This window comes from Vigna unguiculata, chromosome 8 (genome assembly GCF_037176805.1).
Source record: "Vigna unguiculata cultivar grain cowpea cultivar isolate G323 ecotype 2 chromosome 8, ASM3717680v1, whole genome shotgun sequence".
In the NCBI taxonomy this organism is placed as follows: domain Eukaryota; kingdom Viridiplantae; phylum Streptophyta; class Magnoliopsida; order Fabales; family Fabaceae; genus Vigna; species Vigna unguiculata.
The window spans coordinates 13,565,065-13,627,870 of NC_140799.1; the positions used below are offsets into that span (position 1 = coordinate 13,565,065).

At 38.3% G+C, this 62,806-nt stretch overlaps 2 protein-coding genes, 1 long non-coding RNA gene and 1 pseudogene across 3 annotated transcripts; 2 read left to right on the forward strand and 2 right to left on the reverse strand.

Moving 5' to 3' along the window:
* Positions 1-16,456: 16,456 nt before the first annotated feature.
* LOC114194887 (uncharacterized) lies at positions 16,457-17,626 on the reverse strand. The gene is made up of 2 exons (XM_028085293.2): positions 17,489-17,626; positions 16,457-17,374 (listed from the first exon to the last, which is right to left on the reverse strand). Exons 1-2 carry the CDS (start codon positions 17,624-17,626, stop codon positions 16,457-16,459), a joined length of 1,056 nt encoding a protein of 351 aa, XP_027941094.2.
* A 31,953-nt stretch (positions 17,627-49,579) lies between these two features.
* LOC114195474 (uncharacterized protein C57A10.07) lies at positions 49,580-57,230 on the forward strand. Its single transcript, XM_028085960.2, has 3 exons — positions 49,580-50,448; positions 56,437-56,561; positions 56,762-57,230. Exons 1-3 carry the CDS (start codon positions 49,854-49,856, stop codon positions 57,080-57,082), a joined length of 1,041 nt encoding a protein of 346 aa, XP_027941761.1. The 5' UTR covers positions 49,580-49,853; the 3' UTR covers positions 57,083-57,230.
* On the reverse strand, positions 53,752-54,914 carry LOC146884174 (uncharacterized; annotated as a pseudogene).
* Positions 57,231-57,956: 726 nt separating the features above from the next.
* Positions 57,957-59,963, forward strand: LOC146884175 (uncharacterized). Its single transcript, XR_014983953.1, has 3 exons — positions 57,957-58,068; positions 58,168-58,251; positions 59,611-59,963. It is a non-coding gene; the product is annotated as an uncharacterized LOC146884175 (long non-coding RNA).
* Positions 59,964-62,806: the final 2,843 nt, after the last annotated feature.

Below are 62,806 nucleotides of genomic sequence, written 5' to 3' on the forward strand. Positions count from 1 at the left end.
TTGTTTCGTTCAAAATAAAGTTGTAGATGTATACGACCAAAGTTGATATACACATTGCACGATGAATGTCAATCATACTTTATTTTACTTCACCACATGAACCCACTATAATGCGGGAATAAAGAATTTATGTTTCGACTACAGAGAAACCAAGCCTCTTATAAATTATTAGTTCATTTCAGTTCACAACCATAGGTGGCTATTAGTTAAACAAGGATGGTGATCCATCACGAAAATAACATTCATAGTAGTTTTCTTATTGTTGTTAACTATGAAGGTCGCATAAATTGTGCTTTTTATGTGTCAACTATTATGAATTTACAGATGTTGAAGGAATAAATTGCAAGTTATCGTTGCTACAATAAGGGAAAAAGGGTAAAAAATTTATGGTTTAACAAGCCTGCGTTAGGATGTTGGGACTAGTATGAAAAAATTCAGCTTGTTACGGATGACAATGTCTGCAACATGATTGCCTTCTTCCTTCCACTCCAACATGATCTTCCAATGAAGCTTTCAGTAACCCTACACCTTCTTAAAGGTGACAATTTGGATGCAACAAACTCAGTTGCAACCAATAATGTCGATGACTAAAGCTTAGTTTTTTATGTGTTTAAGGAAGTTTCAATAAGTTGTTTACTATTTTTTATGATTAGTAGTTAATATCCATGAATGAGTTCAGTATGTGTAATGTAACAAAGTATTTGTGTTAAATTGAACTTTTCTTTAAGTTTCAACACATGAATTTTTTTTGTATCCGAAACTTATACCATTGGTTTAATTGCATGACATACTATAGAATTGAGTTGAAATATAATTTTTATCACATCATTAAGACCACAAATAAAATCCATAAAGTCATCATCTTGATTTTGTTTTTTAGCCTTTTTTACTACTAAGTACTTATTTTTTGGTCAATTTATATGCACACGAATAATTTTTTTTGCATCCAAAACCTATGACATTGGTTTAATTGCATGAAATATTATAGAATTGAGTTGAAATAATACTTTTATCACATCATTAAGATCACAAATAAAATCCATCAAGTCATCATCTTGACATTATTTTTCAGCCTTTTTTACTACTAAGTACCTGTTTTCTGGTCAATTTATCTACACACGAGTAATTTTTTTTTTGTATCTGAAACTTATGTCATTGGTTTAATGGCATGAAATATTGTAGAATTGAATTGAAATAATATTTTTATCACATCATGAAGACCACAAATAAAATCCATAAAGTTATTATATCGACTTTATTTTTCAATTTTTTTTGCTACTAAGTACCTGTTTTATGGTCAATTTATCTATACATGAATAATTTTTTTGTAACTGAAACTTATGCCATTGGTTTTATTGCATGAAATAGTACAAAATTGAGTTTAATGTATACACGAATTATTTGTTGCTTGGGTCTGACTTCTAAAAAGGTGTCTGTACGATTTTTTCACCATCATACAACCTTTAGTCACCATCATGTTGTGCAAATAACTTTATTTATTGTTATGTGTAAGATGAATTCTGTAAAGGTGTTTGCACATGAGTTATGGCCCAAGTTGTAGGTTGTCTGATTCGCATTAATCACCCATAACATGACAATGCACCAACCTCAATCTAAGGGATGACATTTGTTTCAATAATCCAACGGCTAACATTTTTCTGGTCAAGTCTTGCATCGTCTATAAATGTGTAATCTTGTTGTTTTCAATTGTTGCTCTAGAAACAAAGCTTGAAAGAGTTAAACAAAATGTTGCTATGGAGACAACAAGACCACAGGGTTGCATACATTGCTTCTAGGGTATGTGAACTTCATTTATTATTAGCACACCTAAGTTTTTATATAATGACATATGCTACTTGGTTGTTTAGGATGCGGAAGGGAACATTGTGTCGTCTTACTGTCACTTCATGCTTGAACCACATCCAACTATTGTTCATGTAATACAATATACAGGGTTTGGCAGTGTGGCTAAATTAAGACATTTGAAGATTGATCATGGTTTAGTGATTGCCTTGGTAGAAAGGTGAAGGACTGAAGCACACATTTCATTTGCCGACTGGAGAATGCACCATAACCTTACAAGATATGTCACTCCATTTGGGGTTTTATGTTGACGGACCCCCTATCATTGGTCCAACTATGTTGGATTGGGACGAGATGTGTGATACCTTATTAGGTATAACACCGGTTAAGGGAGAATCCATTGACAGTTCTATGATCAAACTAAAATGGTTAAGGGAAAATTTGTTGCCTATAGATGAAAATTCCAATATTGAGGTCATTCATGCATATGTTAGAGCTTATATATTAGAACTAATAGGATGGGTTTTAATGTCCGATAAGACTGGAATAAAGTACATTTAATGTACTTGAATTATTTGACTAATCTTCGAATAACTGGGAGATATAGTTAGGGTTCAGTGTGTGTGGTTGTCTTGTAAAGGGAGATGTGCAAAGCAACGGATCGATGTACGAAGACTATGGGTGGATATACTTCGTTGTTACAATCATGGGCATGGTTTCATATGCCCTTTATAGCACTCATTTCAAGAGTTGTACCAACTTTCCCTCTAGTTTGCCAATAGAGCGACGGTCAAGTACTAGACTACAAAAATATCCCCCATAATGATTTAGTTGGAACCGCACAAGGATGAACCACATGCAATAGAATTAGGTAACATTTTACATTTGTATAGCAATAAACAAAAGCTAAATAATTGACTAACATTTTCAATTATTGTTGTAGTTTATTTGGGTTCCTTATGAGGGTTTGGACTTTGTAATTGACGTTGAAGCATATCGAGACAAAGCAATACATACGTAATGCACAACTTTAATTTGTTTTGCCATTGTTGAATGGCACTAGTTGGACAGGGTGAAGTTACAATTTCGGCTATCACAAGAGATCCCTAAAGAACCCAACAACCTTGATCATCTACATAAATTAGACATGAGAGGGAGACAAGATGAGAATTGTGTTACTCGACATGTGCAATGGATAGAGGTATGGAAGAAGCGACGTGAGCTAATGTTATATGGATTACCGATACTTAGGCCACTTCAGCACACAACAAAGTACATGTCTTGGTATATTTCAAACTCACATTTATATTTGTCAATTCCACAAATGTTAAATGATCCTAGGATGCATCGTGCATTGACATAAAAAATGTCTCTCTTGTAAGACCCGAGAAATTTAAATAATTATTTAATAAATGCAGGTAGTAGAAGCCTTTATGGCACTTAATGCTAATTGATGTGACGTGGAAAAGTACTAGCTCAAATGGTTGAGAGTACTTGATTGTGTTTAGAGGACTTGGGTGGGTTCGAGTTCTATGTATGCCAATTGTATGATAATTTATTTTATGCATTGTTTTAAGATTATGATTGAATGGGAGTAGTGATAATGTAATCCTAAAATTATAAGAATTATCATGAAACATGAATTAGTTGAATGGTTGTGCATTGACTTTGTAATTGAGTGGTTGTTGGTTCAAACCTTGCTAAGAACGAAACTAACTTTTTTATTTTTGCTAATATAATTGAGGCCTGAATGTGAAAGGGTAGAGAAACCATAGTGGCAATGGGTAGCTAAGGAGGTTGGGAAAAACAGCCCATAATGATCTTTGAAGGGCAATTATGTTCATTAAAATGCTATTTTCGTTTTTGGCCATTAACCATAATTAAGGTGGAACGTGAGTTTGGAGTGAATCAAGGGAGCTATTTTGGGTCAAGAAGAACTATCACTCTTCAATTTTTTAAGCAAAGGAAACCAGGTTAGGGGAGTTGATTTTCGTTAATGTTTATTTTTGTGAAAATTGCATGATGTATATTTTGGACTTTCGTGCTTTATGTGATGAGATTATGGTTTTAAGCAAAGCAAAGGAATCCTATTATGTTTGAACTTTCGTGCTCTATGTGATGGGATTAGAGTTTTGTTGTTTCTAATGTTGTTTAAGAAACCTCTTATGTTTTGGTATGAATATGATGGGGGTTTATGTGCTGTATGATTTTCTATGGCTCAATCTCAAGTTTTGGGGGTCTAATTGGTTTTAAAATATGTCCTTGTGAAGGGCTCATCGTAATAGATTGCTGGATAATGTATGAATTATGGTATGGTAATGGTTTTCTGGTGTCTGTGTGCGTGAACAAGGAGGATGTCTGCTATTCTCGCTCAAGCGAGCAAGGCTCACCTACGCGAAAATAGAAAAGACTCGAACCTGGTTATGCTCGAGCATCTCACTTAGGTTCGTATGTTCCGTGCTCACACTTGAGAGATGTTGTGTGTGGGGAGGTACGTAGCTGGTGGATCACGTGTGTTGGACTACGGACGGGTAGGTCTATAGAGTAGGACTACGAGTGTGGAGGTTCGTAGAGTAGGACTATGAGCGGGGAGGTTCGTAGAGGCAGGACCACGAGCGGGCAGGTTCGTGTGAGCATCATAAATCCTCAGTCAAAGATTAACCATTGTGTAATTTGAAGGCTAAAAGGCCTTGGGGTATTAAGGACTTAGCCAAGGACTAACTCGAGTGATTTAGATGGGTGTATTGTTTTCATCCTGTTATATTATATGTTATTTTTCTTTATTTATAAGCTCACCCTTTCTGTTTGTGATTAGCGATGATCGTGTAATTCTTTAAACGGGAGCATATGAGAATATAGATGATGCTGTTGACGCTTGAGACGGAGAGAGGGGCTAGCTTGGGATTTGAGCTAGGAATTTAATTATGTTTACTGTTATTTTTATTGGATTTTGGAAAGTGTAATAACTTTATTACTTTTATTAAATGGCTTGTAACACGTTGAAAAATATTTTAAATCTTTTGCGTTTGGTAATAATAAAATTGACGATGTTAACTTCTATTTTCTTATTTATTTATTTTAATTAAGTAATTTGCAGTAGGGATGTTACACCTCCAACTGAACCATATGTGACTAGGCATGACTTAAACACTCCAACTCCACAACGAGGTATGGAGGGAACAAGGAATTATGTTTCTTCATACTCAGAACTAGGCATGCCAACTATGTTTGCAACTTATGCTAAAACACCACCTTTTGCACAAGTGTGGTTGCATACAAATCGCCAAATTCCAAATTTCTTAGATGGTATGGACCACCCTCAACAAGACTCGGTTTACTACGTCCACAATCCATGTGCAAAAGCATCATCATTTGCTGCACATGATGGTCATCAAGATGCGAAGGATCAAGAACCACAACCTTCACAACAAGAACAACCTATTCCTGAAGAGCGAAGGAGGAACCCCACCAAACATAAGCGTCGACCACGGTGTGGAACTAGACACTGCTACAGTGATTAAAAGGACAATAATGTAGTTTAATATTTTATTACATGTGAAATAGGTTGCTCAACAAGTTAAATGATCTTAAAGACCATGTTAAAACATATAAATAAACTAAATAGAAACAAAGTTGTCGCATTTCTCAACATTCATGAAGTCCACATAAAACGATATTGTCGTCATAGGGACCATCATTGAGTGCCACTGAATGGCATGCTATAGATCTTCGTCATTCCTTACAAAAAGAAACCCATCAATGCCTTCCTCAACAAATTCAGAAGGGACATGGTACCATAAATGGTTTAGTGGGGGCTCAAATTGTCCCATCAAATGACTTCTTATTATGACGCGCGTATGGTTAAGAGTAACCCTATTTGGAATTCTACATAAACATAACCTTCCATCTTCGAAATCAATAGCAGCATTAAAGGAATTATATGCATTCAAATCCTCACAAAAAACCATTTTTACTTATTGTACTAGAACACTCCACAACTTTCAAACTAAGGAATCACATGTAAGATTCGCTAAATTTAATTAATTAAATAAATAATTAATTAATAAATGCGGGTAGTGGGAGCTTTTATGGCATTTAATTCTGACATGTGTGACGTGAAAAAGTACTAGTTTAAATGGTTGAGAGTACTTGATTGTGTGAGAGGACTTGGGTTCAAGTCTTATGTATGCCATTTATGTGCTATTTAATTTATAATTTTTTTAATAATGTGCTGGATCATGATGAGTGATAACATAATCATAGAATTATATGAATTATTATGAAACATGAATTGGTTGAATGATTGTGCATTAATTTGGACATTGGCATGGTTATGGGTTCAAACCTTGGTATATCAAAATTAAGCTTTCTTTTTGCTAAACTTATTTTTGGCAATGATGATAAGGGCTGGGAACCCTAGCAGGGGCAGCCAAGGGGTTGGAAAACCACCATTGAATGACAATTAAACTTAATTTTAATGGTATTTTCCTTTTGCACCATTTACCTCTCATTAAGAAAACATTTAAAGGCCAATAAAGGGAAAGAGAGAGTGTTTTGTGATTGCCATTGTTGCATAGTAAGAGGATAACGAATTCAGTTAGGCATTGTGAGAATTGAGAGTAAGTGGGAGCTGAATTGAAGGGAGGTGCTAGACGACGTAGGGATCAAAGGAGAAGGCAAGGACTCTCAAGTTTTAGCAAGGAAACTAGGTTAGAGGAGCTAGACTCCATGAATTTTCTTCGTGTTATTATTATTGCATGATGTATGATGTGAAATTACATGCTTCTTCTGGGTTTCTGGAAATTTCCTAGAAACCGCCTAGCGGACGATGAACTACTGTCAGGCGACTCATCCTGTTATGCTTATTTCTGGGTTCCAGAGATGGAACTGCCTGACGGCACGAGCTTATCCATCGACGCTTGTTGTTCACCTAGTTTTCTGGGTTTTGGTTGAATGGTTAGGCGGTGACGAATACCCACTAGGTGACTCGAGTCGAATTGATTCGATGTGGATGTTTTTGTGCCTTCTGGGATGATTTTGATCGTGGAGAAAGCAAGTTTTAATTGTTTGCAAATGATTAGATGTCATACTTCATTGAATTTCGTGTAATTGATGGCTAAATTGGATGGAATAGTATGAATATGCTATTAGAGTTTGAAAAGTTTGGCAGTTTGATGTTGCGAGACTAATTGATGGTGGAATTGTAATGGGAATTGGTAAGGAATGTGTGTGGGTTGTACACTAGTCTGATTGTAGGTGAATCTGCGTGAGAACTGATAGAAATGGGCAGAGAAAAGACCAACTCAGGTGATTTGGAAGCCTTTGCAGGGTGGAGCCATTTTGGGTTGCCTAGAAATATATGCATCACCTAGCGGCGTAGGGCCTGCCACCAGGCGCCATCGTAGAGACAGTTATCTTTGTGTGGCTGCGGGAATTTCTAATGGTAATGGGTTTCTGGGAAATTGGGTTCTTGCTAACTGTGGAGTTGGGAGTAGTTTTTGGATAAAAGCCTTTGGTGATGATTGTGTAAGTTAGAAGTATGAATTTTGCGATCTTAAGGGGAAGAGAAGGTCATTATACTGTAGTAGGTGTAATAGGAATTAGCATGAAGTAAAGCGAAGTGGGATTGTAATTATGGGTGATTAGTTAGATAATATAGGGAAATAATTCTAATCTGCTACTGATATGAGAAGTAAGAGTTCACGTAAATATATATAAGAGATTGGATGGATCAACTTGAACTTGTTAAGCCATGGGAGAGGCCAATATCTTGAGATAAATCTGACACATGATGACTGAAATGATATCAGTAGTGTTTCTAATTAATGGCGAGGTTGTGTTCATATCAGTTGTAGAAGGCATATAATTAACTTAAGATTAAGTGATTCTAAGGATTGCTAGTAACATGATGTAATTGAGAATTCTTGACTTGGTAATTATGATGTTGGTAGGGTATTATAGGCACTCTTAATGTACAAGGAGATGACAAATTAGTTGGTTGAGTGACTAAGTGAAGGAGGGTGTGAGCAATGGTGCTTGAACCTAAACTAGAATTCGTATTACGCAAATATTGATATGGCGCCTGACGGTAATAGGTGAACCGCCAGGCAATAGCGGTGATTCCAGAGGGTAACATGAACGTGTGGCGCTTGGCGGTGGAAGTCGTCCCGCCAGGCGATCTAAAGGCATGTTTCGACTGGCAGCTCAAGAGCAGGGCCAGGCGATAATGTTGAGATCAGGTCTTGGGAATTGCTTGTTTTGGATGTGCATGGTATACAAGGCTTTGATGATATCTTGAAGGTCAGCTTGTTGGTGTTCCTTGAGTTATGGCTCGGAACGTATCCCTTGAGTTATGGCTCGGGATAGGGATTAAGCATGTGGCATTCCTTGAGTTGTGGCTCGGAATGGCATCTCTTGAGTTGTGGCTTGGGATGGCGGATGAACATGAGGAACTTTTGAGTTGTGGCTCAGGTTGACGAGTGTTTCCAGTGTGAGTGTGCGTGTTGTGACGCGTACGAATGGGTCCCGTTAGATTGTCCTCCTCAATAATGGGCTGACAAGTTTGGTAGTCTTGGGACATTATGAATGTTATTCGTATTGGGAACTCTAACTGGCATTGTGGAGTGTGGTTCGTAGCATGGTTTCCTGCACGTGATCTACCAGTTGTTGATGGTAAGTATGGCAACAAGACATCTTGAGATACTCATCAAAAGACGTATAACACGGGTAACATGGTGGTGGCCATGTGATATTGAATTAGAGGATGAAATTCCTTTGGTGTGTTTGGAAATGATGTTTTGGGAAATGATGTTTTGATAAATGACGCGTATTTATTATTTTCTTTATGTTATCATTTAAAATCTGTAATATCCAGATGGGATGTTACACCACAACCTTAAATAAAACTGACTATTCCAAGAAAGATATTTAATTTCACCATTGTAAAAGTTGGGGATATTTCAAATACATAGCCTCACTTGCACCTTCTAAGTATTACAAGACTTGTCAACTTTATCTGGATGTGCCAAGCCTAATTTATTATTTGACTCCTATAAAAGCTTATGGTTACTTCAATTGGGATAACGTGCCAAGGAAGATATTTAATTTCACTACTATGAAAGCTGGCGCATATTTTAACAAATAATTTTCTATTATGAATAATTATTTAAATTTAATAAATTATAATTAAGAGGATAAAATTGTAAAAACAAAAAAAAGGACATAAAAATGTGTATCTCTTTATATATTTAGTTAGTGTATTATTATTATTATTATTATTATTACTATTATTATTATTATTATTATCACTACTATGGGATATTATTATAATGGTATTATTATTATTATTATTATTATTATTATTATTATTATTATTATTATTATCACTACGGGATATTATTATAATGATATTATTATTATAGTTAGACACACATCTTAATTTTATTTACTACGAGATTATATCTCAATCATCTGTCCTTCTTAATTGTTTTGTTGTTGATGTATATCTTTATATATAATTATAGATTATTAGTATATCAACATTACCCTTGGTATTTGCATTGACAATAATATTTATAGCATAAAAATTATTACTATTATCATTTGTTTGTTATTATTAGTATCATTATTATTACTATTCATAGTATAAGTGCTTTTTTTAATTATAAAACATGTTATTATACTAAATATTTTTGTTAAATAGATTTTTAATCTTTTAAAACTTTTATAATTTATAATTTATATTAATATTATTAATATTATTATTTTTCATGCTTAAATAAAAATAATAACAATTATATTATTATTCTAAACAGATTTGAAATAAATAAAAAAAACGTGCGTACACCCACGGGTCATATACTATTATAACTATTTTTTGTAAAATTAATTAACTGCACCATATTGTGATATTAATTTTATTTATTATATTTAAAACTGAATTTACAACTTCATTTCATTGGTAATAACATTCACAACAATATAATCTAATTTTCATGATATTTATTATTTTAGTTTTATATTATTGTTATTTTTATCAATTATAACTCTAATTATTGTTATTATTATTATTATTAACTATAATCGTTGTTATGAACTATAATTATTATAATCAGTATTACTACCAACTACAAGTATTATTATTATCATTATTAACTACAATTATTTATATTATTATTATTATTATTATTATTATTATTATTATTATTATTATTATTACTACTACTATTATTAATTAGAGCTATAATTATTATAATAGTTATTATTATTATGGTTACATATACATTTCACTTTTATTTACTATCTATGAATCATGTTTTAATTACTTGACCCTTTTATTTGTTTTGTTGTTTATTTATCTTTATATTTGAATAATTATTTCAATTCAAAAAAATAGTAACTAAAATTAGTAAAATAATAAAACTGAAAAATAATTTTTTTTTATTTTAAATAATTATTTAAGTTTAAAATATAACAATTAAGAGGATAAAATTGAAAAAACAAAAAAGATACCAAAGATGTTTTTCTCTTTATATATGTAGTTGTATTATTATTATTATTATTATTATTATTATTATTATTATTATTATTATTATTATTATTGTTATTATTATTATTATTATTATTATTATTATTATTATTATTATCACTACGCGATATTATTTTAGTGTTATTATTATTATTATTGTCTATTGTTATTATTGTTATTATTATTATACTTAAACACACATTTTACATTTATTTACTACGATATCATATCTCAATTACCTGTCCTTCTTATTTGTTTTGTTGTTGATGTATATCTTTATATATAATTATAGATTATTAGTATGTCAACATCATTCTTGGTATTTAGATTGACATTAATATTTATAGCATAAAAATTATTATTATTATCATTTGTTTGTTATTATTAGTATCATTATTATTATTTTTATTATTATTACTATTCATTGTATATAACCTAATTTTCATGATATTTATTATTTTAGTTTTATATTATTGTTATTTTTATCAATTATAACTCTAATTATTGTTATTATTATTATTATTAACTATAATCGTTGTTATCAACTATAATTATTATAATCAGTATTACTACCAACTACAAGTATTATTATTATCATTATTAACTACAATTATTTATATTATTATTATTATTATTATTATTATTATTATTATTATTATTATTATTACTACTACTATTATTAATTAGAGCTATAATTATTATAATAGTTATTATTATTATGGTTACATATACATTTCACTTTTATTTACTATCTATGAATCATGTTTTAATTACTTGACCCTTTTATTTGTTTTGTTGTTTATTTATCTTTATATTTGAATAATTATTTCAATTCAAAAAAATAGTAACTAAAATTAGTAAAATAATAAAACTGAAAAATAATTTTTTTTTATTTTAAATAATTATTTAAGTTTAAAATATAACAATTAAGAGGATAAAATTGAAAAAACAAAAAAGATACCAAAGATGTTTTTCTCTTTATATATGTAGTTGTATTATTATTATTATTATTATTATTATTATTATTATTATTATTATTATTGTTATTATTATTATTATTATTATTATTATTATTATTATTATTATTATTATTATCACTACGCGATATTATTTTAGTGTTATTATTATTATTATTGTCTATTGTTATTATTGTTATTATTATTATACTTAAACACACATTTTACATTTATTTACTACGATATCATATCTCAATTACCTGTCCTTCTTATTTGTTTTGTTGTTGATGTATATCTTTATATATAATTATAGATTATTAGTATGTCAACATCATTCTTGGTATTTACATTGACATTAATATTTATAGCATAAAAATTATTATTATTATCATTTGTTTGTTATTATTAGTATCATTATTATTATTTTTATTATTATTACTATTCATTGTATATAACCTAATTTTCATGATATTTATTATTTTAGTTTTATATTATTGTTATTTTTATCAATTATAACTCTAATTATTGTTATTATTATTATTATTAACTATAATCGTTGTTATCAACTATAATTATTATAATCAGTATTACTACCAACTACAAGTATTATTATTATCATTATTAACTACAATTATTTCTATTATTATATTACTAATATTATTATTATTATTATTACTACTATTATTATTAGTTAGAGCTATAATTATTATTATAACGTCCCAAAAACTGAATAACCTCAATTAATAAAACATCACATACATGGATAATCAGAGAGTACGGGATTACAAGAAAAGGGCCTCACATGGCCCAATCGGAAATATACTGAAAACAACACAATTAAGAGTATTAGGTCTTGTTCGTACAAGAAAACATGAATGATAGAATATGCCGGTAATGGGCCCAACACCTATCCAATGCGTCAAACTGCAACATCCCTATTACCGTCACCACTGCCAAGAGTTCTCACATCTGCTCACATCAACAAGGTTGATGATCATCGCAAAAATAGAGTCCACACATAACACAAAAGCAAGCAAAAGGGTAAGCTAGCGAAGAGGTCATCATATCATGCATACAACATACCATTAACATTCAAACATACATAGCAGACTCCCGCATGTGAAGTACTCATCCATATCAAAACCTAAGACTTGACTATCCAGATATGTACCTGAGGCACCACCACGTGGCAGTGGAATTACATCCTAGCATTGAGGCGTCACTGTGGGGCCTTCACGGAATTATACCCTTACAGGAGGCACCACCACGTGGCCTTCGTGGAATTACGCCCTATCCTTGAGGCACCACCACGACCTTCCATGGAATTACGTCCGTTTGTCGAGGCACCACCAGGGACTCCCCTTAAAGGGATCCATGGAATTACGTCCAACCGTTGAGGCGCCACCAATATCTCTCATTACAAGAGACATGGAATTATGCCCTACCCATACTTTAAACATGTTCCACCTACCAACCAAGAATTTCTCATAAAAATAATATCATGTAAAATTAACAGTTCATACAACCTGTGCTTTTTGATTCATACCAAATCAACTAACATGCCATTTCCATTTCGAATGGAACATATTAATCATGCCATCATCACATAACCCATCTCGTAAAGCATACGGGATCAGATAATAAACCACACATCAACGAAACACTCAACAACAACATCAAAACCTGCCCGCTGTCTCACCCAAGCTAGCAGGGCTCGCTTAGGCGAGGGGGACCTTCTCGCTCAGGCGGATCCCATCTCGCCTAGGCGAGAGCGCGACAAGGAACAAGGGGCTATGCGGGGTCTCGCTCAGGCGAGCCCTTTCTCGCCTAGGCGAGAACACCCCTCGCTCAAAAAGATCGCAAGTCGTCTAGGCGACAATTCGAGTGACAAAAGCCTAGGCGAGCCTCTGATAATCTCGCCTAGGCGAGACTAGCTCGCTTGGGCGAGAAAACCAGCACCCGCCACTGTTTTCGCATACAGTAGCCAAAACCTCAAACCAAATCATGCTTAAACCCGAACCAAAACGGACACAACACCAAACAATCCATACAGACACGAAAAGGCATCCAAAACAGCAGAAAAACACAGATAACAGAAGGTCCTAGCTTCCCTTACCTGGAAAGAGCTAGCGGAACCCTCGACTCTTAGACTACGAGAACCACGGTTTAGAGTGTAGATCCTGGGAGGGGGAAGAGGGGAACTCCCTTGGAAATCAAATGGATCTCAAAACCCTAGCAGAGGTTCTTGTTAAGAGAGAGAGAGAGAGGATTTGACGGCTGTGAAAAACAGAAGAGTAAGGGAATGGAGATGTGAGAACAGACTTAGGGTCTCCTTTTACTTATTGGGCCAGCCCTTAGGCCCAACCGTTTGGGGCAGCCCCTTTAAATTAAAGGTAAGAAATAAAGTGGGCCTTACATTCTCCCCATCAAGAAAATTTTCCTCCTCGAAAATAAAGACTCACCAAGCAAACAGATGCGGATGCGACTTCCTTATATCGTCCTCTAGCTCCCAACTGGAGTCACCTGTCCTCCGATCCCAGATGACTTTGACGAGACTGACAGCTTTCCCTCGACGCTCCTCAACCTTGCTATCCCCTAGAGCAAAGGGTGGTACTTCCAATGTGAGGTCCTCCCTGATCTGTATATCCTCAGCTTCCAACACATGAGTCAGATTAAACACATATTTCCTCAATTACGACACGTGGAACACCGGGTGAAGATTTGCCAACTGAGGAGGCAAGGCTATCTCATAAGCTACTGGTCCAATCCTCCTCGAGATCTAATAAGGGCCAAGGAATTTGGGAGAAAGTTTTCTTAAGCGGAGAGTCATCTCCACACCAGTGGTTCGGGTCACCCTCAAGAACACGTGATCTCCAGCATCGAATTCCAAGGGTCTCCTCTTTCGGTCTGCATAGGCCTTTTGTCTGCTCTGTGAAGCCTGCATTCTATTCCTTACTAAGCTCAACTTCTCGGTGGTCTATTCCAACAACTCTGATCCAACCAACACTGCCTCTCCATCATGATACCAACACAAAGGGGTCCTACACTTCTGACCATAAAGAGCCTCGTAAGGTGACATCCCGATGCTCGCATGGAAACTATTATTGTAGGTGAACTCAATCAATGGTAACACTTCATCCCAAGCACCCAAATGATCTAGTATGCAGGTTCGCAATAAGTCCTCAAGTGACTGGATCGTTCTCTCAGACTGACCATCTGTCTGAGGGTGATAGGCTGAACTCATCGTGAGTTTGCTTCCCAAAGCACCCTACAAGGTTTGCCAAAACCGCGACGTTAACCGTGGATCTCTATCTGATACAATGCTCGAAGGCACCCCATGCAATCTCACAATCTCCTTGATGTACAACTGAGCCAACTTTACCATAGACATCCTCAAGTTCATTGCTAGAAAATTTGCACTCTTGGTCAGTCGGTCCACTATGACCCAGATGGTGTCATGCCATCTAAAAGTTCGTGGCAAATGGGTTACAAAGTCCATCGAGATGCTATCCTATTTCCACACTGGTATCTCCAGGGGTTGTATCATCCCACCGGGTCTCTGATGCTCCACCTTTGCCTTCTGACAGGTCAGACAGGCAGACACGTACTGTGTCACATCCTTCTTCATACCCTGCCACCAGAAGTTTTCCTTGAGGTCTTGGTACATCTTAGTCATGCCCGGATGCAAGCTAAGGCAACTTTTGTGCCCTTCTTCAAGGATTAGCCTTTTCACCTCCACATCATCAGGCACACACACTCTGCCCTGGAATCTCAATATGTCGTCGTTACCCAAAGCAAAGTCTTTTGCCCCTTCTGACCCCAATTGCTCCCTAACCTTGTTCAGGCCATTATCCAACAGTTGTCTCTCTCTAACCGAGTTCAGGAAGTCACTAGATATGGTCAGATTACTACATCTAATGAATCCTGACTCCAACTCCACCTGCAATTTCATGTTTCTGAATTTCTCCAACAATTCCACTTCTCTGATCATGAGGTGAGCGGTGTGCACCGTCTTCCTACTTATAGCATCAGCTACAACATTTGCCTTCCCTGGATGGTACAAAAGCTCAAAATCATAATCCTTCAAGAACTCCATTCATCTTATTTGCCTCATGTTTAACTCCTTCTGATCAAACAGGTACTTCAGACTCTTGTGATCACTGAATACCCGGAACTGAGCACCGTAGAGGTAGTGCCTCTAGATCTTCAAGGCAAACACGATGGCTGCCAACTCGAGGTCATGAGTGGGATAGTTTCTCTCATGCACCTTGAGTTGCCTCAAAGCGTAGGCCACTGCCTTCTTCTCCTGCATCAACACATAGCCCAACCCCAGGTGGGAGGCATCACAGTAAACCTCAAAGGGTTTTCCAACGTCAGGGATTACTAATATTGGAGCACTTGTCAACCTCCGCTTAAGCTCTTGGAAGTTTTCCTCACACTAATCCGTCCAGGTGAAAGGTTGGTCCTTCCGGGTGAGTTGTGTCAAAGGTGCCACTATCTTGGAGAATCCCTCTATGAACCTCCTATAGTAGCCAGCCAATCCCACGAAACTCCTGATCTCAGTTGCTGACTTGGGACTTTCCCACTTAACCACTGCATCAACCTTCGTTGGATCCATTGCAATGCCCCGTGCTGATATTATGTGACCCAAGAATTGGACTTTATCCATCCAGAACTCACACTTGGACAATTTTGCATACAGTTGTCTCTCCCTCAGGATACCAAGCACTATCCTTAGGTGCTCGGCATGCTCCTATTGAGTCCTGGAATAGATAAGGATATCGTCTATGAAGACCACGACAAACTTATCTAGAAACGGTCTGAATATCTGGTTCATGTAGTCCATGAACACCGCTAGAGCATTGGTCACCCCAAAAGGCATAACCACATACTTATAGTGTCCGTACCGGGACTTGAAGGTCGTCTTCTGTACGTCATCCTCCTTCACCAATATTTGGTGATAACCCGACCATAAGTCAATCTTCAAGAATACCGATGACCCATGCAACTGATCCATCAGGTCGTCTATTCTTAAAAGGGGGTACTTGTTCTTGATCGTCATCTTGTTTAGCTGCCTGTAGTCCACACACAGGCATGAACTCCCATCCTTTTTCTTTACCAACAACATTGGTGCTCCCCAAGGTGACGTACTAGGTCGTATGAACTGTTTTCACAAAAGCTCCTCAATATGTTTCTTAAGTTCGACCAACTCTGTTGGAGCCATGCGGTATGGAGCCATCGACACCGGACCTATCCCCGGCACTAAATCGATAGAGAACTCCACCTCTCTGTGGGGAGGTAACCATGGTACTTCCTCTGGAAATACGTCCCCGAAGTCCTGCACCACCGGAATAACGAACGTCTCCTCCTCTTTCCCTACTTCTAGATGCGTGAAGATTATGTAACATTGTGCACCCCCTTGTAGTTCTTTCTCAACTCCCTGAGATGTCAACAATTCAGGCTCCTCCGTGTTGGGGAAAAACAACTTCTTCTCTCGACAATCTATAACAATGCGATTGACAGAGAGCCAATCCATTCCCAAGATCACCTCTAACTCCTCTAGAGGTAAGCAGATCAGATTTACTTTATACTTGTGTCCCTCCACCTCCACTGGACACCTAGTACACACAGACGATGTCCTGACTAAACCTGATGCCGGAGTAGACACCACAAGTTCACACTGCAGCTCACACACCGGCAGACTCAACTTTTTCACACATGCATCTGACACAAATGAGTGTGTCGCTCCAGAGTCATATAACACACAACAATCTTTTCCAACTATCAAACAATCACCCATAACGAGGTTACCTGAACCTGCTGCCTCTGCTTCGGTCATGGCGTATACTCTATCAATCGCCTGAGGGTTGTTGCCTCTGTGCCTCTGCTGCTTCTGCGCAGGAGTCTGTACTGGAGGTCGCGTCACTACTCTAGCAAGGGTGGGGCAGTCCCTCCCAAAGTGGCCTTCCTTACCACAGTTGTTGCATTTCTTGAAGCCTGCAAGCTGGGGGCAGACACTCTTCTTGTGCGGTCCTCCACACTGGTAGCACTGAATCCTGTTCTGCTGGGAAGAAGACTCCCTAGACCCCTGAGACTAGAAATGGGGCCTAGTATAGGGCTTCCTTCTCTCCTCATGCCTATGCTTTGACCCAGATGGTCCTTCCACTCTCTACTGGAACGGGCGCTGAGTTTCCACCTCTACCTTCATCTTCTCCATGACCCTTGCCTTTTCCACCAAAGCGGCAAAGTCTTTGATGGATAGTGGGGCCACCATCAGACGGAGGTCTCCACGGAGGCCGTTCTCGAACTTCCTGCATCGCCACTCTTCATCCAGTGGCATGGTCTAGAAACGACTGAGATGCTTGAACTTTTCGGCATACTCAGTCACGGATCTGTTCCCTTGAGTTAGCTGTAGAAACTCCACCTCTTTAGCATACTTAACGTTGTCAGGGAAGTACTCAGAGAGAAATTTTCTCCTAAAAACCTCCCAAGTAACTGCTTCCTGTCTCTCCTCCATCATGGACTTCATATAGACCCACTAGTGCTCAGCCTCACCCGTGAGCATGTACACTACGAACGCCAGTCTACTCTCCTTTGAGCACATCTTGGCATCAAATATCCTCTCTAAGTCCTTCAGCCACTGGTCTGCTGCGTCCGGACTGGTCTTGCCTCCAAACTTCACCGGGTGGTGTTTCAGAAAGTCCTCTAGTCTCCACTCCCTAACGGTAGGTCGTTGATCTGGGCCAAAAGCAGGGGCAGCTACCCTGTTCTCCTTCAGCTGGCGGAGGGCCTCCATATTCTGTCTGTGAGCGTCTTCAGCAGCCGCCCTTGCAGCCTCCATCTGCTGCATCTCCAGTTGTTGTTGTTCCAGCGTTGCCGCTTGTCGCTGCATTGATGCTTCATGTTGTTGCATCATTGTCGTGCTCTGCTACGTCATAGTAGCTACCATTGCTTCGATCGCCCTAGCGATATCTGGCACATCGTCCTGGGAAGATTGCGGAGTCCTACGAGATGGTGCCATAGTTTGCTGGCACACAGGAAATCACTTGGTTAGGCTTGATAAGACAAGATTTAACTAAGAATACTCAGAAAGACACAGAGAAAGCTAAGCGGACACCGAAGTCCACAGACCTAAGGAACGACCGCTTTGATACCATAAATGTAACGTCCCAAAAACTGAATAACCTCAATTAGTAAAACATCACATACATGAATAATCAGAGAGTACGAGATTACAAGAAAAGGGCCCCACATGGCCCAATCGGAAATATACTGAAAACAACACAATTAAGAGTACTAGGTCTTGTTCGTACAAGAAAACATGAATCATAGAATCCACCGGTAATGGGCCCCACAGTAATGCGTCAAGCTGCAACATCCCTATTACCGTCACCACAGGAGTTCTCACATCTGCTCACATCAACAAGGTTGATGATCATCGCAAAGGTAGAGTCCACACATAACACACAAGCAAGCAAAAGGGTAAGCTAGCGAAGAGGTCATCATATCATGCATACAACATACCATTAACATTCAAACATACATAGCAGACTCCCGCATGTGAAGTACTCATCCATATCAAAACCTAAGACTTGACTATCCAGATATGTACCTGAGGCACCACCACGTGGCAGTGGAATTACGTCCTAGCATTGAGGCGTCACCGTGAGGCCTTCACGGAATTATACCCTTACAGGAGGCACCACCACGTGGCCTTCGTGGAATTACGCCCTAGCCCTAAGGCACCACCACGACCTCCCGTGGAATTACGTCCGTTTATCGAGGCACCACTAGGGACTCCCCTTAAGGGGATCCATGGAATTACGTCCAACCGTTGAGGCGCCACCAATATCTCTCATTACAAGAGACATGGAATTATGCCCTACCCATACTTTAAACATGTTCCACCCACCAACCAAGAATTTCTCATAACAATAATATCATGTAAAATTAACAGTTCATACAACCCGTGCTTTTTGATTCATACCAAATCAACTAACATGCCATTTCCATTTCGAATGGAACATATTAATCATGCCATCATCACACAACCCATCTCGTAAAGCATACGGGATCATATAATAAACCACACATCAACGAAACACTCAACAACAACATCAAAACCTGCCCGTTGTCTCGCCCAAGCTAGCAGGGCTCGCTCAAGCGAAGGGGGCCTTCTACCTCAGGCGGATCCCATCTAGCCTAGGCGAGAGCGCGACAAGGAACAAGGGGCTCTGCGGGGTCTCGCTCAAACGAGCCCCTTCTCGCCTAGGCGAGAACACCCCTCGCTCAAAAAGATCGTAAGTCGCTTAGGCGACAATTCGAGTGACAAAAGCCTAGGCGAGCCTCTGATAATCTCGCCTAGGCGAGACTAGCTCGCTTGGGCGAGAAAACCAGCACCCGCCACTATTTTCGCATACAGTAGCCAAAACCTCAAACCAAAACATGCTTAAACCCGAACCAGAACGGATACAACACCAAACAATCCATACAGACACGAAAAGGCGTCCAAAACAGCAGAAAAACATAAATAACGGAAGGTCCTAGCTTCCCTTACCTAGAAAGAGCTAGCGGAACCCTCGACTCTTAGACTACGAGCACCACGGTTTAGAGCGTAGATCTTGGGAGGTGGAAGAGGGGAACTCTCTTGGAAATCAAATGGGTCTCAAAACCCTAGCAGAGGTTCTTGTTGAGAGAAAGAGAGGATTTGACGACCGTGAAAAACAGAAGAGTAAGGGAATGGAGATGTGAGAACAGACTTAGGGTCTCCTTTTCCTTACTGGGCCAGCCCTTAGGCCCAACCGTTTGGGGCAGCCCCATTAAATTAAAGGTAAGAAATAAAGTGGGTCTTACAATTGTAATAGTTATTATTATTATGGTTACATATACATTTCACTTTTATTTACTATCTATGAATCATGTTTTAATTACTTCACCCTTTTTATTTGTTTTGTTGTTTATTTATCTTTATATTTGAATAATTATTTCAATTCAAAAAAATAGTAACTAAAATTAGTAAAATAATAAAACTGAAAAATATTTTTTTTATTTTAAATAATTATTTAAGTTTAAAATATAACAATTAAGAGGATAAAATTGAAAAAGCAAAAAAGATACCAAAGATGTTTATCTCTTTATATATGTAGTTGTATTATTATTATTATTATTATTATTATTATTATTATTATTATTATTATTGTCTATTGTTATTATTGTTATTATTATTATAGTTAAACACACATTTTACATTTATTTATTACGATATCATATCTCAATTACATGTCATTCTTAATTGTTTTGTTGTTGATGTATATCTTTATATATAATTATAGATTATTAGTATGTCAACATCATCCTTGGTATTTACATTGACATTAATATTTATAGCATAAAAATTATTATTATTATCATTTGTTTCTTATTATTAGTATAATTTTTTATTATTATAACTATTCATAGTATAAGTGCTTTTTTTAATTATAAAACACGTTATTATACTAAATACTTTTGCTAAATAGATTTTTAATCTTTTAAAACTTTTATAATTTATAATTTATATTATTATTATTATTAATGGTTAAATAAAAATAATAAAAATTATATTATTATTCTAAACAGATTTGAAATAAATAAAAAAATGTGCTTACACGCACAAGTCATATACTATTATAATTATTTTTGTAAAATCAATTAACTACATCATATTGTGATATTAATTTTATTTATTATATTTAAAACTGAATTTACAACTTTATTTCATTGATAATAACATTCACAATAATATAATTTAATTTTCATGATATTTATTATATTAGTTTTATATTACTGTTATTATTATCAATTATAACTCTAATTATTGTTATTATTATTATTTTCTCTAATTATAATAACAATAATAATAATAATAATAATTATTATTATTAATTATAATCGTTGTTATCAACTATAATTATTATAATCAGTATTTCTACCTACTATAAGTATTATTATTATTATTATTATTATTATTATTAACTACAACTATTTCTATTATTATATTACAATTATTATTATTATTATTATTAATTAGAGCTATAATTATTATAATAGTTATTATTATTATGGTTACATATACATTTTACTTTTATTTACTATCTATGAATCATGTTTTATCGTTTATTTATCTTTATATTTGAATAATTATTTCAATTCAAAAAAAAAATAGTTACTAAAATTAGTAAAATAATAAAACTGAAAAATATTGTTTTATTTTAAATAGTTATTTAAGTTTAAAATATAACAATTAAGAGGATAAAATTGAAAAACCAAAAAAGATACCAAAGATGTTTATCTTTTTATATATGTAGTTGTATTATTATTATTATTATTATTATTATTATTATTATTATTATTCTTATTCTTATTATTATTATTATTATTATTATTATTATTATTATTATTACTTTTATCACTACGTGATATTATTTTAGTGTTATTATTATTATTATTATTATTATTATTATTATTATAGTTAATTACACATTTTACATTTATTTACTATGGGATCATATTTCAATTACTTGTACTTTTTATTTGTTTTGTTGCTCATTTTATTTTTATATCTATGTAATTAGTTGAATTAAAAAAATAGTTACTAAAATTATTAAAATGATAAAGTGGACAAATAATTTTTATTATGAATAGTTATTTTAATTTAACAAATAATAATTAAGAGGATAAAATTGTATAAACAAAAGAGCACACAACAAATGTATATCTCTTTATATATATGTAGTTATTGTATTGTTATTATTTTTATCACAACGAGATATTATTATAATGGTATTATTATTATTATTATTATTATCATTATAGTTAAACACACATTTTAAGTTAATTTACTACATGATCGTATTTCAATTACTTGTCATTTTTATTTGTTTTGTTGTTATGTATATCTTTATATATAATTATAGATTATTATTATTATAGTTGACATTAGCCTTAGTGTTAGCATTAATATTAATATTTATAGCATAAATATTATTATTATTATTGATATCATTATTATTTTTATTATTATTATTACTATTCATAATGGTATTATTATAAGTGTGTTTTTTTTTAATTATAGAAAACGTTGTTATACTAAATACTTTTGCTGAATAGAGTTTTAATCTTTTAAAATTTGTATAATTTATAATTTATATTAATATTATTATTAGTATTTTTAATGGTTAAATAAATATAATAACAATTATATTATTATTCTAAAAAAATTTAATATAAACAAAAAACAAAAAATAAATGTTCGCACGTATAATTATTTTGTAAAATCAATTAACTGTATTATATTGTGATATCAATTCTATTTATTATATTTAAAACTGAAATTATTATTACATCACTTAGATTTACTATTTCATTACTTTAATAACAACATTTACAACAATATAACTTAATTTTCATAATATTTCATTACATAATACTTTCACTATTTTATTATTTTAATATACAAAATAAATAAATACGCCCCGTATACTAGTTCCAACTAAGATTGAAAGAAAAAAAATGGTCTTGCCAAACACAGAATTCGGGTCCCTAGAGACCAATTTCCACCTAAAAAAAAAATATTGTGCTATCTATGTAATTTTGTGCACAATATGTTATGCTATGGTGGTAATAAAAAGAGTAAATTGTGATATATGTGTAAAAAAAACTTATTTGGTCGCCATTTGATTTGTTCAATTTGAATGAACTATGGAATAAAGGTCAAAATACTTGTTGGTTCCAAGAGTTAATAGGAATGAATATTTTTATTTCCTTTCTATTAGCCTTATACTTTTCTAAGCTAAAGGATGGGGTCAGGTGCAGTGACGGAACTTGGACAAAAAATTTAGGGACGTCAAATTAAATTTGTTACATATTTTTTTTTAGTTAGAAAAAAAAAACTTTTCATTTTTTCTCTTTATTTTCTCTGCATAAAACAAGCACACATGATAGTAGAATTCAAAAAAATATGACTATTATTTGTTATTATATCATGTTATATCATGTGTAACGTCCCAATTAAATGGATAAGAATCAATTTAAATAAAACGCCATATATAAAATATCCATAGAGTGTGGAAAACTGGAATATGGAGTACTCAGTACCCCAACATATTCATACAAAAAGGAAAAGGCTCCACATGGCCTAAACGAAGTACAAAGTCTCGTCAAGTGCGAGAGAAACTACTACTACTAAACTCCAAAAGCTGAGGCCCCCATAGTGAGCCCGATAGTCGTCCAAGATTTCATCAAACCGCAGCATCTCTATTATCATTACCACTGCTAGGGGTTCTCACATCTGCTCACATCAACAAGGTTGACGGTCATCGCAAAGGAGGAAACCACACACAATCATACAAACAAGCAAAAGGGTGAGCTAGTGAAAAAGTTCTCATATCATACACTCAACATACAATTTCATATTCAAGCATAAATGGCAGACATCCACATATGAGGCACCACGAGGCCTTCGCGGAATTACACCCTTACAAGAGGCACCACCACGTGGCCTTTGTGGAATTACGTCGTGGCCTTGAGGCACCACCACGTTACCCTTGTGGAATTACGTCCTGATCTTGAGGCACCACCGTGAACCCTCAACTCGAGGTTCATGGAATTAGGTCCAATAACTGAGGCACCACCGTGAACTCCCCCTAGAAAGGCCCACATAATTATGTCCATTTGATGAGGCACCACCACGAGCCCCACTACAAGGGTCATGGGTATGGATGGCAAAAATACCCGTGTCCGCGGATATCCGCGAATAAAATCCACGACGGATAGTTACTACCCGCGGGTAGCGGGTATTTTAATACCCGCTTATAAATGGGTCGGGTACGGGTATCATACAATCCGTACCCGTGGGTACCCGTTACCCGCAAAAAATTAAAATTAAAATTAAAATTATATTTTATTAAGTTAAATTTAATTAAAATTAGAAGTAATAGTATATTTTATTATGCCAAATTTAATTATAATTATAATTTAATTTAATTTATATTTTATTTTTATAATTTTATATTAAAAAATTTATAACATACATATTTTTTTAAATATTTGCGGGTATCGGGTATCCACGGATACCCACGGGTTTTAAAAATATCCGCGGGTACTTTTTAAGCGGATACTCGGCGGGTAAACGAGCGGGTAACGCGCGAATTTCTTTTTGCGGGTCGGGTTGCAGGTAGGCACTATCCGTGCCTGACCCGACCCGTTGCCATCCCTAGTCATGGGATTACCTCCTACACAAACCTTACTCATACATAATCAACCAATCATGAAGTTCCTATGCATACCATTAACATGTAATTTAGTATACATGACCAACCATCAATCATATATCATGCCAAGCTCATCCCCAATTCATTAGCTCCCACCCATAACATACATAGCACATGCATATCCATCCCCTTTATATAATAAATAAATGAACCAGCCAATCAAACAACCAACAATATTCATGAAACGAAGCATAGTAAAAACCCAAGCTAGGTCTCGCTAAAGCTGGGAGTCCTCGCTCAGGCGAGAGGGGTGCTCTCGCTCAAGCTGCAGACTCTCACTTAGGCGAGACTGCAACAGTGGCCCCTGAGAAATCTGTGAGCTCTCGCTTAGGCGAGGCTGTCTCGCTCAAGCGAGACAGTTCGTCACTCAAAAATATAGCCCCTCGCCTGGGCGAGCGCTCGAGCAGAAAATTGAGCGAGTTCCTACTATTCTCGCCTAGGCGAGACGAGCTCGCTTGGGCGAGAATATCAATTCTCTCCCACTGTTCCGCGTGTTTTCATCCAGGAACTCATTCCCAACAACACTCAACGCATTTTCACAGAATCATAAGCAGCAAACTATCATAACAACCATGAAACAGAACCAAAAGCATGTAAAGGGTGAATTAAAGCATGAACCCTAACTTCCTTTACTTGGAAATGAGCTAGTGAGGGGGTCCTAACTACGAACAGTGAAGTACCGCAGCTCTTAGAGCAGTTTAGCGAGCTGGAGAATGGATGAACAGAGAAAACGAAGTTACTAAGAGTGACTTCAGATGGACCCAAGACAACGGCGTTACCATAAGAAATGTATTGGATGAGGAATAACTTAGGTGGAATAAGGATGTGTTCAAACAAGCTTGACGGAGACGGTGAAGGTCCAAACCCTAGTAGAAGAAAATGGCAGCGTGATATCGCTGTCGTTAGGCGATCAAATTACCACTACTTTAGCAACTTCAGTATTGCCAATTTGTAGTGAAGAAAATAGTTAGGGTTAAGATAACCCTGAGTCGTCTCACAATGAATACGGAATTGATCTCAAATATTTGATTCTCAAAAATGCAATTTAAAACTAGCAACTATAAAAATAGGGGGTTTTGATATGCAAAAGAAAATGACACGGAAGATTGTAAACACAGTAATAGTAAATAGGTCAATTCCACTGCTTTTTCTAAATCAGATTCTTCATTGGTTATCTAGAGATTATTGTTAAATTAATTATTGTTGTTGATTTACAAATAAATCAATGTAAAGACTCAATTCATTTGTTGGCATCCTCACTTTTAATCAAAGTACAGTCTCAATCAAAAGTGAGAATTGTTAGATTATCCATAGTAAATTCAATCAAAGTACAGTCTCAATTAATTTTACTATGCCTAATCATGTCTATTCCTTTGTTTCTTTACCAAATAGAAAACTTAATTAATCAAAGTAAAGTCTTGACTAATTTTAGTTAAAGTAATTACCTCTAATCAAATTAAAGTCTCAATTATTGGCAAAAACTTATTTAATCAAATGAAAGTTTCTAAACAAAATCAAAGTAAAGTCTCAATTTAATTTAAAAACCTTTTAACTCATATGATTAGCATGCATGTAGATTTAAAATCATTATTTTCTATTCGATTAAGAAGCAAAGGACATAGATAAACAAAAAAAACACAACAATAATCAAAATAACAAAACATATAAATTCATCTAACCTCAGAATCCATTTAAGAAATTACAGTGGAATCAACCCTTAAAGCTTAGCCCTCCATGGCTTTGATGAAATACATGATGATATGAATGAAAGAAAATAAAAGAAAGAATGAGAGATGTGGTGGAGATGCTATCTGCCAAAACCAGAGAGTTCTAAGTGTCTAAGCTGTCAGCTGTAAATCGTCAGTTCCCCCTCTTCTGCTCCCTTAAGTCTCTTTATATAGGCTTCCACTGGACTTTGGGCTTTATCTGTCAGTTGCTAAAATCTTTTATTTTTATTTAATTAATTAGCAACTTAATTGCTGTCTAATTTCCAATTTTGCCATTCTCATTTAACCATATTTGCAGTTTTGACCAGAGTTGACTGCTGACTTTGACCAGTTGACCAGAGTTGACCAGTTGACCAGTTTGACTGTCCAATAGCAGCCTGACACGTGGCGCGTCTCTCTCCAGAACTAGGGTTTCTCTCTCACACTCTTCCTTGGCTGCGCGGCTGACGGCGGCTGCTGCCGTTTTCCGGCGTGGTGGCGCGAATGAAGGTTGCAGGCGCGCTCCTCCTTCTCCGACGAGTGCTGCTGTGCGTGACGGGGCTGCTGCCATGGTTGTGCGGATTAAGCTTCACGGTGTGCGATGCGAAACGGTGAGGAAGATGGTGGCGCAAGGTGCAGAGGCATTGCTGTTCGTGGTGGTGGTCTGCGCGAGAAGATGGAGGTGTGGTTGCCGTGGTTTCTGGTGCGTCGCCGGCGAAGTGAGGAGGTGAACTGGTTCGTGCAGTGCAGCAGCGTGAGGTGCAGAGAAGACGGAGGCGCGATGGTGGTTCGTGACGGCGCGGTGGCTGGCTGCGGGATGGCGCTGGTTCGCGAACTGTGGCGGCCGGAGGTGCACTGCGGTGGCTGCTGTGTGAGGAAGAAGAACTCGCGGTGGTTTCGCGATGATGGTGGCGCTGCTGCGGAGATGACGATGGTGGTGGCGCGCGGAGCTGCTGGACGCGAGAAGAAGATGGCGTTGCTGTTGCGGTGGTGCTCCGGCGAAGTGAGGAGGTGCGGCGGCAGCGTGAAGGATTCGCAGGTGCAGGCGCGGTGGTTGCAGCTTCTCTTCTCCTCTGGTGGTGGCGCGCCGCGGTGGCCGGCGAGATTGGCGGCGGCGGCTGTGTGGAGGGTGGTCATGGTGGTTGAAATTAGGGTTAGGGTTTTTGGGAGATGAAGATGATGACGTGGCAAGATCTGAGTGGTCAATTGGGTGAGTGGAGGATTATGACACGTGGCGGCTTATGGTTGGCTAATTTTAAAAGGTGAGGATTGCCACATGGCATGATCTGGTTGAGTGGAGTTTAAGTGGTAGGAGGGGTGCAACTTAGTGAAAACTGGGGTGCAGAACAGGCTTTTGTTTGGTGGTCTACTTTAGAAGGGGTGTGCAAGTAAAAACTGGGGGTGCATTTAGCTCCTGATTTATTCTTTTTCAGAATTTCTTGATTTTGGACTTATTTTGTAACTTTGAATATTTTAAAATCACACTATTAATTGACCAAAAATAAATTCCAGCTGCATTAACAAACGTTAGAATATCCAATAATATTTTATGCAACTAAAATCAATTTTTACGCCACTTTTACCAAACTTACTCAATAAATCCAATAATCACAAATCCTAATTAAATCAATCTTTAAGCACAGAAAATTCAATTAAATCCCCAAATTTAAATATTAAATGAGGGCAAAAATTTGAACTCATCACACACCCACACTTATCCTTGTGCACTCCTGGGCAAAATTGAATAATTTCAAAACTTTTTTCTGAGGTCTTTTATTCCATATTTTCAATGGATTAAAGAAATGATTACAAATGGAAACAGATCAATCTTCTAGAAATCATGTTGTCACGCACAAACAAATGGATAAAATTCTGTTTTTCACACGAGTTAATCTTTTGAGTTTACAAGATAATCAAATATGAAAGAGAAACACTCAAGTTAAATATATATTTTCTCACCAAGATTCGCTCAAGTGTTTTGGCTTGTGTTTTCACTCAAAATACCCATGCAAGTAAACACTCTCAATGCTTAGCAAGACTCTAATATTCACAACGTTCAGAAAACATGCATTCAAAAATCATGAGGACTTTTCACAGGTTATAATGAGGCCAAGGCAAAGGTAGGAAAAACTTTAGGATTTGTGTGTTTTTGAAATAGTAAGGAAGAAAGAGTTATGGTGCACAGTTTCAAAAACAATCTTTACTTCTTCTTCTTTTTTTTCTCTTTTATCCTTTGTTTCTCTTTTTCAGACAGCAATCATTTTTCATTTCAACACTCTGTCATCAACAATTATTTTCCTTTTTGCCATTTTTACAACTTTGTGGGGGAAATACTCACCCCCACACTTTATTCCTCAACCAATCTCAACATAATCCACTAGCTCCTTCTTTCTCCCTAAGGTAAGGAAAAACATGGTCTTTTTCTTTTTAAGGTTTAGCAATATGCTCAAAACAAGAAAAAGAGGTTTAAGCTCAAGGGGCTACCAATGGATCAATGTTATGGTTAGCTTATTTGGCCAAGTAGCTAAAAACAAGAAATGCCTCAGTCATATCAAATCATGCATGTTCACCTAAGATGCAAAACAACAGAATCAAGCTAAACATTTGAGTATCAACAAGACATGAGCAAATCACACAAGAAAATAGGAATGACACACGGTAGTTCATCCTTACAATAAAGCTCAAAACTCACAAGGTCAAAAACTCTTTCACAAAAGATTTATTCCAGAAACTCTCAAATCAACTCAATCAAGTAAATCACAAAAACAATCCATTCATAGCACATGACTCTTATTTTCCCAGAATTATGACCGTTCCAATTAGTAAATCAAATCCAAAAATCCAATGTCAATATGTTTTATTGAAAGCAAAAACCCTTTTTTTTTTTAAATAAAAACAGAAAACAAAATTAGAAAAGGAAAAACAAAACAAATAGAAAACAAAAACAGAAAAAGGGGGAAATCTCCCCACACCCCCACACTTTATCCATGCATTGTCCTCAATGTATTCAATATGTATAAAATGCAAAGAAAAAGTATGAAGTGTACTTACCTCCTCAAGGTGGAAGGTATGAGGGAGAAGTCAAGTTCATCTCATCCATCGTCTTATTCAGCATATCTTGATTTTCATTGAATATCCGAAGACGATGCCCATTAACTTTAAAAGTTCTTGCTGAAGATTCTTCCTTGATCTCCACCGCTCCATAAGGGAAGACTTCTGTAACAATGTATGGTCCTTCCCAAGTAGAACGCAACTTACCACTCATGTGACCAAGCTTGGATTTGTATAGTAACACCTTCTGGCCTACCTTGAAATCCTTTCTAGCCACAAGCTTTTGGTCATGGAACTTCTTGGTTTTCTCTTTGTAAAACTTTGAATTTTCATAGGCTGCTAGCCTAATCTCCTCTAGTTCTTGCAACTGAAGCTTTCGCTCATTTCCTGCTTCTTCCAAATCCAAGTTGCATGCTTTCACGGCCCAATAGGCCCGATGTTCAATCTCCACAGGTAGATGACAAGCCTTTCCAAAAACCACCCTGAAAGGTGACATACCTATAGGTGTTTTGTAGGCTGTCCTGTGTGCCCAAAGTGCTTCATCCAATCTTGTGGCCCAATCCTTTCGACTAGGCTTCACTACTTTCTCTAATATCTTTTTAATCTCCCTGTTAGAGATCTCTGCTTGTCCATTGGTTTGGGGGTGATATGGTGTAGCAATGCGATGTGTCACCCCATACTTCTTCAACATATTCTCAAGTAGCCTATTACAGAAATGGGTCCCCTGGTCACTGATGATGGCTCGTGGTATCCCAAATCTGCAGAAAATATTAGACCTGACAAAACTCATAACAACTCGAGAATCATTAGTCCTTGTAGCTATGGCTTCCACCCATTTGGAGACATAGTCTACAGCAAGCAAAATATAAGAAAACCCAAAAGAAGGAGGAAAAGGACCCATAAAATCAATACCCCAAATATCAAATACCTCACAATAAAGCATGGGTTGTTGAGGCATTTCATCCCTTCTTGTAATGGATCTGGCTGCCCTTTGGCACTGCTCACAATTTTCATATACCCTCTGTGCATCTTTAAAAATAGTAGGCCAATATAATCCACAATCCAACACCTTCCTACCTGTTCTTTGTGTGCCATAATGTCCACCAAAAGGAGATGAATGACAGAACTCAAGCACATGAGGTATCTCGATATCTGGAACACACCTCCTTATGACTTGGTCACTACCAATGCGCCATAAGATTGGGTCTTCCCATATATAGTACTTTGCCTCACTTTTTAGCTTGATTCTTTCATATTTGGAGAAGGAAGGAGGAATAGCAGAAACAACCAAATAATTAACAATGTCAGCAAACCAAGGTTCAGGAAACATACCTTTCACAGTAGTCAATGCTAGGAGGACTTCATCAGGAAAGTCATCCTTAATAGGAATGTTATCTTCTCCATTTTCAATCCTGCTAAGATGATCGGCTACCAAGTTATGTGCTCCACTTCTGTCTAGAATCTCAATGTCAAACTCTTGGAGCAGTAGCATCCATCTGATCAACCTTGGTTTTGAATCTGCTTTCTTCAGAAGGAATTTTAATGCTGCATGATCAGTATAAACAATTACCTTGGAACCAAGTATATACGGTCTGAATTTGTCCAAGGCAAACACAACAGCCAATAATTCCTTCTCAGTCGTGGTGTAGTTGGCCTGCGCTGTATCCAATGTTCTGGAAGCATAATATATCACATGTGATAGCTTCCCATCTTTTTGTGCAAGCACCGCTCCTACTGCAAAGTTTGATGCATCACACATCAACTCGAACGGTAATGTCCAGTCAGGTGGCTGGATGATAGGAGTGGTGGTAAGCGCCTTTTTCAATGTATCAAATGCATCTTTGCACCTCTCTCCAAAGTCAAATACTATATCCTTTTGCAACAAGTTGGAGAGAGGGTTGGCTATCTTGCTGAAGTCCTTGATAAACCTCCTGTAAAATCCTGCATGTCCAAGAAAAGATCGAACCTCTTTCACAAAAGAGGGGTAAGGCAATTGTGAAATAATATCAATTTTAGCAGGATCTACAGATATACCATTCTTGGAAACAACGTGACCTAAAACTATACCTTGTTGCACCATAAAATGACATTTTTCAAAATTTAGAACAAGGTTAGTTTCTTCACATCTCTCCAAGACTCTAGCAAGATTAGACAAGCAGTGATCAAAAGATGAACCATATACACTAAAATCATCCATAAAAACCTCAATACAATGCTCCAACAAATCTGTAAAAATACTCATCATACATCGCTGAAATGTTCCAGGAGCATTGCAAAGGCCAAATGGCATTTTCCTATAAGCATATGTACCGAATGGACAAGTAAAAGTAGTCTTATGTTGATCTTCTGGGGCAATACAAATCTGAAAATACCCAGAGAATCCATCAAGAAAACAGTAATGAGACTTACCTGCCAATCGATCTAACATCTGGTCCATGAATGGTAAAGGAAAGTGGTCCTTCCTGGTGGCCTGGTTTAGTCTTCTATAATCAATACAGACCCTCCAGCTATTCTGAATACGAGTAGGAATCAACTCGTTCTTCTCATTCTTGACCACGGTGATCCCAGATTTCTTGGGGACCACATGTATAGGACTCACCCAAGTGCTGTCAGAAATGGGATATATAATACCTGCTTGTAGCAACTTGGTGACTTCTTTCTTCACAACCTCCATCAGCTGAGGATTCAGTCTCCTCTGAGGTTGCCTTACTGGCTTAGCATCCTCCTCCAAGAGTATTCTGTGCATGCAGAAAGAAGGACTAATACCAGGAATATCTGCCAAAGTCCAGCCTATTGCTCGCTTGTGATCTTTGATAACCTGCAATAGCTTTTGTTCCTGCTCGTCAGTAAGCAAGGCAGATATAATAACAGGGAGTTTCCCATCCCTCTCAAGATAAACATATTTCAAATGAGATGGTAAAGGTTTCAACTCCAAAGTAGGTGGTTGTTCCACAGATGGCAACATTTTATTGCCTAAGGTAATTTCAGCCACCTCAGCATCACACTTGGACGCCACAGAGGTATCAAATAGTGACACCGCGTCCTCAACATCACCTGTTTTAAAATTTTCTCTTTCGTCTAAAATTGAGCCCGAAACATTCGAAAAAGAAAAATCCAAAGAAGAAGAAAAACCAGATAAAACGTCCAAAAGTCCAAAAGCATAATTGTTCACTACATTACTCAATAAATCAATGCAAAACAAAGAATGGTCTTCAATTGGGTGCTTCATGGCTTCTAGCACGTTGAATTGCACCTTCTCATCTCCTATCTCCATAGTCAAGGATCCTGCATGCACGTCTATCTTGGTACGTGCTGTCATCATGAATGGTCTTCCCAAGATGATTGTGGTTGAACTCATTCCTTCATCATCCTTCATGTCCAAGATATAGAAATCTGCAGGAAAAATTAACTTGTCCACACGGACAAGCACATCTTCTAGCACACCTGCAGGGTTAACTGTGCTACGGTTGGCCAACTGAATGACCACACCAGTAGACTTAAGAGGTCCAAGATGAAGTGAAGTAAAAACAGATAAAGGCATTACATTAATGGAAGCTCCTAAATCTAACATAGCATTGTCAAACTTAGTACTTCCTATAATGCAGGGAACAGAAAACATACCTGGATCCTTACACTTTTGCGGCATTCTGACTGCAGGCTTCTTGATTAAGCTAGAGACGTTTCTTCCCATGTTCACTACCTCTTTGTCCATAATACGCCTTTTATGTGTACATAATTCTTTGAGAAACTTGGCGTATTTAGGAATTTGTCTCACAGCATCCAACAAAGGAATGTTTATCTCCACTTTCTTGAAAGTATTCAGGATTTCTTTGTCTAACTCCACCATCTTTTTAGTTTTTGGTTTCAAACGGTTTGGATAGGGAGGAGGAGGAGAATAAGGAGAAGGATTTTCAGAGGAAGTATTAGGGGATACCAACCTGGAGTTATCACTAGGTGTAGGCATCTCAGATGTTACTTGTGTTGCTTCATCTGATCTTCCTCTTTCATCATTAGGTACAACTTCATTGTCCTTATCTTCATCTTCTTGGGCATCCCCAAGACCTTGTATTTGCTTACCCGATCTTAAAGTAATAGCACTTACATTTCTCGGGTTGATTACAGTTTGTGCAGGCAAATTGCTTGAGCCTTGTTGAGACTTCATCTGATTTAACTCATTTGCCATTTGTCCAATCTGGTTCTGTAAATTTTGATTGGTTGCTTCCATCGTCTGTTTCAACTCATTGATTTGTCCCTTCATCATGTCAGCCATCATTTTCATCATTGCCTCCATGTTTGAATCACCAGAGGTTGCAGCTGGTTGTGGTTGTTGCCTCTGTTGAGGTGGAACATAGACTTGTTGGTGTTGAGGCTGTTGATTTCCCCATTTCTGGCTGGGATATTCCTTCCAATCTGGGTTGTACTTGTTGGAGGACAAATCATGGTTGTATTGCTGCCGAGGTGGTCTATTATTGCCATAGATGTTTGCAGCATATGCCTGAGTTTGTTCATTGTCTAACGTCCCTGTCTCTTTTAACATAGAACAAGCCTCTGTAGGATGATTAGTAGAAGCACAAATTCCACATAAAGTAGAAGGGATAGGCTTTTTCTGTAAGTCTGTCAAGGTCCTTACCATGGCTGCTAAGTCATCCAACTTCCCTTCTAATTTCTTGTGATCTGCAACATATGAAGCTTCTACTCCATGGGTTCCCTTCAATAGAGTTATAGAATTACTCCTTGTGGAAAATTGTTGATGGTTTGACGCCATAGTTTCAATCAATTGTCTTGCATTTGTTGGCGTTTTGTCCACCAATGACCCTCCACTTGCAGCATCTATCATTTGTCTATCCATGATACTCAATCCCTCATAAAAGTATTGAATGAGGAGATGCTCGTTTATTTGGTGATGAGGACAGGAAGCACACAACTTTTTGAATCTCTCCCAATACTCGTGAAGACTTTCTCTTTCTTGTTGCCTTATCCCATAAATATCTTTGCGAATAGCAGCAACTCTAGATGCTGGAAAAAACTTTTCCAAAAATAATCTTTTCAGAGTCTCCCAGGTATTGATGGATCCTGGCGGAAGGCAGTATAACCAATTCTTAGCGACATCTTGCAATGAGAATGGAAAAGCCTTAAGCTTGATATGTTCCTCTGTCACTGTTGTAGGTCTCATGGATGAACAAACAACATGAAATTCCTTCAAATGATGGTACGGGTCTTCTCCTGCTAATCCATGGAATTTGGGTAAAAGATGGATTAACCCAGACTTAAGCTCACATTCTCCATCTGGATATTGGATGCACATGTTTTGTGTAATTGCTGCATCCGGTGAAGCCAACTCTCTTATTGTTCTTTCTTCCATTCTATCTTCTTGAATTTCTGGTTCAGGTGATGGATCAGAAGATATGTTAATCACCGGAGGTGATTCTAGCGGTACACTTTCAGTGGTAGGTTCAGATGATGATGGTGCTCCTTCAGTAGAACACCTGAGTTCAAGTCTCCTACGTGATTTACGCAAGTTCCTTTCAAGTTCTGAATCAAGTTGATAAAATTGACCCGGATTGGCCCGAGTCATGCACTATGCAAGTCCACCTGAAAATGTTTCCCTGTGTGTTTTTTTTTCTTCCTATTCTTGTTTTGGAGAAAGATTTCAAGAAAGAAATGAGTTAAGATGTCGTTGGGTCTACTCCCAGGAAAGAGAGGTGCGTCACAATGGACAACTTAAATACCAAGTCTTTCCTAGACAGAGTTTTCCAAACTAGTCTCAAAAATTTCTTAAAAGAAATTCTTAATCAAAACAAAAATAGAACTTTGCTTGGAGTATATTAACAGAAAACTAAAGACTACAAAATAACAAACTATATCAAACGTATATGCGTAAAATAAATAAAAAATAAAAATGAAATAAAAATAAAAATAAAATAAAATAAAATAAATAAATAAAAACTGAATCAAAATAAAAGAAATACTAACCGTATTCCCCGGCAACGGCGCCAAATTTGATATCGCTGTCGTTAGGCGATCAAATTACCACTACTTTAGCAACTTCAGTATTGCCAATTTGTAGTGAAGAAAATAGTTACGGTTAAGATAACCCTGAGTCGTCTCACAACGAATACGGAATTGATCTCAAATATTTGATTCTCAAAAATGCAATTTAAAACTAGCAACTATAAAAATAGGGGGTTTTGATATGCAAAAGAAAATGACACGGAAGATTGTAAACACAGTAATAGTAAATAGGTCAATTCCACTGCTTTTTCTAAATCAGATTCTTCATTGGTTATCTAGAGATTATTGTTAAATTAATTATTGTTGTTGATTTACAAATAAATCAATGTAAAGACTCAATTCATTTGTTGGCATCCTCACTTTTAATCAAAGTACAGTCTCAATCAAAAGTGAGAATTGTTAGATTATCCATAGTAAATTCAATCAAAGTACAGTCTCAATTAATTTTACTATGCCTAATCATGTCTATTCCTTTGTTTCTTTACCAAATAGAAAACTTAATTAATCAAAGTAAAGTCTTGACTAATTTTAGTTAAAGTAATTACCTCTAATCAAATTAAAGTCTCAATTATTGGCAAAAACTTATTTAATCAAATGAAAGTTTCTAAACAAAATCAAAGTAAAGTCTCAATTTAATTTAAAAACCTTTTAACTCATATGATTAGCATGCATGTAGATTTAAAATCATTATTTTCTATTCGATTAAGAAGCAAAGGACATAGATAAACAAAAAAAACACAACAATAATCAAAATAACAAAACATATAAATTCATCTAACCTCAGAATCCATTTAAGAAATTACAGTGGAATCAACCCTTAAAGCTTAGCCCTCCATGGCTTTGATGAAATACATGATGATATGAATGAAAGAAAATAAAAGAAAGAATGAGAGATGTGGTGGAGATGCTATCTGCCAAAACCAGAGAGTTCTAAGTGTCTAAGCTGTCAGCTGTAAATCGTCAGTTCCCCCTCTTCTGCTCCCTTAAGTCTCTTTATATAGGCTTCCACTGGACTTTGGGCTTTATCTGTCAGTTGCTAAAATCTTTTATTTTTATTTAATTAATTAGCAACTTAATTGCTGTCTAATTTCCAATTTTGCCATTCTCATTTAACCATATTTGCAGTTTTGACCAGAGTTGACTGCTGACTTTGACCAGTTGACCAGAGTTGACCAGTTGACCAGTTTGACTGTCCAATAGCAGCCTGACACGTGGCGCGTCTCTCTCCAGAACTAGGGTTTCTCTCTCACACTCTTCCTTGGCTGCGCGGCTGACGGCGGCTGCTGCCGTTTTCCGGCGTGGTGGCGCGAATGAAGGTTGCAGGCGCGCTCCTCCTTCTCCGACGAGTGCTGCTGTGCGTGACGGGGCTGCTGCCATGGTTGTGCGGATTAAGCTTCACGGTGTGCGATGCGAAACGGTGAGGAAGATGGTGGCGCAAGGTGCAGAGGCGTTGCTGTTCGTGGTGGTGGTCTGCGCGAGAAGATGGAGGTGTGGTTGCCGTGGTTTCTGGTGCGTCGCCGGCGAAGTGAGGAGGTGAACTGGTTCGTGCAGTGCAGCAGCGTGAGGTGCAGAGAAGACGGAGGCGCGATGGTGGTTCGTGACGGCGCGGTGGCTGGCTGCGGGATGGCGCTGGTTCGCGAACTATGGCGGCCGGAGGTGCACTGCGGTGGCTGCTGTGTGAGGAAGAAGAACTCGCGGTGGTTTCGCGATGATGGTGGCGCTGCTGCAGAGATGACGATGGTGGTGGCGCGCGGAGCTGCTGGACGCGAGAAGAAGATGGCGTTGCTGTTGCGGTGGTGCTCCGGCGAAGTGAGGAGGTGCGGCGGCAGCGTGAAGGATTCGCAGGTGCAGGCGCGGTGGTTGCAGCTTCTCTTCTCCTCTGGTGGTGGCGCGCCGCGGTGGCCGGCGAGATTGGCGGCGGCGGCTGTGTGGAGGGTGGTCATGGTGGTTGAAATTAGGGTTAGGGTTTTTGGGAGATGAAGATGATGACGTGGCAAGATCTGAGTGGTCAATTGGGTGAGTGGAGGATTATGACACGTGACGGCTTATGGTTGGCTAATTTTAAAAGGTGAGGATTGCCACATGGCATGATCTGGTTGAGTGGAGTTTAAGTGGTAGGAGGGGTGCAACTTAGTGAAAACTGGGGTGCAGAACAGGCTTTTGTTTGGTGGTCTACTTTAGAAGGGGTGTGCAAGTAAAAACTGGGGGTGCATTTAGCTCCTGATTTATTCTTTTTCAGAATTTCTTGATTTTGGACTTATTTTGTAACTTTGAATATTTTAAAATCACACTATTAATTGACCAAAAATAAATTCCAGCTGCATTAACAAACGTTAGAATATCCAATAATATTTTATGCAACTAAAATCAATTTTTACGCCACTTTTACCAAACTTACTCAATAAATCCAATAATCACAAATCCTAATTAAATCAATCTTTAAGCACAGAAAATTCAATTAAATCCCCAAATTTAAATATTAAATGAGGGCAAAAATTTGAACTCATCACAGCGGCTCAAGGAAGTGGGTCTGTTTTACGAAAGTGAGCAGAATGGTTAGGGTTGGTGGCAGATTAGCTCAGGATTTCTCTTTTGGGCCAACCCTTAGGCCCAATGGATTGGGGCAGCCCTTAAATAAAAGGGGCGGGGAAAAATGGGTCTTATATTCTCCCGAACAACAAAATTTTCGACCTCGAAAATAAAGACTCACCAGGCAAAAAAGATGTGGATGCAACTTCCTCATATCCTCCTCCAACTCCCAAGTCGAATCGCCTGTTCTCCGATCCCATATAACCTTGACCAGGCTGACAGGTTTTCCCCGGCGTTCTTCAACTTTGCTACCCTCTAAAGCCACTGGTGGTACTTCCACAATGAGATCCTCTCGGATCTATACATCCTCTACTTCTAGCACATGAGAGGGATCAAAGACATACTTCCTCAACTGCGACACGTGCAAGACTGGGTGAAGATTTACCAACTGAGGGGGCAAGGGTATCTCATAAGCCACCGGTCCAATCCTCCTCGAGATTTGATAGGGGCCAAGGAACTTAGGAGAAAGCTTTCTTGAATGGAGAGTCTTTCCCACACTAGTGGTTCAGGTCACCCTCAAGAACACGTGATCTCCAGCCTCGAATTCCAAGGGCTTCCTCCTACGGTCTGCATAAGCCTTTTGTCTGCTCTGTGAAGCCTGCATCTTGTCCCTCACTAACCTCACCTTCTCGGTGGTCTGCTCCAACAACTCTGGTCCAAGTAACACTACCTCCCCATCCTGATACCAACACAAGGGAGTCCTACACTTTCGGCCATAAAGAGCTTCATATGGTGTCATCCCAATGCTTGCATGGAAACTATTGTTGTAGGTGAACTCAATCAATGGTAACACTTTATCCCAAGCGCCCAAGTGATCCAGTATGTAGGTTCGTAGCAAGTCCTCAAGTGACTGGATTGTCCTCTCAGACTAACCATCTGTCTGAGGATGATAGGCTGAACTCATCGTGAGTTTGCTTCCCAGAGCACTTTGCAAGGTCTACCAAAACCGTGATGTGAACCGTGGATCCTTGTCTGATACAATGCTTGAAGGCACCCTATGCAACCTCACAATCTCCTTGATGTACAACTGCGCCAACTTAACCATAGACATCCTCAGGTTCATCGCCAAGAAATGTGCACTCTTGGTCAGTTGATCCACTATGACCCAGATAGTGTCATGCCCTCTAAAAGTTTTGGGCAAGTGGGTCACGAAATCCATTGAGATACTATCCCATTTCCACACTGGTATTTCCAGGGGTTGTAGAATCCCACCGGGTCTCTGATGTTCAACCTTTGTCTTCTGACAGGTCAGACATGTAGATACAAACTGTGTTACTTCCTTCTTCATACCCTACCACCAGAAGTTTTCCTTGAGGTCTTGGTACATCTTAGTCATGCCCATGTGCAAACTAAGTCAACTTTTGTGTCCTTCCTCTAGGATTAGCTTCTTTACCTCAACATCTTCAGGCACACACACTTTGCCCTGAAACCGTAGTATGCTGTCATTACCCAAGGCGAAATCCCTTGTCTCCTCTAACCCAAGTTGCTCCCTAACTCTGTTTAGACTAGCATCCAACAACTGTCTTTCTCTAACTGAGTCAAGAAAGTCACTAGATATAGTCAGGTTACTACATCTAATGAATCCTGATTCCAACTCTACATGCAGCTTCATGTCTCTGAACTTCTCCAACAGTTCCCTCTCCTTGATCATGAGGTGTGTAGTATGCACCGTCTTCCTACTCAGAGTATCAGCTACTACATTCGCCTTCCCTGGATGATATAAAAGTTCAAAGTCATAATCCTTCAAGAATTCCATCCATCTTCTTTGCCTCACATTCAACTCCTTCTGATCAAATAGATACTTGAGGCTCTTGTGGTCACTGAATACACAGAACTGGGCACCGTAGAGGTAGTGCCTCCAGATCTTCAAGGCAAACACAATAGCCGCCAACTCCAAGTCATAAGTGGGGTAGTTTCTCTCATGCACCTTGAGTTGTCTCGAAGCGTAGGCCACTGCCTTCTTGTCCTACATCAACACACGACCCAACCCTAGATGAGAGGCATCATAGTAAACTTCAAAGGGTTTTCCAACATCGGGGATTACTAGGATTGGAGCACTCGTCAACCTCCGCTTAAGCTCTTGGAAGCTTTCCTCACACTTATCTGTCCAGGTGAAAGGTTGGTCCTTCAGTGTGAGTTATGTCAAAGGTGCCACTATCTTGGAGAATCCCTCTATGAATCTCCTATAGTAGCCGGCCAATCCCACGAAACTTCTGATTTTGGTTGCTGACTTGGGACTTTCCCACTTAACCATTGCATCAACCTTCGCTGGATCCACTGCTATCCCCTGGACGGATATCACATGTCCTAAGAATTGCACTTCATCCAACCAAAATTCCCACTTGGACAGTTTAGCATATAGTTGTTTCTCCCTCAGAATACCTAGCACTAGCCTCAGGTGCTCGACATGCTCTTCCTGAGTCCTGGAATAGATAAGGATGTCGTTTATGAAGACTACGACAAACTTATCTAGGAACGGTCTGAATATCCGGTTCATGTAGTCCATGAACACCGCTGGAGCATTGGTCACACCAAAAGGCATGACCACATACTCGTAGTGTCCATACCGAGACCTGAAGGTCGTCTTCTGCACATCATCCGCCTTTACCAATATTTGTTGATAACCTGACCGCAAATCAATCTTCGAGAATACCGATGACCCATGCAACTGATCCATCAAGTCATCTATTCTCGAAAGGGGGTACCTGTTCTTGATGGTCATCTTGTTCAGCTGCCGATAGTCCACGCACAGACGTGAACTCCCATCCTTCTTCTTCACCAACAGTATCAGTGCTCCCCAAGGCGAGGTACTGGGTCGGGTGAACTGCTTCCCTAGTCAATCCTCTATCTGCTTCTTGAGTTCCACCAACTCTGCCAGGGTCATACGGTATGGAGCCATCGACACTGGTCCAGTTCCTAGTACCAAGTCAATAGAGAACTCCACTTCTCTATTGGGAGGCAACCCTAGTACTTCATCTGGGAATACATCCTCGAACTCGTGTACTACTAGTATGGTCGATGTCCCTTCCTCCTTTTCCAGCTCTAGGTGAGTGAAAATTATGAAGCACTGCGCACCCCTCTGAATCTCCCTCATAACTCCCTGGGATGATAACAACTCAGGCTTCTCTGAGTTGGGAAACAACAACCTTTTCTCTCGGCAATCTATAAGGATGCGATTGGCAGAGAGCCAATCCATCCCCAAGATCACTTCCAACTCTTGTAAAGGTAGGCAGATCAGATTCACTTTGTATCTCCGTCCTTCTACCTCCACCGGACACCTAGCGCACAAGGACGACGTCCTGACCAAACCCGATGGCGGAGTAGACACCACAAGTTCACACTATAGCTCACACACCGGCAGACTCAACTTTTTCACACATGCATCTGACACAAATGAATGTGTCACTCCAGAGTCATATAGCACACAACAAGATTTTCCAGCTATCATACAATGACCTATAACCAGGTTACCTGAGCCTACTGCCTCCGCTCCAATCATGGTGTATACTCTGCCCGATGCCTAAGGCTTGTTGCCTCCCCTCCTCTACTGGTTCTGGGCTGGGGCTAAAGCTGGGGTACGCGTCATTGTCCTCGAGAGGGTAGGGCAATCCCTGCCGAAGTGGTCTTCCTTGCCACAATTGTTGCACCTCTTGTAGCCTGCAAGTTGGGGGCAAACATTCCTCTTGTACGGTCCCCCACACTGGTAACACTGAATCTTGCTCTGCTGGGGAGAAGACTCCCTAGACCCCTGAGACTGCAAATGAGGCCTAGTATAGGGTTTCCTCCTCTCTTCGTGCCTATGCCTGGACCCAGACGGCCCTCCCACTCTCAGCTGGTATGGATGCTGAGTTTCCACCTCTACCTTCATCTTCTTCATGACCCTTGCCTTTTCCACCAAGGCTGCAAAGTCCTTGATGGATAGTGGGGCCACCATCAAACGAAGGTCTACACAGAGGCCGTTCTCGAATTTCCTGCATCGCCACTCTTCATCCAGTGGCATGGTGTAGAAACGATTGAGGTGTTTGAACTTTTCTGCATACTCAGCCACAAACTTGCTTCCTTAGGTCAATTGTAGAAACTCCACCTCTTTAGCATATTTGAAACTGTCGGGGAAGTACTCGGAAAGGAATTTTCTCCTGAAGACATCCCAAGTAATTGGTTCCTACCTCTCCTCCATGATGGATTTCATATTGATCCACCAGTGCTCAGCCTCACCCATGAGCATGTACACCGCAAAGGCCAACCTACTCTCCTCGGGGCACATCTTAGCATCAAAGATTCTCTTGATGTCTTTCAATCACTGATCTGCGACATCTGAACTGGTCTTCCCATTGAACTTAGTCGGATGGTGTTTCAGAAAGTCTTCCAAACTCCATTCCCGATGGTGGGGTCTTGGTTTAGGACCGTGGATAGGGGCAGTGGTCCTGTTTTCCTCCAACTGACGGAGGGCCTCCATGTGCTGTCTGTGAGCGTCCTCAACAACCACCCTAGCAGCCTCCATCTGCTGCATTACCAGTTGCTGTTGCTCAAGCGATGTCGCCTGTCACTGTATTGATGCTTCATGTTGTTGCATCATCGTTGTACTCTATTGCGTCAGAGCAGCCACCATCGCTTTTATCGCCCTGGCGATATCTTGTGCGTCGCCTTGAGAAGGCAGAGAGTTCCGACGCTGAGGTGCCATGTCACTGGTACACAGGAAAAACAAGAGTTAGATTTGGTTAGATTAGAGCTTAGCTAGCAACACACAAGCCACAACGGTAGATAAGCAGGCACACTAGACCATAGATCCTAAGGAACGATCGCTCTGATACCATAAATGTAACGTCCCAATTAAATGGATAAGAATAAATTTAAATAAAATGCCACATATAAAATATCCAAAGAGTGCGGAAAACTAGAATATGGAGTACCCAGTACCCCAACATATTCATACAAAAAGGAAAAGGCTCCACATGGCCTAAACGGAGTACAAAGTCTCGTCAAGTGCGAGAGAAACTACTACTACTAAACTCCAAAAGCTGAGGCCCCCATAGTGAGCCCGATAGTCGTCCAAGATTTCACCAAACCGCAACATCTCTATTATCATTACCACTGCTAGGGGTTCTCACATCTGCTCACATCAACAAGGTTGATGGTCATCGCAAAGGAGGAAATCACACACAATCATACAAACAAGCAAAAGGGTAAGCTAGTGAAAAAGTTCTCATATCATACACTCAACATACAATTTCATATTCAAGCATAAATAGCAGACATCCACATATGAGGTACCAAACCATATAAGACACCAAGACTTGACTATCCGGATACGCTCAATGAGGCACCACCACGTGGCAGTGGAATTACGTCCTAGTAGTGAGGCGTCACCACGAGGCCTTCGCGGAATTACACCTTTACAAGAGGCATCACCACGTGGCCTTCATAGAATTAGGTCCTGGCCTTGAGGCACCACCACGTTACCCTCGTGGAATTATGTCCTGATCTTGAGGCACCACAGTGAACCCTTACCTCGAGGTTCATGGAATTAGGTCCAATAACTGAGGCACCACCGTGAACTCGCCCTAGAAGGGCCCACGAAATTATGTCCATATGATGAGGCACCACCACGAGCCCCACTACAAGGGTCATGGGTAGGGATGGCAAAAATACACGTGTCCGCGGATATCCGCGGATAAAATCCGCGACGGATAGTTACTACCCGTGGGTATTTATTACCCACGAGTAGCGGGTAGCGGGTATTTTAATACCCGCTTATAAACGGGTCGGGTACGAGTATCATACTATCTGTACCCGCAGGTACCCGTTACCCGCAAAAAATTAAAATTAAAATTAAATTTATATTTTATTAAGTTAAATTTAATTCAAATTAGAAGTAATAGTATATTTTATTATGTCAAATTTAATTATAATTATAATTATAATTTAATTTAATTTAATTTATATTTTATTTTTATAATTTTATATTAAAAAATTTATAAAATACATATTGTTTTAAATATTTGCGGGTATCGGGTATCCACGGATACCCACGGGTTTTAAAAATATCTGCGGGTATTTTTTAAGCGGATACTCGGCGGGTAAATGTGGGGTAACGGGCGAATTGTTTTTGGCGGGTCGGGTTGCGAGTAGGCACTATCCGTGCCCGACCCGACCCGTTGCCATCCCTAGTCATGGGATTACCTCCTACACAAACCTTACTCATACATAATCAACCAATCATGAAGTTCCTATGCGTACCATTAACATGTCATTTAGTATACATGACCAACCATCAATCATATATCATGCCAAGCTCATCACCAATTCATTAGCTCCCACCCATAACATACATAGCACATGCATATCCATCCCCTTTATACAATAAATAAATGAACCAACCAATCAAACAACCAACAATATTCATGAAATGAAGCATAGCAAAAACCCAAGCTAGGTCTCGCTCAAGCTGCAGACTCTCGCTTAGGCGAGACTACAACAATGGCCTTGGAGAAATTCGCGAGCTCTCGCTTAGGCGAGGCTGTCTCGCCTGAGCGAGACAGTTCGTCGCTAAAAAATATAGCCCCTCGCCTAGGCGAGCGCTCGAGCAGAAAACTGAGCGAGTTCCTGCTATTCTTGCCTAGGCAAGACGAGCTCGCTTGGGCAAGAATATCAGTTCTCTCCCACTGTTCTGCGTGTTTTCATCCAGGAACTCATTCCCAACAACACTCAATGCATTTTCACAGAAGCATTTTCACAAAAGCATGTAAAGGGTGAATTAAAACATGAACCCTAGCTTCCCTTACCTGGAAATGAGCTAGTGAAGGGGTCCTAACTACGAACAATGAAGTACCGCATCTCCTAGAGTAGTTTAGCGAGCTGGAGAATGAATGAACAGAGAAAACGAAGTTACTAAGAGTGACTTCAGATGGACCCAAGACAACGACGTTACCATAAGAAATGTATTGGATGAGGAATAACTTAGGTGGAATAAGGATGTGTTCGAACAAGCTTGATGGAGACGGTGAAGGTCCAAACCCTAGCAAAAGAAAACGACAGCGGCTCAAGGAAGTGGATCTGTTTTACGAAAGTGAGCAGAATGGTTAGGGTTGGTGGCAGATTAGCTCAGGATTTCTCTTTTGGGCCAGCCCTTAGGCCCAATGGACTGGGGCAGCTCTTAAATAAAAGGGGCGGGGAAAAATGGGTCTTACATCATGATACCAAACCATGAATAGCATTTTGATAAGCCCTTCATACCTCATCAATTTGATTTGGTGGGTATTGTCAAATTTAAGGACGTTTTTCCCGGATCGCGTTCTAATGAATCTTTACATTCATTATATGTAACTCTAGGAACTTTAGAAATTTGTTTTTCATTGTCTTGAATTCTTGATGCTCATGAAATTTCTTAAGTTTAGTTAATATAGATTATTTTTTTTTCATCTTTATCACAAACCTTCCTCTCTCCAAAAAAGAATCAATTCTTTTACTCTTTCATAATCTTTATAATATAAATTTATCACCTCCCACCTATTTAGAAAAAAGATAAAATTTATATTCACAAATAACAATTATCACAATGCAAAAACATAACAAAACTCATACAACTTTAATTAAATAAGCAACTTTGTATAAATTCAAAACTTTCAAAAAATTTACCATAGGCAGCAGAAAACATAAAATCCCTAAATTTCATAATTAATGGTTATAATAATTTAGGGAAAAATTATAATTAAGGTTCATACAAGTTTCATAAAAAAATTCCTAAAATCATAATTAGGGTTTATACTAATTTGGGATAAACTTAATTTGGAAGAAACATCCTAAAAAGAATAATAAATTTAACATATATAAATCCTAATAAGATACTAACCTTGATATATGAGAGATCATCCGAGAATATATACTTGAATCTCAATCTATGTGATCCTCAACTTCTGTTTTCTAATCTATCTCTTTGTATTTATTTCTCCTCACACACTTTCATGATAATTTGCATGATGAAAAGTTCTTATAGCGAGAAAAAAAAAACTCTAATCTCTTTTATAAATCAATATCTCCATTAAACTTTTAATTTTATCTTTTATTATAATTTTTTATAACATAAACTTAATATAAATAATATATAAATATAATTTTAATAAATAAATATATGTAAAAAATAATTTTCAAAAATTTTGGGAGAGTCGTGGCTCTCCTATGTCATTAAGTAGTTCCACTAATGGTCGGGTGGTATGAGGTCAAAGTTAATTGAGTCCTTAGGAATATAACTTATCCAAATAATGGAAACCAATTATTTTAATGATCATAATTTAGGAGATCCAAAAGGGAATTTAAGGAGTTAAGCGATGAAAGAAAGACATTAAAAACACAATAAAGAGAGGGGAAAGGAAGGGGTGAAGCGAGAATGGTCCAAGGGAGTTAAAACAAATGTAGAAATAACTTTTAATTTATTTTTCTTTTCTATAACATCACTTCTTAAAATTTCTTTTTTGTTTTTCCTTGTTAATAAGAAGTAAAATGCACACGATCTGGGATTTCTAATAAAACCCTGCAGAATGTAATAATCAAGAACAGTAATAGGAAATTAATGAGTAGTGAGAGGGCAAGGTCGATGCTTGGTAGTGCAATGATTATTAAAAAAATTCAAGATCGTATTTGATTAAAAAAATTCAATGATGCTTGGTGGTACAAAAATTTAAAAAAAAAAATTCAATTAACAAAAATTCAATTTGATTAAAAAACAATTAAAACTAAATTAAACAAATTAAAAAAGTTAAAGATTAGTATTTAAACTTAAATGTAACTCCTAAAATTTAGATATTCACATTTTAATGTCATTACATGAAAAAGTTTTTTTTTTCTGTTTTGCGACTAATACATGGCAGACCTAGAAATTTAAACCAACGCCCAAAAATGTAGAGTTCTTAATTCATACAGTACAATTTAACATCAATTCATATAATTAATACAAGTATGGGAAGTCGCAAATTTGGCTAAAGTGATGATCCTACATCAATAGGGTTCGACTGAAGTCAGAAAATTCACCATTTTCCCCATCTTATTGGATGTATCTTATTAAAATACTTTTTTATATTCCGAAAAATAACTTGTAGATTGTATATTCCGAGATTAAGCTTTTTAGAATAAGCTTTTCAGAACTTACATAATTCTTTTTTAAAATGAGTTTTTCAGAATAATTTGAAATACATGAAATAGGTTATAAAAAAAGTTTTTCAAAGTTTTTTATTTTCATAGTGACGATGCTGCAGCTAGTATTCTTATTTTTGTTTTATCTTATTTTAAAAGATTACAAGTATTCTTATTATATATATAACTAAATCATTTTAAAAACTAATAAAAAGGTGCTTTTATAATTATTTTTCATATATATAATTTTATAAATTCCATATATGTAACATCCCAATTTTAACAGCTTAAAACTAATAAAATAGGATATTTCACCTTAGTGTTCAAAACAGATAAACAAATGTATAAAGTATATTAATACAGTCTTACAAATGATCAGACTATATAAATATATCAACTATACATACCAAACATTTCTAACTCTAAACACAAGTTAACTACTTGCAACAACTTCCCAGTGAGACCTCCGTCAACCTAAAAGATGGCTCCTCAACCTCCAGAGGTGTCTCTGAAACTACATCCACCACTGCTCCCACCTACCGAATAGGTGATCATCGCAAAAGGAAAACATACAACACAAGACAAAAACACAGAAGAAGGGTAAGCTAATGACTTTCAAAGAATTTTCTTAAACAATATAATATTGATATATCTAACAACTACAAACAAGCATATATTCACACACATATATTTCTAAACTACGACTCAACTAATCCGGATACATGCATTAAGGTCGGATCCAATCAGTTATGCACTTGTAGTGGCATCTCATGCTCTGCAAAGCGACAGATTAAGAGTCAAAACTCTACCACATACAAGGTCAGTCCGTTAACACCTATGGTCAAGGAAAAACCCTTAGGCTAGGACCTCCTTCTCCTCTCACCACATACCCCATTCCTCTCTACTTGAGAATTTGAATGGTTATTAGAGCGTCAGGATAATTGCCAAGACAATCCCTACCTCAATGCATACACTACCACAATCACTGCTAATCCTCCTTGGGTTAGCATCAACCAATCTCAACTCAATCTCATATAAACAATCTCATACCATATACTCATCATTCATAATAATTACAAAGCTTCTATGAGAACTAAAATACCACCCAATTTAACTCCAAAAATACAAGTTTCAGATTCTGACTCACTCGCCCAGCTAGTAGTACTCGCCCAGCCACTGGCTTATGCTCGCCCAGCTAGTACACTCGCCCAGCCACTTGTCCAGGTCTAAAGTTTCTTACTTGGAAATTCACCTAGCGAGCAGCACTAGCCTAGCCACTGACCCATGCTAGCCCAGCGAGTAGCACTCGCCCAACGAGTATGCGAATCTGCATAATTCTGCAGATCAGTGTTTTGCATAATTCTGCAGATCAACTTATTCGCCCAGCGAGTAGGCTCGCCCAGCGAGTAAGCAAATATGCATAATTCTACAGAAACTGATTTAAGCAAAATTATACCTATTCAACCAATCCATACCACTCCAAAACCTCCACCAAAGACCATTCGAGTATCAAACATTAATTCTATCAAAATATTCACACCAATTGCATCCAATTGCACCCATAGCATACAATTATTCTCAAGCAACAGATAAAACCTAAGTATTTATCATTTTCAAACATCACAACCCAATTCACATATCAAACACATCAGTTAATTACAGAATAATCATATAATAACAATCCTAACAGGTTTGTGAAACATAACAGACATTAACTTCCCTTACCTGGTATCCTTCTTAAACAACTCTATAAACGTCAACATCTCTAACTCCACATGATGCTCTATCTACATATAGAAACATCACAAGAACGATCAGGACATACCATTATGATCACTGATCAGCAGAGACTCATTGATGAATAAAACGACACATGCAAGCAGTAGAGTGCTTACATGCAACAGAAAACAGAAAAAGACCAAAAAGACAACGAAAACTTAACTTACACGAACGGAGAAACTGATCGATCCAAATTGAAGAGCTCACCGAGAGGATCAATCCTACTGTCTCGGTTCTTCAATCAGATGACCGGAAAGACAAAACTTTTAGAAAGAAGTCAAAGAGCTCTAGAAAAGTGGTTTCTAGGGAGATGATGTGTTTTAAAATAATGAAACTCGTTTATAACAATTCTATTTATACTAAAACCTTTTTAATATTAAAATAATCGAGTCTCACTATTTTTAAACCACTATCACTTCTAAAATACCATTGAGATTTTACAATATAACTCTTAATAAATTTTTAATTAATTTTATTACTATTATTATTATAAAAATGTGGAGGCAGTAAGTTTCCACTTATTTTGAGAAATAGTTTAATTATTTTATACATTCAAAAATTAAATTGATTTTTTATTTTTGTTAAGAATTAAATTCACCACTTCTTGTGTGAATGAAACTGTTCATTCTCCTGAAAAAATAGAGATTCCGAAACAGACAAAGACAGATCCTCCGATGTTGGATCTCTTTTGATCCTCTGCATTGCTCCCCATCGCAACTTCTTCTTCCTCGCACACTTCTGCAACAACAACTCTCTGCAATTTCATTCAACCAAACCAAAACTTTCAATTCTCCATTATCATAATTATTTTCTCTTATCCAACTCAGATCCTTCAATTCAATTCTCTTTGTGAATCATTAGAGCCTTCAAACGCCACATTTTCGCCACTCACTGCTCCATGTGACCTCTGTCATCGCTCTTGCTTCCACTGTGATCCAATGATTCCGTTGCTTAGCTTCACTTTCTTTCCCAAATCATAGAAAACCCCATTACAATGAGCAATTACTCTTTTGGATCTCAGGCGCCCAAGTCCTTTATCGCATACCCAAGAAGCGAATTCGACTTAGAATCAGGAACCGCCATAAAACGAACCCGAAAGCCCAAAATTTCGCCCTTTCACCCTATCAGAATGATAAAGTCATTTGGGAATCGATTGCACCACTACCTTAAGCTTCATCCTCTAAAGGGTCTCTTCTTAGCCTTGTCCTTTGTGTTCATACTTGTCATAATTTTCTCTTTTTATGGAACCCAATATAGGGTGCAACGTGGCTATGTAAAAGCTGAAACGAGTTCTGATGATTTCCCTTTCTCCAAGCTTCAAAACCTTGTGATGGTTGCTGGACATTCTGTTTATACTAGTAGTAGTTGTGGCAAAATTGACAAAGAGGATTCTTGGTTTTTGGAGTCTTATCAGAAGAATCCTGGCCAAGCTTCCACCTTTGTGACACACATTCTTCAAGGGATTGAAATTGCGGCAAAGGATGACTCTGCTTTGCTCCTGTTCAGCGGTGGAGAGACTCGGAGAGAAGCGGGACCTCGCAGCGAGGCGCAGAGTTACTGGGCTGTTGCGGATTCAAAAGGGTGGTTTGGTGAGTTATGGAACTTGCATTGTAGCATATTTTGTCTGATTGGTGAAATTAAATTCCTGCTCAGTGTTTATTGTTAGGGATTACAGGTTAGGAACAATTACCAAAGGAGAATGAATAGAATAGAATTGCCCGATTGTACTGTTTATGTTTGTCGTGTGTTTAGCACTGCTGCTTTGGGTTTGTAGTTTGTGGCTCTCAGGAAGATCAAACACTAGGTGCGAGATATTAATGTCCAAAAACAAATTATAAATTGATATGATAAGAGATAATTGAAGATGGTCGATTAAGTAGGGAATTAAGCTGGTCTTTGGTTGCCCTTATGCTACCCATGTATGTGAAAAAGAACATGTGAATTAGTAAATTGAATTTGTGATTTTCTTTATTTATAGTCATATTTTCTCATTAGCAACAAGATCATATCCCTTGGGAAGTGCTATAATTTTAAGAAAATATCATATTAATTTAGTAGAATTATTTTTCACATTTTCATGTTATAGAATATTTCTTTTAATGACAGTTTGGCCTCTCCAAGAGATGAGGCGCAGAACTTTCTTATGGGTATAAGATTGCATCAAGATTCATTCATAAATCTGTGCTTATTAAATCTAGTCTTGGATGTGCTTTTCAAGGACATCCAAAATATTATCCATCCCTAACTTCATGTGTTTTTTTTTTCGGATGACAGTCTTGATTGAGGGATGAAGGGAAATAGTTAACATTGGGCTTAAACTTTGGGCTCACACTTTGGAAACAAAGGGTTTTAGCTTACTAGGCATACACTAAAGTCTATGCATTTTAACTTCAACAAGAGAGCAGGAATCTGACCTGGAAGTAAAAATAAGAGATACTGTACAACAAGTTCATAAGTTTAAATATAACTAATTTGGCTGAGCAGTTGGTGAGTTAGTATAACTACACTAGCATTGGAGTTTGGCTCCTTCCAAAGAATCAAATAAAAAAAATATCTAGGACTAATATTACAAAAATGATAGAGAAATTTATGATATGTTACACTAAGGATACTAGCAAGAGGACCATAATATAGAAAAAGTTCGAGAGGTATTTGTGATTGCAGAGTATCTACCAGAGTTGAATGTGAGTTTTATAGTTTGTCCGTCAAGCTATACTAAATGGCAGTGAATACTGCGCTTTAAAGGGGTGACATGAAGGACAGGAAGGAGTCATGATGGATGTGAGGCCACTCAAGAAATAACAAGAGACAAAATTATTATATACAAGAGATTGGTATAACATTGATTGAGAAAAAGATGATAAATATCCAAAAAGTTTGTTTGGACACATGCAAAGAAGGCCATAAGAGCCAACAATTAAAATGGTAGATTTCATTTGTTTGCTAAAAAACCTGACCCGAAAAAGAAGCCAAACTCTTTTCTATTCCCCTAGGGTCCCCATTTGCAAATCAAACAAAACCAAAGAACTATCAGTCGCACATGCTCTCGTTATCGACAACACAAACAACCATCATTGTCATCCTCATCAACCATCTCAACATTGATGCTGTTGTCGCTGATGCTGGTTTCACCACCATCAGCCATCACAACACTTATGGTCATCTTGTGACCATCTTTTACTCTCGCATCAACATCATTGGTTGTTGCCTTCATTTCAATTGAGTTTTGTTCTGTATTTTTTCTTAATGCTTTCTTCAATTCTTGCTGCCAATTTGGAGTGTTTTGTCCTCTTCAGAATTTGAAGAAAAAAATGGCATCATTGAAGGTGGTTTAGGTCATGCCTCTAAAAGAGGAAGTGGCATCGGAGAAAAGACTAATCCTACATGGAGTCATTGGGTTTCAATTGATGAGACAACAAGAAATGTGAAGTGTAAATAATGTGATAAAGTATTGACAAGATAATTTATTATTGAAACTTCATTTAGCATGAACTTCAAAGGATATTGGAGCTTGTATAACAATACCTGAAGATGTTAAAAAATTAAGGTTGGGTTTTGTTTATTAGTTGCTGCAAAATTTGATTAAAAAGTCAAAATTCAAAGGATTTGAAAGGGGTAGTAGAATAGGTGATTCAGAGGAAGCCGGACAAAAGCTAAAGCAAGAAGAATAGGTTCATGACTCGTCAAGTATTCTCATGAAAGTGGAAGTGAGCAATCAAACTACTATCAATGCCATTTTCAAGAAAAGTGAGAGGGTGATGCTCGTCAAGAAATTGCCTTATTTTCTTACAACATTGCTATACTATTTAATTTAGCGAAGAGTAAAGTGTTCAAGAAGATGCTTGAGTTGGTTGCCAAACATGGTACTCGATTTAGGCCACAATCATAAAATTAGGGTGAAATATTTGAAGTAAGTAACAACTTTGGGCAGAACATAAACTGTTTTGCAAGAAAAAATGGGTGCACTATAATGACAGATGGATGGACTAATCAGAGGGGGACTATACAAATGAAAAAAATTCCAGGATGATGTGATGTCATGGAGGAGGTTGGGGAAGAGAGTGTGATTGAAATTATAACTGATAATGCAATAAATTACAAGGTAATTAGAGACTTGTTGATGCAAAAGAGAAAGAAGTTAAATTGGACACCTTGTGCAGTTCATTGCATGGATTTAATGTTGGAAGATTTTGAGAAGAAAATGTCACTCCATCAAGAGACAACACAAGTGGTAAAAAATCATAACCTACATCTATTCAAGAACTAGTCCTATTTGCTTATTGCACAAATTCACTGAAGGAACGGATTTGATAAGACTAGCCAATATTTGTTTTGTCACTTTTTATTTGACTTCGAGGTGCTTGATTGAGAATAAATGATTAGTTATTAGGATGTTCACATCCAAGAAAAGGCAATATAGTCAAGTTGTAAATACTATAGATGGAATGCTTGTGGAAATTTTGATATTGGATAAGGGATTTTGAAAGTTATTTTGAATTGCATGAGGGGTGCACTTTCCCTAATTAAGGGTTGTGCATGGCTAGGGACTAATTAATGAACAAAAAAAGTCAATGAAGTAAAAAGCCATGTTTTACGTGCATGGAATATTTTTTGAGCTTCTTAAGTGCTTTCGTGAAAGATTGTCATGGGATTCATTTATGAAGAAATGGATATTGTTAAAAAGGTGATCAAAGTCCCTTCAATGGAGTTGGTAAAAGGAATAATAACTAATTACCTTTTACTTGTTTGATTTTATAATTTATTTGTTTAAAATTATAGGGTAGTATAGCTAAGTAAGATAAAAATGAGTTAATCTCCAAAAAAAAAAGAGTCTATAATTCTAAAAGGGTAAATTAGAAAATCAAATGTATGTGAAAGGTAATTAGTTATTGTTACCTTTTACTAAATCCATTGAAAAGACTTTGTATCTTCTCTTTAGCAATATCAATTTCTTCGTAAAATAAATCCTATGGCTGGTTTTTCATCTAAATCCACCATGCGCAACATCTTAAGTAAGGGAAGAGCACCCCTCATGCAATTCAAACCAAAATTCCTTATCCAATATCAAATTTTCCACAAACTCTCCATCTCTAGTCTTATCAATTGACTAGATTTCCACTCCTTTGATGAGAACATCCTAATAAGAAAGCTTTTATTTTCATTCACGCATCCCAAAGTCAAAAAAGAAGTGGCAAAACAAGTATTGACAGGTCTTATCAAATTTGTCTCTTTAATAAATTTGTGCAACAAGGAAATAAGACTTTCTTGAATAGATGTACATTTGTGATTTTCTTACCACCGGCTATTGTTTCATGATGAAGTGGTATATTCTGCTCAAAATATTCCAACATTGAATCAATGCAATGGGGTGTCCAATATAACTTTTGTCTCTTTGCATTAACAATTCTCCAACTGCCTTGTAATTTGCTGTATTATCGATTACAATTTGGATCACATTCTCTTCCCCAACCTCTTCAACAACATCATCCTATAAATTTTTTAGTTGTCTTGCATATGTTAGAAGTGTCAATAGACTTAAAAAAGACAATCCCCTTTGGACTATTAACCAGAAAATTGAGTATAGTCCTTTTCCTCCTATCAATCCATTCGTTTGTCATTGTTGTGCATCCATATTTCTTCCAAAATGCTTTATGTTCTTCCAAGATCAGATTGGCCTTCTCAACCCTGTTGCTTCAAATATTTCACACCTTAATCTTATGGTATGATGGTGGCTTAAATCCGACACCATGATTGGCAACCAACTCAAGCCTCTTGAACTCTTTGCTCTTTGCCACATTAAATGGAATAGCATTGTTGTAGAAAAATAGAGCAATTTCTTTATATATGCATCCTCTCTTTGACTTTTCTTGAAAATGGAATTGATAGTAGTTTTAGTCCCCTTTTTCTTTAAAATATTTGACGACTCCTCACTCTCTTCTTGACTTAGTCTTTTTCTAGCATTTTCTGAATCACCCGTACTACTATCCCATTCAAATTCTTTAGATATTGATTTTTTAATCAAATTTTGCAGCAGCCCAGAAAGCACCTCCAACATTAACTTTTTAACATCTTCAGGAACTTATACATGCTCCAACTCCAACATCCTTTGAAGTCCATGTTAGATGATGATTCAATTGATAAATTCTACTGATAATACTTTCTCACGCTATTTACATTTCACATTTCTTGCTTTCCCATCAATAGAAACATAATGACTCCATGCAGGATCAGTTCTTGCTCAAATTCCACTACCTCTTCTAAGAGCATAACCTAAACCACTTTATGCCATTTTCTTTCTTCAAATTCTAAATGAGTACAACCACCAAAGATAAGGAGAAAAAAAAAACGAGAAGAAGAACTGAGTTTACAGCAACTGCAAGGGCAACGAGAGTAGCATAGGCAGCGAGGACAGAGAGCGCTGATGACAGTGAGGGTGGCGATCACAGGAGACCATGGTGAAGCATGTGCCTCGTGTGTCTTCTCCTCTGCTTGTGAGATGTGAAACACAACCCTAACAGAAAAAGGTATGAATATTGGGCTTTTTGGGTTTGGTCGGGTCAGTTTTAATAAAAATGGATCGTCAAACCCTAACATCACAACACCAAAAGATCGACACGATGCACGATCTCCAATCCAACAAGCAACCTCAAAGAATTGCCCGATCCAACCAGATTCTGATCCACCCTCCACGTCAGCTCGCTTGGGAGGTGCAAACTTGCAGGATCATGCAAGTTTGTGATTTTAGTCGCGAATTTAACAGCACTGATTTAGAGGTTCCTCTAATTGCTGACAAGGATGAAGGTGATGGAGATGACATTAATAATCGTTAGTGTTATCTGGAAGAGGATGACTATCCTGATTTTAATATGAATGTTTACCTTGAATAGTTTGTTTGTATTGGAAAATTATGAATTTTGTTGAGTAATTTTATAAATTGTGAACCTTTTTCAGTTGTGTTATGTATTGGATCTCACTATTTATGACTTATTATAAGTTATTATTTTTCTTGTCTATATTATTTTTAATGCATGCACAGGTTTATGAATATAGTATTTTCATATACTACAACTTTCACGAGTTGAGCAATTTGGTCTGAATAAATAGAAATAGTGCATGAATTAGGCTTGTAAATTTTAAAATCTAATGAGTTGACTTTATGAAAGCAACTTCAATATTGCAAACATTTGATTTTATTGGGTGAACTCATTCTATTTGAGTCCAACTTCTGCGATTTGAAAGCATAAAAAATCAAAGGGAATTTTTATTTGAATAGGAAAAGAAAGGAAGTGCAGTAAGGGACATTCGTATTGTAAAAAATGTTTCCCTGGCCTTGTTAATGATTTAGGAAGAGATACAAAACTGAAGTTTCAACGGCTTTTGTTCTGATTAATGGTTTGTGCCATGGACCTACAATGGATATAAAGTTAGCTTGATGAATTTCTCCTGCATCATTTTTGTGAGTTTTCTCAGGCTGCTGTTGATATGGATTTCACCATCTTTGAGCTTTAGCTTATATGCATATGCTTTTCAAATTAACTTTTATCAGAAATGATGTCATACTTTTGGGTTGTTTGTAGGTAAGGAAGAAAGTGTGAAATGGAGAGCACTGACAGAGGAGCATGCTCGTGACAGCTTTGAAAATCTTCTATTTAGTGTCTGTAGATTCCGGGAGCTTACTGGTTCCTATCCCCAAAATATAACTGTATGTAACTCTTTCTTATATGAAATGAAGCATTTCATTCCTTTATTGCATTGCAAGCTTTTACTGGTTAGATTCATTAGTTGCTTCCAAATGCTGATTTAACTGATCAAATATGTTACTCCTCCATTCTTTTCTGTCTTTAAAGGAACCAAAATATATAATAAAATGTTTCAATCTGATTTGTTGAATCTGGAAATCAGGTTGTAAGTTATGATTTCAAGGAAAAAAGATTTGCACATCTACATCGATCTGCTATTGGGTTTCCAGAGTCAAGGTTCTTCTATGCTGGTACTCCTGCTACATCAAATTCAAAAGCAGCTGCTCTAAAAGGTGAGGAATTGGTTAGAACTCAGTTCCAAAAAGACCCTTATGGCTGTCGAGGTTCACTTTATCACAAGAAACTAAAGCGTGACCCTTTTCATCGTTCAATTCCTTATCCCAATGGGTGCCCTGAAATTGAAGCTTTATTCAAATATTGTGGACCAAATCCTTATTCTGATGCACTTCCATGGACACAGTAAACATGACTCAACTTATACAATTGTATACTAACAAATACAGATATTAAACACAAATTACATTTGATTCCAGATTGGACTAAATTGTTGATAGATAATGTGAAGATTAAATTTTGTTGATGAGATATAATGACAGATTGTGTAGATCAAAGTGTTGCATGTTTGTGTGAGGAGATTTGTTGAAGTTATCAGTTACTCAAGACGGTTCAAAAACATATGTCCACGTTTCATGATCTGCAGTTTGATATGTTGCAATGTACATATCGAGGGAAATTTTGCTTATTTTATTTTCTTAATAATTCATCATGATTATTACTCATAAGAAATAGAAGGAATAGAAAACAAAAATTATTTGTTTTTTTATTACATATGAACCTTCTACATTTGAATATGTTATAAATGCACCTTTGTTTGCACTAGGATGGATGAAAATGGAAGGAAAAGAGGGGAAAAAGGAATGAAAAGTGAGGTTATTTTTAGATAATGAAAGTGAATATAACTGAGTTGAGATGAGTGAAAAGATTGTAGAAGCTGTGACTTATGAGTGAAAAAGAAAGAATTAAATTGTTTAATTTAATTATTTACTAAAATGGCTTTGAATTTATTGTTAAAGTTGATCTTAAAAAAATGTTATATATATATATATTAATTTTAAATCATAAGATTGCAAACTTAAGTGTATGAAATTTTCACAAAATATTTATGCATATTGATGAACCAAAAAATAAAATATAGAAAAGAGGTTTTTGAGTCGCCATTGTAAGGCCCCCTTTTTATTTCTGCCCTAACGTTAGTGGGCTGCCCTTGTAAGTGGGCCTAAGGGTTGGCCCAACGTATATAAACCCTGCTATGTTGCCCTAATCCCATCTCATACTCACTCTTTCAGAAAGCAGCCGTCAACTCTCTCACCAAAAAGAGCTCTGCTAGGGTTCGTTTCTTCATCTCGAACAAGTCCACTCAAGCTCCGTTTTTTTTATTTTCTGCTCCTTGTAAGTGATCCCCCAATCTCATGCCTTTTCCACGTAAGAGTTATTTTCTGTATTCCTTCACTTAAGGTTCCATAATAACGTTGTTCTGCTACTGTTCAGTCGTTCCGCCAGTTTTTTCCAGCCGTCTCTCGAACTGCCGTGCTCCAAGGTCCCGCGTCGAAGTTCTGTTAAGCCGCTTTCCAGGTACGGGAAGTTAGGGTTTTAGTTTCGAGTCATTATTCTGAACCGTGTATGAGTTGGTTGCTGATTTTATGGTGTGATATTTCGTTCTGATATGTAAGAGTGTATTGCATGAGTTGTTTGGATGAAGAACATGGCTGTGCAGTGAAGAACAATGGCGAGACCTGTTAATCTCGCCCAAGCGAGTCCATCTCGCCTAGGCGAGATGAAACAGGGAGCTCGCCTAAATTTTTTGCGCGAAAAGTCGCCCAGGCGGCTCGCTCAACTTTTGAGCGAGCAGGCAACTCGCCCAAGCGAGAGGGATCTCGCTTAAGCGAGATCCCGTGTTGCCCATGCCCTTGTTTTTGGCGCTCTCGCCTAGGCGAGGGGGAGGCTCGCCTGAGCGAGCACGTCTTGCCTGAGCGAGACCCCTCAGCCTGAGCGAGATGCTGGGCGAGACAGTGTTGTGATTTGGATGTTTGATGTTTCCCGAGTGATCCATGTTGGTTGAGTATGATTGTATGATGATGAACATGTATGTAATGGGGCATGAAGCATATTTTTGGCATGATTCATGAATTGTGGATGAATGGGTTGGTATGAGGCTTAGCGTGAGAAAAGAATGTGTGGTTTGAAATTAAAGGAACATGATATTGACATGAGACTAGGCCCCAGACTCATTGGGGTGGTGATGATCGAAGGTATGGATTTGAGATGTGATTGATATGAGGATTAAACTTCAAGGGTTGATATGAAATTGAAAAATATAATTCAATATTCTCTTATTGCTGAATTATAAACGTTAGTCCGTGTCAGCATGTAATTCCTTGGGGTCTCTAGGTGAGACCTCCGGGGTCGCGCTTCAGTGGTCGGGACGTAATTCCATGGCCCTGCTAGTGGGTGTTCATGGTGGTGCCCCATCTGTATAACTAGGTAAGGATTCAAGGTAAGGTTACATCCTGACGCTCCGAGGAGCCAGTTAGTCTCACTTAGAGCGGACTGACTCTTGTGGTGGGAGTAGCAGGAGGCCTGAAACTCACTAAGGGCTAACCTTGTGGTGGGAGAGATTTTGATTCATTGTAACACTGGTATCACATAGCTCAGGATCGAGCAGCTCAGGGTCGAGCAGGGGTATCCACCACAAGTGCAAGCATCCGCTGAATCCGACTGAGTTATACGTATCCGGATGAGTCGAGTCGAGTCGTAGTGTATTGAATGAAGAGTCATAACATGTTTGGTTGCTATGTGGATGAGATGATGAGAATATATTTGATTGCATGTTGAATATGTTGATTGGCTCTAGCTTACCCGTTTTGTTGCATGGTTGTGATGTATGTGGCTGTTCTTTCTTGCGATGATCATCGACTTGGTTGATGGGAGCAGATGGGCGAAGTTCTCGTGGTCAGCAGGGAAACGGTGATCCAGCAGCTTAGCCATCTGGGCTAGATCTCACGCTTCTTCTTTTCATGTTTTCTTTAGGGCTATGGCCCCTGTATTCGTAGTTGTTAGATTGTAAACTCTTAAGTAATCGGTTATCCTGCTTTTAGTTGGCATCGTGGTGTGCCTGGTTTTGTAGGGGTGACGTTATGAACCCCAGGACTGCATTGTTGATTTATCTCTGTGTGACGTTTCCTTTAATTTTATGTATATAAATTAAATGGGGCGTTACATTTATGGTATCAGAGCGGTCATTCCTTAGGTCTGTGGACTTGGATGTCTGCTTAGCTTTCTCTGTGTATCTTCTGAGTGTTCTTAGTTAAATTCTTGCCTTTATCGAACCTAACCAAGTGATTTTCTGTGTGCCAGTGGATTATGGCACCTCCTCGCCGAGCTTTGCAGTCATCCCAGGGAGACGTACCTGATATCGCCAGAGCTATAGAGGCGATGGTAGCAGCTATGACGCAGCAGAGTGCTGCGATGATGCAGCAGCACGAGGCATCTATGCAGCGACAGGCGGCGTCGCTTGAGCAGCAGCAGGCAGTGATGCAGCAGATGGAGGCTGCAAGGGTAGCTGCTGAGGATGCTCATCGCAGCATATGGAGGCCCTCCGCCAGTTGGAGGAGAACAGGGCGGCTGCCCCTGTGTTTGGCCCTGAACCACGACCTGCAGTCAGGGAGTGGAGCCTGGAGGACTTTCTGAAACACCACCCGACAAAGTTTGATGGGAAAACCAGTCCTGACGCCGCAGACCAGTGGCTGAAGGACCTAGAGCGCATCTATGACGCCAAGATGTGCCCCGCAGAGAACAGGTTGGCGTTCTCAGTTTACATGCTCACAGGGGAGGCGGAGCATTGGTGGAGCAGCACCCGATCCATCCTGGAGGAGAGGGATGAGCCAGTGACATGGGAGGCTTTCAGGGAGAGATTCCTCTCAGAGTACTTTCCCGACAGCATCCGGTACGCCAAGGAGGTGGAATTCCTCCAGTTGACCCAGGGAGGGAAGACGGTTACAGAGTATGCTGAGAGGTTCAAACACCTCAGCCGTTTCTACACCCTGCCGCTCGATGAGGAGTGGCGATGCAGGAAGTTCGAGAACGGGCTCCGCGGCGACATCCGCTTGATGGTGGCGCCCTTGTCCATCAAAGACTTTGCTGCTCTGGTAGAGAAGGCCAGAGTGATGGAGAAGATGAAGCGTGAGGTGGAAGGTCAGCGTCCACAGCAGCCACAGCCGCCTCAGAGGATCGGTGGACCATCTGGGTCCAGGCCCAGACACGAGGAGTGAAGGAGACCGTATGATAGGCCTCACCATCAGTCTCAGGGGTCTAGGGGTCTTCCTCCTCAGCAGGGTCGAGTGCAGTGTTACACATGTGGAGGACCTCACCCGAGGCATGCTTGTCCCCGCAGGGAGGGTTACCGCAGGTGCAACAACTGTGGCAAGGAAGGAGAGATTGCCCCAACCTTTCTAGGGCAGCGACACGCCCTCCAGTTCAGGCACCCCAGCAGCATCAGGGGAGAGACAGAGGCAACAGGCCTCAGGCGATGGGCAGAGTGTACGCCATGTCAGGGGCGGAGGCATCAGGCTCAGGTAACTTGGTTATGGGTAGTTGCATGATAGCTGGTTCTTCTTGCTGTGTGTTATATGATTCTGGAGCGACACACTCTTTTGTGTCTTTTGCTTGTGTGGAACGTCTGGGTTTGCCAGTAAGCGAGCTCAGTGCGAGCTCGCGGTGTCTACTCCGGCGTCGGGATTGGTCACGACGTCGTCTTTGTGTGCTCGGTGTCCAATGGAGGTAGAGGGACGCAGGTACAAGGTGAATCTAATCTGCTTGCCTCTGCAAGACTTGGAAGTGATCTTAGGGATGGATTGGCTCTCTGCTAGTCGCGTCCTTATAGACTGCTGGGAGAAGAGGTTGTTGTTTCCCGATTCAGAGGATCTCGAGTTAGTGTCCCCCCAGGGGGCGGTGAGGGAGATTCAGAGTGGCGCGCAGTGCTTCATAATCTTCACTCGTATGGAGGTGGGAGAGAGAGAGAGACCATCAGTCATACCTGTGGTACATGAGTTTGAAGACGTGTTTCCAAATGAAGTACCAGGGTTGCCTCCCAGTAGAGAAGTGGAGTTCTCTATTGACCTGGTACCAGGGACGGGTCCGGTATCGATGGCTCCGTATCGCATGGCTCCGGCAGAGTTGGTAGAGCTCAAGAAACAGATAGAGGATCTGATGGAGAAACAGTTCATCCGACCCAGCACTTCACCTTGGGGAGCACCAGTGTTGTTGGTGAAGAAGAAGGATGGGAGTTCGCGCCTGTGTGTGGATTACAGGCAACTGAACAAGATGACCATCAAGAACAAGTATCCGCTCCCGAGGATTGACGACTTGATGGATCAGTTACATGGGTCATCAGTGTTCTCGAAGATAGATCTGCGATCAGGGTACCACCAGATTTTGGTAAAGGCTGATGATGTGCAGAAGATAGCCTTCAGATCCAGGTATGGCCACTACGAGTATGTGGTTATGCCTTTTGGCGTGACCAACGCCCCAGCGGTGTTCATGGACTACATGAACAGGATCTTCCGACCTTTCCTAGATAAGTTTGTCGTGGTCTTCATAGACGACATCCTTATCTACTCCAGGACTCAGCAGGAACATGCAGAACACCTGAGGTTGGTGCTTGGTGTTTTGAGAGAGAAGCAGCTGTATGCCAAGTTGTCCAAGTGCGAGTTCTGGATGGATGAGGTTCAGTTCTTGGGGCATGTGATATCCGCCCAGGGGATTGCAGTGGATCCAGCAAAGGTAGAGGCAGTGATAAAGTGGGAAAGTCCTAAATCTGTCACGAAGATCAGGAGCTTTGTGGGATTAGCGGGCTACTATAGGAGATTCATAGAGGGATTCTCCAAGATAGTGGCGCCTCTGACTTTGCTTACACGGAAGGACCAACCCTTCACTTGGACGAACAAGTGTGAGGATAGCTTTCAAGAGCTAAAGAAGAGATTGACGAGTGCTCCTATTTTGGTAATTCCGGATGTGGGAAAACCGTTTGAAGTCTACTGCGACGCGTCTCATCTCGGACTTGGTTGTGTTTTGATGCAAGAAAAGAAAGCGGTGGCATATGCTTCGAGGCAACTTAAGATACATGAGCGTA

Bases quoted from the DNA above. Each gene is read 5' to 3' on its own strand.
- LOC114195474 (XM_028085960.2), top strand. From the start codon at position 49,854: ATGAGCAATTACTCTTTTGGATCTCAGGCGCCCAAGTCCTTTATCGCA. The intron at 50,449-56,436 runs GTGAGTTATGGA...GGTTGTTTGTAG, and splicing joins GGATTCAAAAGGGTGGTTTG to GTAAGGAAGAAAGTGTGAAA. The intron at 56,562-56,761 runs GTATGTAACTCT...TCTGGAAATCAG, and splicing joins CCTATCCCCAAAATATAACT to GTTGTAAGTTATGATTTCAA.
- LOC114194887 (XM_028085293.2), bottom strand. From the start codon at position 17,626: ATGCCACTGGATGAAGAGTGGCGATGCAGGAAGTTCGAGAACGGCCTC. The intron at 17,375-17,488 runs GTAGAGGTGGAA...TTCTAGTCTCAG, and splicing joins GGGTCATGGAGAAGATGAAG to GGGTCTAGGGAGTCTTCTTC.